We start from the raw sequence: 72,089 nt of genomic DNA, 5'->3' as shown, positions 1-72,089 counted from the left end.
TAATCAACCATAATAACCTCTCTCTCTCTCTCTCTATATATATATATATATATATATATATATATATATATATATATATATATATATATATCATCCTATCAAGTTGCTTTGGTGAAGGCAATCCAAAAGCACCATGCATAACTGAGTCAAGTACATACAAAATATAGTTACGGGCTTAGACACTAATCCAACAATCTCCCACTTGGATAAGTCTAGTAATTATAAATGCAAGTACTACCTGATTAGCAATCGTAGCTCTCAAAGACGTTGTCAAGCTCTGATCTTATCAGTAACCTATCCTTTAGATAAGGGATCGTATAGTCCTCTGTTCTAGATATTGTGCAGACAATTACATGGAACATAGTCATACTTATTGTCCAACAGTTTTATTTCTTGATCTCTAATTTGTCTGACATAGAAATTTATTGAACACATTAACTCAACTCTGACTGGGCCTAGCACATAAGTCAAAGCAAATCATCGAGGGGCCTATATATCGCTTTTACCCTCTTAGGATAAAAGGAATAGATAAACTTCGACTTATATGCATTTACCATTCACTCATCAAATCATGAACACCAATGCGTTTTATAACATCAAGTTACTGATGCGTTTACGCATTATTAATGCACAACCAACTTGCAAACAATAAACCATATATCTAGGTTTTAAGACCATATGATATTATCGTCTTGCGATCATTCGAGATAAATTCCATGAAGCAATTCCAGCATGCGCGGGTCAAATCTAATGCTTAAATCTTATTCATAAGCACTCATGAATGTTGCAGCAAACTTTTGCTATGTCTACTACACTTTAGACAATCTACAAACCAATTCACGGCAATCTTCTTTCATACGTACTCCCAAAGTATGAGCGACTGTGGAACATTCGAATAATCTTATTATTCAGGAATTCAAAACATGCAAAGTGAAACAATAGGTAAACAATCAACATAAGATAGTAACTTTACTTAAAAATAATAATCCTTTATTTAATCATAAAATTTCAATTACATTTATCTATTACATGTTTCGAATCTATCTAATCTAAACTAATATCATCCTTCAGCCTGATGCTCCTAGCGTGCTGCAAGTGCTTAACCCTACTCAGTCCCATGGTAAGGGGATCTACTGGATTATCCTCCGACGATACCCTCTTCACTACCAGGATTCCCTCTTCCCCCCGATGTCGAATAAAATGATATTTGTTGTCGATATGTCAAGATCTGCCATGATCCCTTAGTTCCTTGGTCAAGGAAACCGCTCCTTCATTATCACTAGTAAATTTCCATAGGCTCCTTTATGGCTGGTACAACTCCAAGGTCTCCGATGAACTTCTTCAACCATATTGCCTCCTTTGACGCTTCGGTCGTGGCTATATACTCTGATTCGCACGTTTAATCAACTAGGGTCTCCTGCTTGGAACTTTTCCAACTCACTGCTTCTCCATTTAGGGTAAAGACCCAGCCCGACTGGGAATGGTAGTTGTCGTGGTCAGTCTGAAAATTGGCGTCACTATACCCTTGTACCCTTAAGTTATCACTCCCACCAAGGACTAGAAACCATTCCTTGGTTCTCCGAAGGTACTTAAGAATATTCTTGACTGCGGTCCAATGTGCTTTGCCAGGGTTCCCTTGATATCTGCTGACCATGCTCAAATCAAAGACCACATCAGGGTGAGTGCAAATCATAGCATGCATGATCGAGCCAACTACGGAAGCGTAAGGTACTCGACTCATCTCTGCTATCTCGAATTCGGTACTCGGACTTTGATTCTTACTCAACTTGGAATTACTTTGGATTCGTAACTCCCCCTTCTTTGAATTCTCGATACTAAAACGTTTTGGTAGCTTGTCTAAGTAAGTATTCTGACTAAGTCCTATTAGTTTTTTTCTCCTGTTTCTCACTATCCTTATTCCCAAAATATCGGCAGCCTCTCCGAGGTCCATAGCGAAACACTTCCCATGCCAGGAATTGACCTCCTGCAGGGCCGGGATGTCACTTCCTATGAGTAGTATGTCATCGACATACAATACGAGAAACTAATTATACTCCCACTGGCTTTGATATATACACATGATTCATCATCGCTTCGCAGAAAACCAAACTCTTTGACTTTCTCATCGAAACAAAGATTCCATCTGCGAGATGCTTGTTTCAGTCCATAAATGGACTTCTCAAACTTACTCACTCTATTGGGGTGCTTCGCATCGAAAAAACCCTCTGGCTGACTCATGTAAACATCTTCATCTAACTTTCCGTTAAGGAAAGAGGTTTTGACATCCATATGCCATATCTCATAGTCATAAAATGCAGCAATGGCTAACATCACCCTAATAGACATTATCTTCGCAACTGGTAAGAAGGTCTCATCATAGTTAACTCCAGGAGTTTGAGTAAAGCTCTTCGCAACCAATCGCGCCTTATAAGTGTGTACCTTCACATCCATTTCGGTATTCTTCTTGAACATCCACTTGTACCCGACCATCTTATGACCTGGCACATTATCAACCAAATTCCAAACTTGGTTGTCATATATGGACTAAATCTTGGTGTCGATAGCCTATTTCCATTTTGCAAACGTTGGGCCTTCCATGGATTCCTTATAGCTAGTAGGTTCATCCAAATTTATTAGTGTATTATCACTAATAAATGTATCATACTCACTAGTTATATGAAAACCATACAACATGGGTGGAACACTAACTCTACTGGAACATCTAAGAGGTAAGGATTCGTCAATCGGTTCAACCAGAGTTTCCTCCTTGGGTTGAGCGCCAAGGTTAGAGGTTCCTTCATCACTCGACTCTTGAAGCTCTTTAGAATCGATTTTCCTCCCACTGTCCCCTTGGCTTATAAGTTCTTACTCTCGAAAAACTCTTATCCTTGCAACGAAGACAACATTGTCACTCGGTCTATAGAAGAGATATCTAAAGGACTTCTACGGATAGCTGATGAAAATACACTGCTCACTACGAGGTTCGAGCTTATCGTAAGTCTTTTGTCTTACAAAGGCCTCGCAACTCCAAACCTTGATATATGCCAACGAGGGAACTTTCCCTGTCCACATCTCGTGAGGTGTTTTGGCAACCTAATTTGTAGGGACTAAGTTAAGGATATGGGTGGTAGTCTCTAAGGCATACCCCCAAAATGAGATAGGTAGTGAAGCATGACTCATCATGGAACGAACAATGTCTAACAAGGTTCGATTACGCCTCTCAACCACACCATTCAACTGCGGGGCCCTAGGGGGTGTCAATTGCGAAACGATTCCACATTCCTTGAGGTAGTCGTGGAATTCAAGACTTAGGTACTCTCTTCCTCGATCAGATCGAAGCATCTTGATTTTCCAGCCTAACTGATTCTCCACTTCTTGCTTAAACTCTTTGAACTTTTCAAAGGTTTCTGACTTGTGCTTGATTAAGTAGATATATCCATATCTGCTATAATCATCGATGAAAGTCACATAGAAGCGACTCACATCCCTTGTGGTGGATCTAAAGGGCCCACGCACATCGGTGTGTATGAGATCCAATAAACCCTCAACCCTTTCACAAGTACCAGTGAAGGGTGACTTGGTCATCTTTCCAAGTAAACAAGATCCGCATACGTCATCTTCCCTAAGGTCGAATGACTCCAACACTCCATCCTTTTGGAGTTGGGCTATGTGTTTCTTGTTGACATATCCAAGACGACAATGCCACAAGCATGCTTTATCCAAACTATTGGAAGAATCGATACACAACACATCATTTCCTAAGTTTTCTACAACCATCACAGTTTCATATATTCCATTACAAGGCAATGCTTCAAAATAGAAAACACCATTAAGATAATCATTAATAGAACTCTTTTCATTATAAAATGAATATATAAATCCTTGTCTATACAAACCATGAAAGGAAATAATGTTTCTTTCCATTTTAGGTGAATAGCAACAATTATTCAAATCTAGTCCTAATCCATTACTAAGCACTAAAAAGTAAACTCCAATCTTGGTGACAGGTGATGCTCTTCTGTTCCCCGTGATCAAGTTTATCTTCCCATGCTCCACATCCCTATTTCTTCTTAGGCCTTCGAAGGACAGCTTGATATTCCCATCCTTGATATATTGTAGATACTTCGAGCAACTTTGTTTCCAATGCCCCTTCTTATTGCAGTAGTAGCACTCTACATCCTTTGGGTTGGAGGTGGGTCCATTAGAGCCAGCCTTGGTTACACAATATGAGGTGTCATCATGGGATAATCATGCAAGATAATGACCAAATAATCCAAATAATTAACATTTATCATATAAGGAAGTAATTATTCAATTAATTTGAAACTATCTTTTATTTTGGCAAGGATAATCATACAATATCAATAAAATTCGTATTTTATTAACCAAAAATGATATAGTAATTATCCCACAGCAAAATAGGCATGAAATCCCGAAATACCTCTGTCTGATAGCCTGACTCGTCGAGTCCCCTTACAGACTCGTCGATTTCATCCTACTCGGCGAGCCTACTTTAGGACTCGACGAGTCTGTCAGGCAGATGACCAAAAAATCGGTTTTTCAAGCATGAATGAAACACAAAGCATCAAATGCAATATAAATCAATCAAGGTTATTATACCACTTATGGGTTTTATAAAAAAGAACAGTCATATATGCTTATGCAAAACCCTAAAAGCTTCGGTCTAGATTTCTCTATTGTACATGCAATTCATTCAAGACTTGAAACCCTAATTTAGCATACTATCAAAAACAAGATCTACAATATAACAAGTTTAGATGATACCTTTTAATAGTTGCAAGAATCCTTTGATCTTCAAGAAGCTTAGTGTTACAAGTGTAACACCTCTAATGGCTTACAAACACCACAAGCAAGAGGATGGTGTTTAGGAGAGAGGATGAGGTGCAAAAATCGGCTATAAGCTTCCAAGGGATCAAGTGGCCGATTTGGCTAGCCCTAGGAGTCCTTATATACTTGTGCTGCTAAGGTTTCAATCAAAACCCTAATTGGATAACTTAGGTCCTAATCCATAAGGATTCTCAGCCCAAAATTAACTATCACACAGTTGACAGTTACAGTCCCCTTTAATTAATTAATCTCTTTTAGCCACAAAATTAATTTTTGACTAATATTAATTAAACTATATGATTTCTCATTTAATATATTATTCATATAATATATTAATAAACCATAATAACCTCTCTCTCTCTCTCTCTCTCTCTCTCTCTCCATAAATCATCCTATCAAGTTGATTTGGTGAAGCCAACCCAAAATGACCATACACAACCGGGTCAAATACATACCAAATATAGTTACAGGCTTAAACACTAGTCCAACATTATGTTTTTATTTTTCCAGTTTAATCTTCCTCTCCCGATCAAACTGCTAGGGGGAGGGGGGTAAAGTTTAAGTCCAAGTCCTTTAGAATTTAGATAATGTCTTTTATATATCTCTCTTATTGACATTTAACTTCATTATTTATCAATAAAACATTCTATTATATAACACAAACCTTCTTCACCACCAAAAAAAAATGGAGAAATATATCAGGTCTAGATTCCACCTCAACACCAGATCACAGAAAAACCTTTTAAAGACAGATTTGTGGAGTACATATTTAGTTTTTGTAATTTCACGATGTTGAATATTGTGAACTTCAATTTCCTTTAATTTCACGAGATCCAAAATTTATATTCGTATATATTTAATTTGAATTTATAAGAGAATTATCTATGAATTACTTATATTACACAAGAATGTATTTTAGTAAAATGTTTATAACATTAATAAGTTTTGAATTACAAGAACCATGCACATCCTAAAATGCCCGTAACAGCCCGGCATCTCTTTGTTTAGAATTTCTTTTTCTTTTGGCTGAAATATATTTGATATAATCAATGACCAAACATTAAAGAAATTTCCTGAATTAACATTAAAAGTAAAATCACTTTTTACGCGTATATTGAAAGTCAAAGTCAGCCCTTTACCTACAAACTTGCCAAGAAATTTAATTTTGTGTGTCCGAACCCACATATATACATAGAGATCAATCAGATCATATATATGTTTGTTCTGATATATTTATTTATGTGTTTGATATTTATTATAAAATTCTATCCAAATTTTAACTAACATATCAAACAGAATTTTAAAAAGAAAAGGCTAAAAATCGAAAAATATGTAATATATACTGCTCATTGCTTGCAGAAAGCGAAAATAGTCTATAAAGAAAGAGTCAACATTGAATCTATTTTTAAAGTTGAAGCTGGTAAACGCTATAACGAAAGCAGTTGATTATCATCCTCCTTCCGGGGTTTTTTCAAACACCTTTGAATATCTCACCATTTTTGTAACCCTATTCGCAGTCAACTATTTGCTCTCTACTCTATATAAATACGCCAGTGCTATCGATCAAGTTCACCAAATTAACTGAACATGAAGAATAAGTCTCAACTTAGCTCTTCTGTCTTCCTCTTGGTTCTAACTTTCTCCTTTTCTGTTTCATGGGCAACCTTGTTATCTTCCCCAGGCTCTGGAAATCTCATAAGCTGCCTACAGTCCCACTCCAACAATGTCACTACCATCTCTCAACTCATTTTCACCCCTGCCAATGCTTCTTTCCAACCCATTTGGCAAGTTGCAGTTCAAAACACCAGGTTCCTTAAGCCCTCCACGCCTAGACCATCAGTCATCGTGACACCTATGGAGGAAACCTTTATCCAAACGTCTCTATACTGTGCCAAGAAACACGGATACGAGATCAGGATCAGGAGTGGGGGCCATGACTGGGAGGGCCTCTCATACACTGCTGATGTTCCCTTTGTTATGCTTGATTTCACCAACATGAGGTCTATAGACCTGGACGTAGAAAAAGGGACTGCTTGGGTCCAAGCAGGAGCTACGCTTGGTGAACTCTACTACAAAATTTCGCAAGAGACCGATACCTTGTATTTCCCGGCAGGTGTTTGCCCTACGGTGGGTGTTGGTGGTTACATGGGCGGTGGTGGCTACGGAAACCTGTTGAGGAAATACGGTACTGCAGCCGATAATGTTCTAGATGCTCGCTTCATGGATGTTGATGGGAATATTCTCGACAGGAAATCAATGGGAGAAGATTTGTTTTGGGCGATCCGAGGAGGTGGTTCTTCAAGTTTCGGAATTGTTCTTGCATGGAAGCTGAGCTTGGTTCCGGTTCCAAAAAAAGTAACTGTCTTTATACTGAATAAAACTTTGGAACAAGGGGTAACCGAAATCTTCCATAAATATCAATACGTTGCACCAAATATCGATAGAAATTTGCACATAAGGACTCAAGTTTTTGCCGAATATATCGGCAACACCACCAAGAAAACCATAAGAGTTATGTTTGAAGGAATATATCAAGGCACAACCGACACATTGCTTCCCTTGCTTGATAGAAAATTTCCAGAGCTCGGTGTTACCCGAGAGATTTGTGAAGAAATTAGAATGGTGCAGTCGACCCTTGTGTTTTGGGGGTTGCCAAGCTCAACCCCGACCGAGATTCTTACGAACCGATCTGCCATTGCCAAGCTGAACAACAAAAGCAAATCAGACTACACCCGGACACCCATCCCCATAAGGGGGCTCAAGAAGATATGGAGAAAGCTTATGGAAAACGATGAATCGGCGCTTCTAATGATAAATCCATTTGGCGGAAGGATGACTGATTTTTCAGAGACATCACTTCCATATCCTCATAGAGCGGGGGTGTTGTTACAAATTCTCAAGACTGTCAATTTTAACGGTCAACCTTCAGACACAACCCCTACGTCCCTAAATAGGGTAGCTTGGCTGCGAAGCTTGGATGCATTATTGGCTCCTTATGTAACGAACAACCCCAGAGAGGCATATTCCAATTACAATGATCTGGATTTGGGTGTTGGAAGTTCTAATTATGAACAAGCAAGTGTTTGGGGTGAGAGATACTGGAAGAGGGACAACTTCAAGAAGTTGATTCGAATTAAGGCAAAAGTTGATCCGCAGAATTTCTTTAGGCGTCCACAAAGTATCCCTGTTTTCTAACACCTTATCAGCTCTCTCCGTTATGTGACACTCCGAGAAAGAACCAAAACATGCATTTTATTATTTTATTTTATTTTTTCATGAAATACTTGCAACAATGCTACTTTCTGTCCGCTTCTTTTCCTATAAATGATATGGTCGAATTGTGATAATACTTTGTATATTTAATTATGATTTTATCTAATAATTACATTATCTTATTCTTATATTTCTCTGTTAATCTTTTTGTTGTGTGATAAACCCAATTCTTAATTAAGAGTCAAATTAAACTTTAGACTTGGATTAAGGTACTTTGGTAGAGACTAACATAGATTGAAACGTGTATGGTTTTATTTTATTTTTGAATAACAAATATTTCATACAACTACTCTAGGAAGGAGCTAGAGCAAACCCAAAAAAACAAGGGGAAACTAATTAGTGGTGCCGTGGTAATTGCGGGAAATTTTCCTAAGGAGGAAAACTCAGACTGACGTGTGTTTGGTGGGCAAATCAAATTAATTTATAATAATGAATGTAATCACGGCTCTTGTTTACGTAATTAAAATCAATATTCACAATTACAAATATATTATAAGCAAATGAATACTCACTGTACAATCAACAAAGCAGCAGACGAGGGCCAAATAAGGCGAGACACTCCATCACATGCAGCAACGTGGGACTGGGTTGTTAGAACATGGATGCGGATATATATTCAAAATAAAGTTGCTTGACAATGGTGATACTAATGTTAATTTTATAATCTAAATTAAAGTCCTCCCGTATAAATGGCTTAACAATCAACGGTTTGTGGGTCCCTTATCCTTAGAGGATCAAAGAGGAGAACTTCATGTTTTATGAACAAAAATTTGAAGAGACTATCTCTGCTAGGCCGTTGTCAGAATCAAGAAGATATCTAATGAGGATAGTAATAAGTTAGAGGCGCCTTTCAACATGGAGGAAGTTAAAATAGCCGTGTGGAATTATGGTAACGACAAGTCACTAGGCACGGATGGCTTTACATTTGCTTTTATTAAAAAGTTTTGGAATGTTAGTGGACCAAATTTCTTGTTGGGTTGTGAAGACTTGATCAAATTCAAGTGAGCATTAGGAATCACAAGTGATCATCAAGAATTACAAGTTAGCATTAAGGATCACATGTAAGCATCATGAATCACTAGTCAGCATCAAGGATCACAAGTGAGCATCACAAATCATGAGTGAGCATCACAAATCACGAGTGAGCATCATGGATCACAAATGAGCATTAAGGATCACGAGTGAACATCAAGGATCTCGTGTGAGCACCATGGATATTGAAAATGCTCAAGTATGTCATCTTCATCGAACCACATTAAATGTTGTGTTCAATTTTGATTTATGTTTTTAGAAGTTTTATTTCGTAACTTTCACAGAAGTTTGTTTGAAATTTGTCTAAGGTTCTTAACTTGTTTTGTTGTTATCCCAACAAAATGGTATCAAAGCTATGGTTGAATAAGGGAGTGTTAAGTTCGACAAATTTGGTGGTCATGATTTTTGTTTATGTAAAATGAAAATCGAAGACTATCTCTACCAGAAGAAATTACATGAACCATTATTCGAAATCAAACCTGAAGAAATAAAGCAGGGGGATTCGAAACTGTTAGATCGGCCGACACTTGATGTGGTTAGATTATCATTGGCAAAGAAAGTAGCTTACAACATTGTCAATGTGAAGAGTACGTATACGTTGATCAAACCACTATCTAACATGTACGGAAAACCTTTAGTGACGAATCAGGTTCACTTGAGTTGATAGTTGGTAAATCTGAAGATGAAGGAAGGTGGTTCAGTGACTGATCATGTTAATCAATTTAATTCAATCCTATCAAGAATAATTAATGTCGTTTGAGATTAAATTTGATGATGAAGTCATGACATTGCTACTATTATCTTTGCCTAGTAGTTGGTCGTGTACAGTGACAATGGTTAGCAACTCAACTGGGGGTTCTAAGTTGACATTTGAAGCCATTTATGATTTAATCCTCGGTGAGGATGTATGCAGACGAAGTGCTGGAAAATTTTCAAATAATCTTCTGCGTACTAAGAATAAGGGAAGGGGCTCCAATAGAGAGGGTGGGGGTAGTGGAAGATGAAAGTCGAGAAGAAGATGTGGACATAACAACAGGAGAGATGTTATATGTTGGAACTGAAACGAGAGTGGTCATGTCAAAACTCAGTTCCCAAAGCTCATAGAAGATAAAGGCCAAAAAGATATGAATATTGCAATAGATTTTGAAGCCGACACACTCATTTGTTCGGTTGAAAACTCATTAGAATCATGGTTCTTGGATTTTGGTGCGTCATTGCACTCTAGTCATTCCAGAGATGTAATGCAACACTTTAGGCATTTTCAATGGAAGGCCAGACTGGCAGATAACAAGTCTCTGGATATCATGGTTGTTAGAGATGTGGTTCTCAAAACGACTCTAGCTGCAGATTGGACTTTAAAGAATGTCAATTTTTTTTCCAGACCTAAAGAGGATGTTGATATTAGTTATGGAACTTGATAATGAAGATCATCATGTTACATTTGGTGATCAAAAATGGAAAGTGAAGAAGGGAAACTTGATGTTGCTAAGGGTCAAAAATATGATATACTATATATGGTGGAAGTTTATGAATATTAACCACATGTTGTTGAAGGGGTTAAGACATCCACTCCATACCACCAAATATTTGTTCATATGCGTGAGAAGGGAATGATGAAGTTGGTATCCAAAGGGAGAATGCCAGACCTAATGATTATGAGAAAGTCAATTTTGAAAACATAGGCAATTCTCCTAAGTTTGGGAAGTCGGTTTTAGTTCATTCTGGTGTTTACAAACCCACTTGACCCGACCCGACATGATCCATTTGGGTTGCATGTCATCATGCACTTTGATAGACTAAAATGAGAGAAATAAGACACTTATGGTTATTAATATATTATAAGTTCTAGTATATTAATAATAAGAATAATAAGATTATTTAATTAGTATTGATCAAGAATTAATCTAGGATTAATTAAGTGATCTAAAGAAGACTAATTAAATATATGGGTTGATTGTGTAAATCATCCATACTTATATAGTAGGCTAATGCTCCATGGATTATCTAGTTGGGTTGAACCCATAGGATACTACATGGATGCTCCATGGAGGTTACATAACCCATGGGTCATGTAAATGAAAGGTCATGACAATTACGGCTTACATGGTGTAACCCGAATTGTAACACACTATATAAGCATCATATTATTCACCAAAATTGGCCACTATGAGTGAGTGATAGGGCTAGCCGATTTTCATGAAGTGTAGAATTATCTCAAGTTATTCCAAGTGTATTTGGTGTTGTGTGAACCATTTGAGGTGTCACACTTGAGGCACTAGGCACTCAAGCTTCATGAAGACATTCTACATTAAAGAGTTATGTATTCTATCTTGCTATAGTCATTGTTTTGTATGCTAGATTAGGATAATACCTTGGATGTTCATATTTTCATGTATAATAGAGAAAACATAGATCCAAGGTATTTAGGGTTGCATGTACACTTAGGAGTGTTAGAATGCTCAAAACCCAACAGTGGTATCAGAGCCTAGGCTTGTTTTCTTGTTATACTTGCAAAAGTAGCTGAAAAATCGAGTTCTGATGCTGTCTGCTCAGCAGACTCGCCGAGTCCATGAATGGACTCGCCGAGTCCAAGGCAAAATGCATCCAACTCACCGAGTTGGTTCGTGCACTCGACGAGTTGGACCCCCAGACAACATAAATTCGACTTTTTTTTGGCTGGAATTGGACTAGGAACATTACCCTAAGTTGTTTTTGAACTTATAAACTTGTTTTTGATGTGGTAATGTTCATGCTAATCCAATTTCAAAGATAGCTGTCAAGAGATTCATGTTTTGTATTAGTTTAATGCTTAGACTAATTACATGAAAAAGTTTGATTTGAATTATCTTGTTCTTATGAGTTGCTTAGATTAATAAAAAAGTTGAGTGAAATAGTTGTTTTCAATCAAAATTAATCTAAGATTTGATTCTAAAATGTGTTTTTGTAACTTGTCCTCAAGTTATATGAAAAGTCACATTTAAGTTTCATAAAACTCATAAAAGTTGGCAAAGGTTACAAAAATGAAAAGTCTAGTTCTAATTAAATGGTTTATGACTCCATAACTTGTCCTCAAGTTATGGAGGATCAAGAGTCTCTTCATTAATAACTAAAAAAAATTCTAACCTTAATTAGTTCCATAAGTTATAAAATAAAGAAAAGTTAATTCTTTTATTAGTTTAAAGTCTTCTATAACTTGTCCTCAAGTTATGGAACTTGAAGAGTTTTTGGATTAAAGCTACTTTAAACACATAAGTTATGGAATTAATTAGTTTTGAATAGTTTCAAAACTTTCCCTCAAGTTTTGGAATTTGAAAAGTTTTCAATTATGAATACTTCAATTCCAAGTTAGCCTCATTCACGAAGCCGGTCCATAAGGGGGGGGGGGGGTATAAGGTTACTGCCTATAAAATGGCAGTTTAATGGGTGTCCACTCTCACCCACCGCTTCCTTGACCGGTGGAGGGTCGTTAGCCGAACGGGTAGGACAATGACTAGAATTCTCCCTTCATTAAAAGTATTAATGATAAATACTAAGTAACTAAACCTTTTATAAATACCCAATCTTAGTTACTTAGGAAAATGTGAATAAGGTGCTAATCCATGAAATTACACTTTGCACTTTTTTTAAGTCGGTTAGTGAAGCGTGTGTGGTTAACCGGCACACTAACTCGTATTTAACAAGGTAGGCAAAGGGTAACTTAATGTTTATCATAGTATCGATGGAGCGTGTGTAGTTAACCGGAACATCGATTGAGGGGTAAACACTTAAGGGTACCAAGTAATTTGCATGGTTACTTCACACCTTGTTTTGTGATCCTCGGAATTCCAGTCACAAAACCTGAAGGGCACACTCGAGATTGAAACATGCCATTGAACAGTTCAATGAATCTCAAAGATCTAGGAGTTTCAAATCCAATTAAAACCTAATAATACATTTCGTTTATCTTGGTGGAAATTGGTGAATCGTCATTCACCTACCTTCAAATATTTTATAGCTTGGATTACGGCATCCCTCTTCTAAGTTATAAAATAGTTTGTTGGGTCTTAGCCTTAATATTTCATATTGGGTGTCATATTAAGGACTTAAGATCAACTATCTTGAATATCACCCAAAAGATGTCTGGTTTAGACATTTATGATCTTCCCAAATCTCTTGAGACAAGATTTCCTAAATGAAGATGATGTCCCATGGAAATCATACTTCTTTCACCTCCTCCAACTATTATCCCTAACCCACAAGTTCTTGAAAAGTTTAAGGTCACTCAAGCCCTATTGGCAAGTAAAGGTCTATGTGTGATCATATCTTGGAGATGTAGTCACATATTGACAAGTCGGGAGAGTTGGGTGTCAAAGTCTTGAGAAAGTTAGTGGCTCAATCACTTTCTAAGTCACATAGTGAGTTCCTTTGGGACTCCTATGAAAAAGACTAAGACGAGACCCTTAATGATCTTATCCATTTGCTAAGATCAACTTCCTAAAACTTTATGGACATTGACAATTATGACATTGGATATCCATAAAGCTCTCTCTTCCCAATGGAAAGGGATTGGTCATAGTCAAATCGGTTGACCAAATGGTAAAGAGAGAGGCTAAGTCTAAGATAGTACCATTATCAAGGGTCCATTGCCAAAGGAAGGGGCATTAGTTGCGAAGCTGCTAAATTTACCTAAGGATGGTAAAGTCAATAAGTTTGACTCTATTTCAGGTAAAGTCCACTATCTAACTCTGCTAAGTTTCTATTATGAGATTCTTGATACATGATGTTACTAGGTCACATGTTGATGTTTTAAGAATAAAAGAAAAGTAAAGAAACTTAAAGAAAGAATATGCTGAATCAGATCGCGTAGATGTATTTCTATCGCATAGATTGAAGATTGAATTCTTGAGCTACTTCTTAGGAGATATGAGATATTGCTTAGGAATAGACAACAACAAGTTTTCATATGGATTGTAAGGATAAGTTCTTCCGTAAAGTTTTTAAAATAAAAGGAAAAATTTTGATTTTATTTATTTTAAAATATCCTTACAATGGCATCTGTGAAATTTTTGTTGCTTATAAGATTCCATTAATAGCAAGACTGGAAATATGAAATTGATTCTTTCATTTGTGGTAATGTCTAAATTTACCAAATAATGATAAATTCTCATCACCCAAGTTTCAATTAGACCGAAACTTGGAATCATGCAAGTTGTATAGCATGATGGATGAGAACTTTCAAGCATTGGAAAAATTAAGACTAACTACTTGTTCACATGGATGTATGAGTCAAGTAAAGGACTAAGGGATCGAGTACACATTCTTGTGCACTGGTTAAGTCCACCACAAATAATCGATGAGACTATTCGTTATAGTTTACTAAAGCTCAGTAAATATGATTATAATTACAATCTTAAGTGTAACTCTGAGACATTGGAAAACGTTCCAATGTAAGGCAGAGCGAATAAGATGAATCAACTTAGGCAGAAAGATAAACGTTTCTCAAATCTGAAAAGATGGAAGAGTACTTTAGTATCAGTTTTGTGATCATCTTAATGATTAAGAAACCATAGCACAATTATTTCTCTAAAGGAATCTTAGTGCATTCTTATGACTAAGAAGAGGAATCTTGAATTGTTGAAATGGTTAAATCAAGAAGATGAGTCATACTTCGTTCCAAAAACAATTCTTAGAGTTATACTCTAAAATTGTAACTTGAGTGACATTTCTTAAAGAAGGTTTAAAACACTTGTCAAATGTAAGAGTAAAAGTATCTTACTCTTGTACACTTGAAATTGGTAAGTTGTGATGTTTTGGATAAAACAAAGACCAACTAAGGCCAATAGTGAGAAGTGTTTGTCTTGATTAGAATCTACACTATCTCTTGAATATTTGACAAGAGAGTTTTATGTGTCAAGAGGACAGTGGGAGTCTTAAAGGTCTTGAAAGTCTCAAGAACTAATCAAGAATAAAACCTGAAGTTCTTCACTAGCACACGACTTGAGGTTTATAACCTATCGTGTTAACATACTCTGTGCCCATTCCAATTAAAGTTAGCTTTGCATATGAGTTCTTAGAGTTCTCAATTGGCTGCACAAAATCTTGGAAGCAATGGCAGGCCCTTGAGCTGCCAGATGGAAAGAAATTAGGATTGACTTCAGTCCATATGAGTTTGGATTTGTCATTATCCTTGTCTTGTGACTATGATTTTGACAATTGACATGGATAAGAACTCATACACCATTAAATCTAAGTTTCATAAGGTTTCTCTCCGATTCATGAAAATGATGGTGAGGAAGCACTTTCACTAAGTAGATTTTAACTAGATAGTAATTGTGATACTTGCATTCTCAAAGTCGTTAGTGAGCGAGTGTGGTTTACCGGCACACTAACATGGACTTGTGAGAAGTGGCAAAGGTCTAAACAATAGAGACTATGATTACGGACTCCCTTTTCATAGTTCTAAAATTGTTTAGACACACCTGTGAGCTATCTAAAAGAGGTGTATTATTTTGATAAAGTTTTATCAAAACAATCTAGTATCAGAAATCTGAACTTTGGTAAGAAGTCAACTAATTTCTAAGTACATGTCAAAGCTAGTGGGAGCATAAGTGTTATGCTAATAATCATTATGTTAGTGGGAGCATGATAATTATGATAAAGGTTGCAAGTTAGCAATGTTAATTATAGAAAACAAAGTTTCAATTGGAAAAAAAAAGTTGTTTTGCTATAATTAAGGGAGAGGAAATTATACTTCATCTCAAATCTAAAAGCTTAGATTGAGGTTTTAATCGTATTTAGTCAAGGATGTATATATATATATATATATATATATATATATATATATATATATATATATATATATATATATATATATATATATATATATATGAATTTCATGTTGGAATGGCTCAACATAAGGGAATTATGTATATGGTTCCATTACTTCATCTCAAATCTAAAAGCTTAGATTGAGGTTTTAATCATATTTAGTCAAGGATATATATATGAATTTCATGTTGGAATGGATCAACATAAGGGAATTATGTATATGGTTCCATTATTTGCGTTCTAAAATTCGATTATGATTACGACATCTCTTTTTATAATCTGAAATATGAGAACTTGGCAAACTGAAATGGGAATGTTATAGCAAAAGATTGGTTTAGTCTTTATGTGAGACATCATGAATCGTGTCCCATATGCTTCGGATATAGGATCGATTACATGTGCTAAATTCATCCTTTCTAAAATTTTCCAAATGCTTGGGGCATTAAGAAGGGAAAAGGTCTAGAATTGGATATGACTAAAAGGATTAATCAATTGTCGAGGACAATCTAAGGTTTACCAAAGATTGGGTGCTCAAGGACAGTTGGAAGTATATTGATAATTCTGGAAGGACCATATTGACATAATCTGTAAGGAGGCAACTCTTGTTCAGAAGCGATAGTCAAAATGGAATCTAGAAACGTTTCAAAGTTAGAAATTATTCAATCTGTTTAAGATTAGGAAAATTAATGCAAGAAGGATGTTTAAGATTTGGAATGCTATGTATTGGTTGTTTTCAAGTCTTTCTGACTTTGTGCATAATCATTACAAGAGGATCAATGCATATAAGTTTAGAATCTAACAGATTGTAGTAAATGGCATGAATTTGGTATTCTTGCATTTGCGGAGGGATTTTGGAGTGTGAAAAGAGAATCATTGAAGTTATGTTCAATTGATCTAGTTCACAAAGTAAAGATCATAAACAAACATAGTATGCATACTTGGTGTATGGCATGACTAGTGTTTAGAAAAACATAGTGTACATGCTTGGAGCATGGGACAATTATTGGTTTAAATTCAAGAATAAAGTTGATAGCCGAAACAATATACAATGAATAATGTGTAATCATATGGTGATAAATAAAAAGTGTTTTATTTATGTTCATAGGTTTTGATACCATATTCAATTCAATTATTCTTGTGTTTTATTTTGCATGTTTTGACTTCCATAATAACTAGGTCTTTCTTCCAGATTGACCAACTTATTCAAACCATCCACAGTCGGTCATATGTTGGAAGTAGATATGAATTAAGACTGTCATGGGTTGGCTTGTAGAGGTCTAAGATGTTGGACAAAGGGCTAAAACACTCATGAGTGCTCATAAGTTCTGAGTATTGGATTCAGCCCGCACTCATTGGAATCACTTCATGGATTTTATCACGAGTGATCATGAGACGATAATATCTTATATTCTTCAAACCTAGAGATATGAGTTGTTACTATGAGTTGATAGTACATTGATTGCACGAAAACGCATTGGTAACTCGATGTTATAAAAAGTGTCTTTATGTATGATTCAACAAGTAGTAGAACAAGCCATATGAGTCGAAGTTTATCTATTCCTTTTACCTTCGGGATAAAAGCGATATCTGTGGGCCCCTTGACGATTTGATGATGACAAATGGAAGTGCTCGGCCGGGCCAGCACTGATTTGATTTGTTCAATTAGTCAGTCGTCATAAATCGGAAATCGGGAAACAACAAATGGACAGAGAGAATGATTATAATCCATGTCTCAGTCCATATGATATCTAGAATGGAGGAATATATGATCCCTTATCTTATGGACAAGTCATTGACAAAGGTCAGAGTTCATCTACAAGGTCAGAGTTCGACGGAAGCTTTTGAGAGCTACGATTGCCAGTCGGTTCTTGAAGTAATACGCAATAATAGTTTTAGACTTATCCAAGTAGGAGACTGTTGGATTAATGTCTAAGTCCATAACTATAATTGGTAAGACTTGACCCGACCCGGCATGGTCCATTTGGGTTGCATGGCATCATGCACTTGGATAGACTAAAATGAGGGAAATAAGACACTTATGGTTATTAATATATTATAAGTTCTAGTATATTAATAATAAGAATAATAAAATTATTTAATTAGTATTTATCAAGAATTAATCTAGGATTAATTAAGTGATCAAAAGAAGACTAATTAAATATATGGGTTGATTGTGTAAATCATCCATACTTTTATAGTAGGCTAATTCTCCATGGATTATCTAGTTGGGTTGAACCCATAGGATACTACATGGATGCTCCATGGAGGTTACATAACCCATGGGTCATGGAAATGAAAGGTCATGACAATTAGGGCTTACATGGTGTAACCCTAATTGTAACACACTATATAAGCATCATATTATTCACCAAAATTAGCCACTATGAGTGAGTGATAGGGCTAGCCGATTTTCATGAAGTGTAGAATTCTCTCAAGTTATTCCAAGTGTATTTGGTGTTGTGTGAACCATTTGAGGTGTCACACTTAGGCACTAGGCACTCAAGCTTCATGAAGATATTCTACATCAAATTGCTTAGTCCCAAAGCTAGGGTTTTTAGGTGGAAACCCTAATTTCCTGCTTAAGGCCTAAGCAGCCCATAGACTCATCATCTCAAATCCGTGGAAGAAAACTTATAGGGACTCCCTATAATTTTCATCCACTTCTATCTACGAAGTCCAAGAGCCCTACTTCACAACTATCAATGAATTACAAAACAATCCCTGCACTTTTAATTAATTCCTTTAATCCCAAAATTAATACCAAATTAATTTTTGATTAAATATTAATTAAACAACATGATTTGTAATTAACATATTGTTCTCATAATATATTAAAATATCATTTATATTAGTTTGTTTTTCCAAATAATAAATTCAACTTCTCTCCAAAAGCCATCTTGTCAAGTTGCAAGAGTGAAGGTAACCCAAAAGGACTGTGCTTCTGTAAATTCAAGTACATACCGATTATAGTTATGGGCTTAGACATCTAATCCAATAGTAAGGCCATTGACTTCTGATTTGGGCTTGTGACTCATTTATTGGGCTTCTTTGGATTTAGACCCATGTTGGGTATTCGGCCCAATTTGGAGGATTGGGCCATAAGTGGGCTTTGGGTTGCAATTTAGCATTTGGGCCTTTTGAATAGTTGGATTGGGCCTTAGCTTTTGGCCAAGTTAGATAAAATGTAAAATGCTATTTTACCCTGGTTATGGGCTAAATAGCTTAGACTTTGGTTACGGGTCGAGATCCAATTAATAATTTGATGCTATTTGGATGATGATAGCGCATAGGTTTTCCGGACCAGCAGACAAAGATCTATTTGAGTAATTTAGCAGCTAGACGTGAGTTTCCTCACTGTGTTTAGCGGGTCAAAGACACTAATGCCGATCCAAAATTTGTTATGTTAGGATGTTAGATGTCTACGTGACTCGTGCATGTGTTATGTACTTGTATGCTTACCGGGCGTGACCAGATGACCATTATGTATGCGATTTATCTTTGTGATTATTGCATGTGTTACGTGTTTTTCTGTTATATGATTAAATATATACCTAGCGAGGCCCGATAACTGACAGAATACCAAGCGGGGCCCAATATCGGGAAGGGCCCGATGACGGGCGGGGCTCATTATGTGTTTATTATGTATGGTATGTGGTATTTTGGATAACTCACTAACTTTTGTGCTTATAGTTTTTAGTTTATGTTTTCAGGTACTTCTGGTTTGAAGGGGAACGACGCAGAATGATTGCAGTACACATATCACATCATTTCGCATTTTGTGATTACTATGATGTTTTATGATGCATTTGATACATGGTTTTTTATTGATGTTCTGGGATAACCGCTTTATTAATTTAAAAACAAAATTTTATTGTCTTAATTTTTGGGATGTTTCATATTGGATTTTAGTGTAGTATAATAACACACATAAAATCTCTGTTCCACACTTTTGTTGATATAAAAATAGCCGTTTAGGTGAATAAGCTGCATATGACTTGAATATAATTTAAGTGTACCAATGTCTATTATATCAAATTCACTACTAAATTGAATAATAAAGAAGCTCGATGGAAAACATTATGAAAATAATGGCATATGCATATAGAAGTCAGTATGTGATGGTGTTGAATGATTTTTAGATAAACATAGATGAATCGGTTTGGTTATGGTGAAAACTGATGTAAGTAGCAGTTTATCAATTCGAATGTACGATGCTTTCAGGGCTATTTAAGACAACATAATAACTTCTAAAGGTATCAAATATGATTTAGATATATAGATATATACTTGATGTCTATGAAAACATGGTGGTCTAAGCATGTACATTGTCGCCTTCATGTGGTCGTGTACAAATGGTTTCTTCCCATCTAACAGATAGATAGGCAGTTATGCTCATAATAATGTGTTTTTTTTGTCGTTTTGACAACGGGATTGAATGTATCATCACAATCTACTCATTAACGTTGAAACGACTGTTAGCAGCCAAACAGGTCTTGTATCCGGATAAAGAACCAATTGCATGAATGTCTCATTGTTTAATCCTCCAAACAACCCTTGGCCGGGACCATAGCTGGTAGCAACCAAACAGGCCTCGAGTGCGTAGGGGGTTTGCCGATGTTTGATACCCAATTTTCACCATATAAGTCTCCAAAATTTATTTTGCCTAATTTTCACATAATTTCGATTTTTATTTTATTCTATTGTTGTGATAGATTATGTGTTTTTCATTACTTTCTGGATATTCTACTTTTATTTAGTATCTTAATTAGGGGATTTTAAATGTTAGTTTTAGTTGTTCTAAAAGAAATCTATAACTTAATTATATTAAATAAGAATGTATTAAAAGTGTATAATTAAAAAACTTAATCATATTTTTTAGATTTTGAGGAGCGTGAAGCCGGTTCGCAAAATGCTTATATAACAGCCCAACATTTGAATTGATGTTAAAAGTAAAATCGCTTTGTAATTTGTATGCATATAATCCAAAGTCAAAGTCAACACTTTATCTACAAACTAGCTAGTCCCAGGACTTGGTATACGGTGCCAGGAAATTAAAGCACATATATTTGTAAGAAATAATTTCAATTTATGTTTGAGAAAAATATACATTTGATGAGATACGTTTTATTTATAAGTTTGATAATTATTATAAAAACATGTGTAGTTGAAATTTTAGCAAAGATTTCAATCCGAAAGTTAAAAGAAAAAGGCTAAAAATCTGAAAATATGTAATCAGTTTGTTCACTGCTTCATTGGTTTTTAGAATGCGAATTTAGTAGTCTATAGGGAAAAAGTCAACACGCCATATATCTTCAACGCTGCACCTGTATACCCTAAAATAGAATCAGTTGAACACCATCCTCCTTCCCGCATTTTTCAAACATCTTTGAATTGATCACCATCCTCCTTCCGAGGTTTTTCAAACACCTTAATTTGAACCGATCACAATTTTTATAACCCCATTTGAAGTCAACTGTATGCTCTCTGCTGTATATAAATACGCCATTGCTATTGATCAAGCTCACCAAATTAACTAAACATGAAGAAGTGTCAACTTAGATCTTCAGTTTTGCTCATGGTTCTAAGTTTCTTGTTTTCTGTTTCATGGGCAACGTCCTTATCAACCTCAAGTTCTGGCGATCTAATAAGCTGCCTACAGTCCAACTCCAACAATGTCACTGCCATTTCTCAACTCATTTTCAGCCCTGTCAATGCTTCCTTCCTACCCATTTGGCAAGTGGCAGTTCAAAACACCAGGTTCCTTAAACCCTCCACGCCTAGACCATCAGTGATCGTGACACCTATGGAGGAAACCCTTATAAAAACATGTGTATACTGCGCCAAGAAACACGGCTACGAGATCAGGATCAGGAGTGGGGGCCATGACTACGAGGGCCTCTCATACACTGCTGATGTTCCCTTTGTTATGCTTGATTTCACCAACATGAGGTCTATAGACGTGGACGTAGCAAAAAGGACTGCTTGGGTCCAAGCAGGCGCTACGCTTGGTGAACTCTACTACAAAATTTCACGAGAGACGGATACCTTGTATTTCCCGGCAGGTGTTTGCCCTACGGTGGGTGTTGGTGGTTACATGGGCGGTGGTGGCTACGGAAACCTGTTGAGGAAATACGGTACTGCAGCCGATAATGTTCTGGATGCTCGCTTCATGGATGTTGATGGGAATATTCTCGACCGGAAATCAATGGGAGAAGATTTGTTTTGGGCGATCCGAGGAGGTGGATCTTCAAGTTTTGGAATTGTTCTTGCATGGAAGCTGAGCTTGGTTCCAGTTCCAAAAAAAGTAACTGTCTTTATACTCAATAAAACTTTGGAACAAGGGGCAACCGAAATCTTCCATAAATATCAATACGTTGCACCAAATATCGATAGAAATTTGCACATAAGAACTCAAGTTTTTGCCGAATATATCGGCAACACCACCAAGAAAACCATAAGAATTATGTTTGAAGGAATATATCAGGGCACAACAGACACATTGCTTCCGTTGCTTTACAGAAAATTTCCAGAGCTCGGTGTTACCCGAGAGATTTGTGAAGAAATTAGAATGGTGCAGTCGACCCTTGTGTTTTGGGGGTTGCCAAGCTCAACCCCGACCGAGATTCTTACGAACCGATCTGCCATTGCCAAGCTGAACAACAAAAGCAAATCAGACTACACCCGGGCACCCATCCCCATAAGAGGACTCAAGAAGATATGGAGAAAGCTTATCCAAAACGATGAATCGGCGCTTCTGATGATCAATCCATTTGGCGGAAGGATGGCTGATTTCTCCGAGACAGCAATTCCGTATCCTCATAGAGCGGGGGTGTTGTTACAAATTCTAAAGACTGTCAATTTTAACGGTCAACCTTCAGACACAACCCCTACGTCCCTCAGGAGGATAGCTTGGCTGCGAAGCTTGGATGCGTTAATGACGCCTTATGTGTCAAACAACCCCAGAGAGGCATATTCCAACTACAATGATCTGGATTTGGGTGTTGGAAGTACTAACTACCAAGAAGCAAGTGTTTGGGGTGAGAGATACTGGAAGAGGGACAACTTCAAGAAGTTGATTCGAATCAAGGCCAAAGTTGATCCTCACAATTTCTTTAGGCGCCCACAGAGTATTCCTGTTTTCTAAAACCCCCGATCATTTTATTAATTCTTTTAATTGTTTTCATGAAAAACTAGCAACAATGCTACTTTCTGTCAGCTTCTTTTCCTAGTGTATATGATCTCCATGCTAACAAAGATGTTTAAAAGCATGTGGTCAAATTCTAATTATGAATTTATCTAATAAATACATTGTCTTATTAAGACATTTTACATCATATTTCTTTCTTATACTTCCTCTTGTCTAAAAATTATGTTTTTTTTTTATTAAGATAGTTTGGGTCAATACAACTTTAGACTTGGGATACGTAGTGTGAAAAAAAAATGTATCATTTGGACGGCCTACACCGAACCCGCCATAGAGTTATCATGTGGGGGTAAATGCTGAAATATTACGATCAATATTTTGGCAGAACAATAACGTTAAAACTAGGGATGAGCAGCGGAAGCGGGTATCTGCTTACGAAACCGGAACTGCCTCAGAACTGTGAGTTCTGGAACAGGAACCGCCTTAGGCGGTTCCGGTTCCAATTTTTATTTTTACGAAACCGATACCCGTTGGATACCCGCTGGTTCCGGTTCCAATTTTTATTTTTACGAAACCGATACCCGCTGGATACCCGCCGGTTCCGGTTCCGATACTGGGTACCCGGAACCAGCGGTTAACCGGAACAGGTACCTCCGAGTACCTGTCTTTTTCTAAAAAAAATATATATTAAATTTTTTTATTTTGTTAATTTTGTTTTTAAAAAAATAGGGCAAAAGAACTTATACCTGATTTCCTTACCTTAGTCGTTTTAGGGTTTTTGATATTCATTCTTACGAAAAGAAAAAAGAACACGCCGACACCATAGCCTCTCTTCTTGTCGTCACTCTCCCTATCAAACCGGCAATAGTTTGTTCAATCGAAGCTTCAATCGCTCCCGTTACCGATTAACCAGAAATACCACAGTAGTCTTCAATCGTTATGTTCAATCGACGCTTCAATCAGTAGGCTCAATTGGTAGGCTCAATCGAAGTCAGTTTCCAATCTAAATCTCTTCACTCCTCCTTTTCCCTCCGTCCCTCCACCTCCCATCGGAATGGATTCGTCGTCAAAGTTGTAAGTAGCTCAGAATCCCTCACTTTGTTTAGTTGTGTGGTGAGGATCAAACATTAGACATTAGTTCATTCAAAAAATTGAAACTATGTTGTAGAACACCATTATACCAATATCTAAATTTTATTATCATGTTCTCGTTGATTATGGAAGTAGATGTATTCGGTATGGATTTGAAATTCTGGAATGTATTTTAGTGTTTATAGGGCCTTCCACTGGTCGGAAATGTTGCACCAGATTTTGAAGCCGAAGCTTTTTTTTGAGCAAGAATTCATCAACGTAACTAAATCGACTCATAATGATTACATATACATAATGATTATATATACATAAAATCCCAGATTTCATAACTTTGTAAGAACTTTATGAATTATAGGTTAAGCTCTCTGACTACATTGGCAAAAAAATGTTGGATTAGTGTCTAAGCCCGTAACTATATTTGGTAAAGTACTTGACCCGGTTGTGCATGGTTCTTTTGGGTTGTCTTCACCGAAGCAACATGATATGATGATTTATTAAGAAAGAGGTTATTATGATTTATTAATATGTTATATGAATAATATATTAATGGAGAAATCACACAATTAAATTAATATTAGACAAGAATTAATTTTGTGGCTAAAAGATATTAATTTAATATTAGGGACTTCAACTGTCAAATGTGTGATAGTTGAGTATTGGGCTGAGGAGCCTCTTGGACTAGGCATGGATGAAATTAGGATGTGTCCATCCATAATTTCGGCCCTATGGCCTCATTCCAAAAGCTTCCTTGGATAGCTTAAGGCCTAAGTTGTCCATTAGGGTTTTTGACTGAAACCCTAACATCTCCAATATAAATAGGACCCTTAGTCTCCAGAATTCGGCTACCCTATTCCTAAGAGTGCAAGAGTCAAATTCAAGAGCCTCCAGCCTATCTCCAAGATCATTCTTTTGCTATTGGTGTTTGTAAACCATTAGATGAGTGACACTTGTGACTCTAAGCTTCAAAGACAAGAAGATTCAAGCAAGCAACAAGAGGTAATGATCTAGATCTAATTTGTTTAATTAATTTCGAATTATACTCATTAGATCTAGGGTTTGAAAGTCTTGGATAAATGAATGTATAATTAGAGAAACCTAGATCCAAGAATTAGGGTTTGCATGAGCAGATAGGATGTTCTTTTGGCTCAAACCCATCAAGAAATATGTCATTTTCTTTTTCTACCCTCTTGATTTCACTTTCGTTTGTCCAACAGGTGAGTTTCACTTTCACTTTCACATTACTTTTAAACATAATTTGATCTAATTTTTCTCTTAATTATGTGTTTATCATGTAGAAATCAATGCATTCAGTGATAGATAGGCAGAATTTGACAAGAAAAACACAGAGATATTGGGTGTTTCAGTAGACAGTGTGGTAAATTCAAATCCTTCCTTTACCATGATTTTTTCTTAATACAAAATTTTACATTATGATTTATGAATTTATGATTCTATTTTCTTTTTTCTTAATACAAATATGACCCAATTGATTCTTGTTGTTGTTGTAGTTGTTGTGTTGTCTTTTGGATGAGCTCAAGCACATACAACAAGCTATTGCATTCCTGGTATGCATATAGATATTATTGCCTAATAAAAATCATTTAATAATCATGTATATGAGTCGTAATGTTGGTTTTTTTAGGTTACCCAGCAAAAGCAAAACAGGACAGTGCATGAAATACCTGTAAGTTTGTGGAGATTTTGAGATTATATTTTATCATGTTTAAACTTTCAGGTTTTTGCTAATCAAATGGTCTAACTTAAAGATTGTGATGGAATATGCATGCAATATACTGTTCTCGATGAGCTGACAAGATCAATGGATCTAATTCAAGGCTATGTTGTTTTTGCTGGGTTGTTTTTTCCTGTTGTTGTTTTATGTTTATTGTTTGTAATTTTTCATTTTCATCATCTTTACTTGTTAAATTTCACTTGAATTGAAATGTTTTCTATGATTTTTTTTAATTATGGGAAGTGTTTTTAAATTTTAATAGGTTGTTATGTAAAAGATCAAGTTATTATAATGGTTTTATTATCATATCTTATACATTTGATGTTTGTAAATGTTAATATCCATGCCATACACTCTATAATTTATAAATAAAAAGTTTTATATTTAAGAAGTCGGGTACTTGGAACCGGAACCGGTCCCGGCGGTTCCGGGAGCGGTTCCAATTTTCTAGGAACCGATGTAGGCGGTTCCGGTTCCAATAATTTAAGAACCGCCGGTTTCGGAAGCAGTTCTCGTTACAGCAAATTATACATAACAATATGAATAAATTACTTAATTAAGTATAATGATTTTTCAAAGCATAAATAACATGAGTATGTTTGTTCGTTTGACATCTACTTTCAAATAAAAATTGATTTGATCAAAAGTGGCATCTTTGAATAAAAAGTTAGTTAAATTATCCATAACTTTACGCGATCCATATTTACTTATTATATATTCTTTTAGTTTATTTAAATAAGAATTGACGTGACTATCCAAATAACAACATTCTTTAGTCAACATTGTAGTTGTCAATTTGAACAAATTAAATTTAAATAGTAGAATGCATGCGACCTAGCATTTTGATTCCACTAGCTAGAAATAGTCAATTAGGCACTACATATTATGCGTTCATTCCTTTTATAGATTTTATTTCAATAGGAAAACTTGTGTCTTGAAGGTATGATATGACTAATTATATTTTGGTTAAGTTGGTCTCGTTAAATATTTTTGAATAATCGTTAAAAGTATATTACTTTGTTAACTAGAAGCATCGTGTTACAATTACTAGTCATGTGGGCTAATATCGATCGGAATCATGAATAAGAACAATAGATGTGTTTCTGTTTCTTGCCTGCCTAAAGATTTGGTAATTATGTATCTTCTTCTCGATTTCTAAATCATATAATTACAAATATAATAACACTTTTACAAGAACCGGCCATGGGCAGGCTATACACTAACACCTGCCGTAGTTTGATCAGAAGAGGAGACTTTCAAATGTTCAAACTTAATTAGATATTAATGAATAGAGAATTCAATACACCAATGTTGAAGATTTCCGCATGTTTGGTGCTTGAAGGAATATACATTAATTTGGTGTCGATTGCCGCTCCGATAGCTAAGGCACCTTACCGTCTAGCTCAGCCCGAGATGCAGGAGCTGTCTATGCAGTTTCAGGAGCTGCTAAACCGAGGGTTTATTCGTCCGAGTAGTTCCTCTTGGGAGCATCGATCCTGTTCGTGAAGAAGAAGGACGGGTCACACAAGATGTGTATTGATTATCGGGAGCTAAAAAAGATAACGGTCGAAAACCGTTATGCACTTTCGAGGATCAATTATTTGTTCAATCAGCTATTGGGTGCATTTGTGTTTTCCAAGATTGATCTTTGGTCGGGGTACCATCAGATGAGGATATACTGAGGACAACTTTCAAGACTCGGTACGGGCACTATAAGTTTGTGGTGATGCCATTCAGGCTCACCAATGCCCCAACAACATTCATGGATCTCATGAACAGAGTGTGTAGGCTGATGTTGGATCTGTCAGTGATCGTGTTTATTGATGATATCTTGGTCTATTCTAAGACCAAGGAGCATCACGAGCAACATCTGAGGGAGGTGTTGGAGACATTGAGAATATAAGGGCTATATGCCAAGTTCTTAAAGTGTGATTTCTGGTTGCGAGAGGTATAGTTTTTAGGGCACATTATCAACGAGGAGGGTTTTTCGGTTGATCCAGCCAAGGTTGAGGTGGTGGTGCAGTGGGAAGTATCGAATAACACATCAGAGATTTGTAGCTTCTTCGTTCTAGCGGGGTATTATTAGAGATTGATCTAGGATTTTTCCAAGGTCGTTGTACCATTGACCTGTTTGACCAAAAAGAATGCGACTTTTTGGTGGGGCCTAGACTAGCAGTCGGCATTCGAGACCTTGAGGCAGAGGTTATGTGAGACCCTGATTCAAGTACTACCTGAGGGGCTTGATGATTTGGTGGTGTATTGTGACGCATCGATCTCAGGGTTAGGGGCAGTACTAATGCAGAGGGGACATGTGATCGCATACACCTTGAGGCAGCTGAAGCCTCATGGGGCGAACTACCCCACTCATGACCTTGAATTGGGGGCGGTGGTGTTTGCCCACAAAATCTAGAGGCATTACTTGTATGCAGTGCGGTGAACCCATCTTTGCTGACCACAAAAGTTTGAAGTATTTGATCGATCAGCAGTACCTCAACATGACAGAGGAGGTGATTGGATGTGCTAAAAGATTATAATTGTGAGATCTTATACCATCTAGGGAAGGCCAACATGGTGGCCGATGCTTTGAGTCAAAAGGCGGCTGGTTCTCCGATCGGGAACATTTGTTTGAGGATGACAATGATCTCTCCATTGTTGGATATGATCTAGGAGGCTTAGGTGGAGGGTTTGAAGAGAGAAAATTAGAAGTTGGAGAGGATTTGGGATCAGATTCCCTTGTTTGTTCGACATGGTCGGGGTCTTTTGGCACACTGTAGCCGAGTGTGGGTTCCGATATCTGGAGGATGAGATAGAGGATATTGGAAGAGGCACACAAGTCTAAGTTTACTATACATCTGGGGCCACAACAATGTATAGAGACCGGAGACTGAGTAACTAGTGGCCCTGCATGAAGTGGGAGATCATCTGGTTTGTGGATTGGTGCTTGACCTGCAGGAAGGCCAAGGCCGAACATCAGCCGCCTCATGGCAAGGTTCAGCCGATCTGTTTATGTTTGCGTACTTCGAGGATGAAGTCTAGTTCAAGTGGGGGAGAGTTGTAACACTCCAAATCAAGTGTTACCTTTGAAGCCCTTGAAATTATAAATATGGCATAATGTTCCCTTAAGTATGTTGGGCATACTCATGATATGGCATAATGTTCCCTTTGGTATGTTGGGCGTACTTCATGAGTACGCTTAGCATACCATGCATGGATGATCGCTGAGGGACAACACATATGTTGCGCGTACCAAAGGGTACGCGGGGAGTACGTGACAAATGCTCAAACCCTAATTTCTGAACTTAAGACCTATATAAGCATCCTTATCTCATTTAAGCTTCACCTTAACCAGCCTCCTTCACTCTCAAACGTCCCTGAAAACCATAAAATCATTAGAGAGTGTGTTCTTGAGCTTGTGGGTGTTTAAACATCATCCTTTTGGTGTGCTAGCTACAAGGAAGAAGAGGAATCAAGCTTGAACGACGAAGACCTTGTGGATCTTACATTTTCAGCTGCTTAGGGAGCTTGAGGAGGTAAAAATCTTTCACCTTGGTCATCATTTTCATTCCTAGAGCTAGGGTTTTCTCTTTAGTCCCTTTTTGTGTTCTTGAACCACCTCTTGAGAGTTTAAGAAACTCCAGAGCTTAGGGAGGATAAATCTAAAGTCCTTTGGTCCATTCATAGCATAAAAATGGAGTCTTGAAGGGTGTTTTGACCTCATGCATGGATTAAGACTCTTGGAAAGGTCTTAATGGGTTGTTGGGAGCATATGGGACATGCAAAGGCATAAAGTTGCCAACTTTATGCCTTGGGACGTCTTAATGTACTCAGATCTAAAGATTGGACATTGGAACATCAAGTATTAATGTACTACGTTGGGCGTAGTATAGCGTACGCAACGCGTACAACATACGGACCCAGTACGCTAAGCGTACAGGAGTGGTACGTAGGGTGTACGCACTCAGATAGGTTTGGACTTGTTTTGGGCTTGTAAGCCCTTTGGGCCCTAATCAGTCATTGGGCCTGGTTACGTTTTGAGTTAGTGGGCTAATTTATCTATTGTGGGCCATGAATGTTATGGTTTGGCTTTATTCGACCATGAGGCCTATTAATGATATTTGGACATGGACTTTGGGCCCATCAACAATAAGACACTTTTGGGCCATAAGGAAAGGACTTGGGGCTTGGGTCATTTAATTGTATTATGTTGAATCCTTATTGCTCAGCATGGGTGGTCACATACTGTTAGGAAAGCGGCTTCGGATTCAGCAGACAGAGGTGAGTCTCCTCACCATACCAATGAGTTGAAGGCACCAAGGTCGGCCCATTATGTGTTATGTGCAATGCTAATTTATATAGTGATATGTGGTAAATTAGTTGGTTATATGTTATGTGGTATGTTAGTTAGTTCTTTATGTTGCATGAATGGCACTTGGTTGTAAGAACATGTAGGGGTGCCCATGGCATTCCAGGTAAAGACCATGGGGGTGCCCATGGAACATGGCTAAAAGACCATGTGGGAGTGCCCATGGCATTCCAAGTAAGACCACGGGGGTGCCCATGGCACATAGGTATAAGACCATGTAGGGGTGCCCATGACATCCTGGATAAAGACCCTGGAGGGTGTTCTGGGCATCCTTATATGTTTATATGCATGGTTTATGTGATTGTTATGGATTATGAGGTTATGTGGATTAAATGGGGTATGCTCTTGGGAACTCACTGAGCATTAGCTTATAGTTTGTTGATTGTTTTAGGTACTTCAGATCCTAAGGGCAAGGGTAAGGTTTGATGGTGCGGCGTCCACTCTCCCGCATTTCATATGGGGACACTATGATATTTAAAATAAAATGTTGATATTATGGATTTTGAAAACAATGCACTAATGAATAAGCCACTCTGCAAATGTGCTTATGGTTGTATTACTTGTGATGGTGCACTAATGAATGTAAAAGCATATTTTCCAATTATTCCACTTACACTTAATCAACACCGTGCATTTTTTAGGGTGGTTTGACCATTATTAACCACCACAACACAACCATCCGACCACCAATAGGTGTTGGTTTTAAGAAGGACTTATTTCTCATCCATTTGGTATCATAAGGAGCACAATTGGTTGTAACCTAACCCTAATACGATGATTTTGAACGTAAAGTTCCTAACTCTAAATCCTCATTAAGCTAAGTATCATGACCTTTAGGTTAATTTGAATTACATATAAAGACAGCCTAATGAGTAACCACTAATTATGATAAAAGTATTAAAGTGAAAGCTTAATCACTAAGTCCTTCATGGGACACCTAAAGTGACCTAAAGGTTAATATGATCAATTTCACTGAATCTGTCCTCGAACTTCTAGAAATCATACAAGACTATCAGAAGCTCCAAAAATCATAAAGGTTAGTTTTCTAGAAAATTTGATGAGTCTAGTTTCTCTAAACTTTGAATCAAATTACCAAATTACAACTCCTTGAAAGGTATTATTCACAATCTTCTTAAACTAGTATGTATTGTCACATATTTCATATGTTGTGTTTCAAAAATTATTATAAATTCAATAGAACTCCAAATGTCAAAATTCCAGGGTCTATAGTTAGATATGGATGTCTAGTTTACTCCATCTCATGGGCTTGATGAAATTCATAGTGCTACTAACATCAGTTTTAACCATAACCAAACCGATCCATCTATGATTATCTAAGAATCATTTCATGTTACCATATACCGACTTCTCTATGCATATGAAATTATTTTCACAATAGCTTCCATCGACCTTATGTAAGTTCGGTAGTGAATTTACTATGATAGACCAGGCTAGACATACCGACTAAGCTACGATATAAAGTAGGATAATCTATCGGGATGCCTATCGAATCCAATTTTGGAACTTAATCGAATGGTGATATGGGATTTTAGTGTTGTATAATAACACACATAGAATCTATGTTCCATACTTTTGTTGATATAAAAATAGTCGTTTAAGTGAATAAACAGGAAATTCCTAAAATATAATTTAAGTGTGCCAAGGGATATTATAGCAAATTCTCTAGTGAACTGACTATTAAAGAAGCTCGATGGAAAGCATTGTGAAAATAATGTAATGCATATAGAAGCTGGTATCTGATAGCATTGAATGATTGTTAGATAAAAATAAATGAATCAGTTTGTGTAACACCGATTCCATGTATGACTCTAAATTTCAGTGATTTATGTTTCTGGGTGGTCACGGAATAGTAGAGTTCCATCACGGCGTGGTAATTCCTTTTGGGTCGCAGGTTTTTGAAAGGCCACCACGAATGGCAATATGTGGCACGATGTGTTAGCCGCTGTTGGACAAACCCTAATTTCTAGGGTTTGCACCCTATTTAAGACTCATAAACCCTGAAGACCTTTTACCCTCATTAGCCTCCATTGCCCACTTAGTTCCTTTCAAACCCTAATCTCCATTGGTGGTGTTTTGAGCTCATTTTGGTGTTTGGTGTCTATTTCAGAGGGAAGGAAGCCATTGGAAAGCAAGAACGAAGCTCCAAGCCTTGTAGATCTAAGTTGTACACTTCTTGAGCAACCCCTAGGAGATATAAAGTTTTCAACTTGATGATTATCTCTCTATATCTTGCTAATGTTAGAAAGTATGTGCTTTTGTCCCATATTTTTGGTCTAAATGAGTATGATGTGGCGGACCCCCACTTAGGAGCCAGGGGAGGCCATTCCCCCCCCCCCCCCCCCTGCTTTTGAAGCTCATAATACCTATTATACATAAGCAAGTTATAAAATATTTACTAGAATGAAAAATTAGCCCTCCCGTTTTCCAGATTTTTAAGTATAAGCAATACATTTAATTTATACAATTTAGTTTTTAACTAAAACAATAAATACCTGATGACAAGCTTTCAGAAAATCACTAAACAAAATCACACATCAAAACTAATTCCCTTTTTTTTAGGAATCTGTTGTAAATAAAAGCTATATACCGATTAAATCTATAAAATAAATAATATCCAAAGATACAATCAAATTTAAAACCATTTAACTTTGAGTTTAAGAAATCTATAAACCTAAAATTATATTTTTGACGCGGTGAAAGACCTCTCAAAACACACTGGAAGAACAATGCCGTACGCTTAAATCGCTGCTACCTTTGTACGCCCTTTTGGTGTTCATCGCATGTGTTTATGGTATGGTCTCTATTTCTCTCACTCGTCTTTGTTGGATGTCAGAGCCGGTTTTCCTCAAGTCCCACTGCTCTGTGGGTAGCCTATTTTTTCCTTTTCTCTATTTTTTTCTTGGTTATTTAATACATAAAGAAGAGCTTAAAATTGTGATTAAACCTAGTCCCTATAACTGGTCCCTATAGTTTGCAATGTGACTACTCCCTGTAAAACTGTAAAGTTGTCAAGCTAACAAGCTCACATTGCTCTTTTATTGGATTAAACTATTTATTTTTATGTGTAAGTTTATTGTTTATTAGTATGTATAAATCAATTCCGACATTTTAAATATTTAGATGCTTATTACTTGTTTGTTGATTTATTTAAAAGATGTAATTGTGAATAACTACATAAACATTAAAATAATCCTTAAATTTACATATATGATCCATTTCATATAAGATTTACATATATGATCCCTTTCGTACCTACCAAATGGAAGTAATTTAGTATGACTAAAAATTTACTTATAATTGTCATAATTTTGAACCATATAAAACAATTTTTATATTGAAGTTTTGATTTCGGCCCCTCTAGTTCTAATATTCGTGTTCCGCCCCTGTGAGTATGGACTAATCAAGATCCAATGAGTTTCCTTTTTGGATGTTTTTGGGTGTTTAGAGTTATAAAATAGAATCTTGACCCTTTCTTTTCCTCCATGCATGCATTTGATTACTTGTTGCATTTTGAAATGTTAGTGTTTATGATTTGGACACTTTATAGCCATGAAAGTTCATAAAGTTTTAAACTTTATGAACTAGAATGCTATTTGGGATCAAAAATGAGTTTTAGAGGAAAGGACTTCAAGGATTAGGAGCTTAATGTTTAAGCCATGTTGAGAGTTTGCTCTTTTGAACATAGAATTTAAGATCCTTATTCGTTGGATGGACTTAAGGGATAAAGTTGGAACTTTATCCATTTAGACCCCATAATAGACCAGATTTAGGCTTTGGAGCCCCCAGAGATGGAAGAAATCTGCTTATTCCATTAAGAGGTTCGAGGAATAGTAACCATGGTGTGGTTTGGACAACCATGTCGTGACGATTGGGTTAAGGCTCGTCTGTTTTGGCATTTTATGGCCACAACATGGCCAAGGAAGGCCACAACGTGGCGGTTAGCTATACGTTGAATTTTGGACTTTGACCAATTTTAGCCAAGTTAACCTAAGTGTATTTTGGGTATTTTGAGTTGTATTTGAGATTGGTTTGTATCTATTGTATAGGTGACAAGTAGAGCTGAGACTCGTAGTAGAGATCTATTCATCTATTTGTTCAGACTAAGATGTGCGTTTTCCTTACTGTACTTATGGGTCGAAGGCCCCAAGGTCTACCCATTGAAGTTGATCTACTGATATGTATTGATTGATGATATGTTGATTATGTGGTAGACATGTATGATTATATGATGGCTGTTGATATGCGTTAGACTAATAGATTTGTAGGACTACCTGTGATTCCTAGCTATATGATTATATGTCCGTTGAATATGTTTGTTATCAATTATATATGGACATATTATGTTTTGGTTGAGACTACTGCTTTGTGTTGTCAGTCCACAGACCAAGGCAATCCAACTAGGAGGTTGTGGGCCAGAGCAATCCAACTGGGAGGTGATGGGCCAGGGTAATCTAACTGGGAGGTTGTGGAACCAATACGTTATATGCAAGGTAGTCCAACCCGGATGTTGTGGGCCATGGTAAGCCAACCAGGAGGTTATGGACCCAACATGCAAAATTTCATATAATATTGTTTGTGTTGTGGTAATTTGGGGGAACTCAGTAAGTTTTGGCTTACAGTTTCAGTTTATTCTTTCAGGTACTTTTGATGACCGTGGAAAAATGAAGATGTGATCATATACATTTTCCTGTTTTTATGATATTAGATCTTGGGAAAAGCTCTGATTGTGTTTATACATTTGAAATTATGGTTTCGTAAATACCATATGGTTGAAATGGGTTCTTTTTTTGAAAATTTTAATTTTCTATGTTTTTGGGATGTTATAGTTTAATTATGTTGAAAGTCGATGTTAATAGCACGTTGATCAAATCAAATGTATGATGCTTTCGGCATTTATTAAGACAACATAATAGTTTCTAAAGGTATCAAATATGATTAAGATGTATACTTGATATCCCAAAAACATGTTGGTCGATGCATGCACATTGCCTCCTTCATGTGGTCGTGTACAAATGGTTTCTTCACATCTAGCGGATAGATAGGCAGATGATAATGTGTTCTTCTTTTCGGTTTGACAACCGGTGTGAATGCCTCATCACAATCTTCTCATTGACATTGAAACGACCGTTAGCAGCAAAACAGGTCTTGTATTCGGATAGAGAACCAACTGCACGAATGTTTCACTGTGTAAACGTCCAAACGACCATTGGCTGGGACCGTAGGTGGTAGCAACCAAACAGACCTTGTGTGCGTAGGCAACTTGCCGATGTTTGATCCCCAAATTTCACCATATAAGTCTCCAAATTTTATTTTGCCTAATTATCACACAATTTCTATTTTTATTTTATTCTATTTTAGATTATGTGTGTTCATTACTATCTGAAAATTCTACTTCTATTTAGGGAATTTTAAATGTTAATTTTAGTTTTTCCATATATTAAATAATAATGTATTAAAAGTGTATAATTAAAAAACTTAATCATATTTTTTAGGTTTTGAGTACTAATTAAGAACGGAGAGGAGCGTGAAGCCGGTTCCCAAAATGCCTATATAACAGCACAGCATTTGAATTGATGTTAAAAGTAAAATCGCTATGTTATTTGTATGCTTATATTCCAAAGTCAAAGTCAACACTTTATCTACAAACTAGCTAGTCCCAGGACTTGGTATACGGCGGCAGGAAATTAAGCACATATATTTTTAAGAAATATTTTCAATTTATGTTTGAGAAAAATATTTTTTTCATGAGATACGTTTTATTTATAAGTTTGATAATTATTATAAAAACCTGTGTAGTTCAAATTTTAGCCAAGATTTCAATCAGAAAGCTAAAAGAAAAAGGCTAAAAATCTGAAAATATGTAATCAATTTGTTCACTGCTTCATTGGTTTTCAGAATGCGAATTTAGTAGTCTATAGGGAAAAAGTCAACACGCCATATATCTTCAACGCTGCACCTGTATACCCTAAAATAGAATCAGTTGAACACCATCCACCTTCCCGCATTTTTCAAACATCTTTGAATTGATCACCATCCTCCTTCCGAGGTTTTTCAAACACCTTAATTTGAACCGATCACAATTTTTATAACCCCATTTGAAGTCAACTGTATGCTCTCTGCTGTATATAAATACGCCATTGCTATTGATCAAGCTCACCAAATTAACTAAACATGAAGAAGTGTCAACTTAGATCTTCAGTTTTGCTCATGGTTCTAAGTTTCTTGTTTTCTGTTTCATGGGCAACGTCCTTATCAACCTCAAGTTCTGGCGATCTAATAAGCTGCCTACAGTCCAACTCCAACAATGTCACTGCCATTTCTCAACTCATTTTCAGCCCTGTCAATGCTTCCTTCCTACCCATTTGGCAAGTGGCAGTTCAAAACACCAGGTTCCTTAAACCCTCCACGCCTAGACCATCAGTGATCGTGACACCTATGGAGGAAACCCTTATAAAAACATGTGTATACTGCGCCAAGAAACACGGCTACGAGATCAGGATCAGGAGTGGGGGCCATGACTACGAGGGCCTCTCATACACTGCTGATGTTCCCTTTGTTATGCTTGATTTCACCAACATGAGGTCTATAGACGTGGACGTAGCAAAAAGGACTGCTTGGGTCCAAGCAGGCGCTACGCTTGGTGAACTCTACTACAAAATTTCACGAGAGACGGATACCTTGTATTTCCCGGCAGGTGTTTGCCCTACGGTGGGTGTTGGTGGTTACATGGGCGGTGGTGGCTACGGAAACCTGTTGAGGAAATACGGTACTGCAGCCGATAATGTTCTGGATGCTCGCTTCATGGATGTTGATGGGAATATTCTCGACCGGAAATCAATGGGAGAAGATTTGTTTTGGGCGATCCGAGGAGGTGGATCTTCAAGTTTTGGAATTGTTCTTGCATGGAAGCTGAGCTTGGTTCCAGTTCCAAAAAAAGTAACTGTCTTTATACTCAATAAAACTTTGGAACAAGGGGCAACCGAAATCTTCCATAAATATCAATACGTTGCACCAAATATCGATAGAAATTTGCACATAAGAACTCAAGTTTTTGCCGAATATATCGGCAACACCACCAAGAAAACCATAAGAATTATGTTTGAAGGAATATATCAGGGCACAACAGACACATTGCTTCCGTTGCTTTACAGAAAATTTCCAGAGCTCGGTGTTACCCGAGAGATTTGTGAAGAAATTAGAATGGTGCAGTCGACCCTTGTGTTTTGGGGGTTGCCAAGCTCAACCCCGACCGAGATTCTTACGAACCGATCTGCCATTGCCAAGCTGAACAACAAAAGCAAATCAGACTACACCCGGGCACCCATCCCCATAAGAGGACTCAAGAAGATATGGAGAAAGCTTATCCAAAACGATGAATCGGCGCTTCTGATGATCAATCCATTTGGCGGAAGGATGGCTGATTTCTCCGAGACAGCAATTCCGTATCCTCATAGAGCGGGGGTGTTGTTACAAATTCTAAAGACTGTCAATTTTAACGGTCAACCTTCAGACACAACCCCTACGTCCCTCAGGAGGATAGCTTGGCTGCGAAGCTTGGATGCGTTAATGACGCCTTATGTGTCAAACAACCCCAGAGAGGCATATTCCAACTACAATGATCTGGATTTGGGTGTTGGAAGTACTAACTACCAAGAAGCAAGTGTTTGGGGTGAGAGATACTGGAAGAGGGACAACTTCAAGAAGTTGATTCGAATCAAGGCCAAAGTTGATCCTCACAATTTCTTTAGGCGCCCACAGAGTATTCCTGTTTTCTAAAACCCCCCATCAGCTAAGCGGTTGAAGAAAGACCCAACAGATGCATTTTATTAATTCTTTTAATTGTTTTCATGAAAAACTAGCAACAATGCTACTTTCTGTCAGCTTCTTTTCCTAGTGTATATGATCTCCATGCTAACAAAGATGTTTAAAAGCATGTGGTCAAATTCTAATTATGAATTTATCTAATAAATACATTGTCTTATCACTACTAGAAACTTGACCTTTAGCAACAGAATCAGCTACGGATTCTATCCGTAGCTAATCAACGACGACTTACCAAGGGATTAACGATGGAATGCACAAAAATTTTAACTAACATACTTTAGAGAGGCATTAACAAGGGATCACCGACTGATTGCTAATAATATCTCGACAAAAACATTTAATTGTTAATCCGTCTCAGATTAAAACATTTAGCGAGGGAATAACGATGGATTGCTAACAATCCCAGGCCTGGCCTCGCGAGTCGCTGGCAGAAAATTGTCGCCTCGTTTTTTCATTCCCACTTTTCTTCTTTTCTTGTTCGTTGGTTTATTTTCATTCCCACAGATATCTTTCCCAAAGCCCTAATTGGCCTTATGTCGACTCAAATCCCTCTCACATCCTCTTTGGCTTCCCTATCGATTCGTCTCCATTCCTCATTGCTCATCGTTTCCCTGCCACCGCCGTTCAATCTTCTATTGTCTCTTCAGATCTCTTAGTATAACTTCTCAGCAATCTCCAACCGAAGAGGAAGGAGAGTTGACTCTCAAATCCGCTCGAGTCACGTTTCCGATCATGGCAACTAGGAAAAATTGACCACAACTAATCACCTCCGTCATTTGGAGTCAATGGCGACTCGCCCGTCGGGTGCCGTCATGATACCAAAGCTGAATGTCGTGATACTCGGAGAGTCTCTTGCATCCGAGGAGGACGATCTCGTATTTCCCGGTCACGATTTCTCCCAACAGGCACACGTACCCTCTCCTCGAAAGGTATCATCCTCAAAATTGATCAATAGCAGATCATCTGCATATATTGTTTCATTTCGTCGGAAAAATAGAGTCAGTGTCGAGTCAAATACATAAGTTTTGAACTATAAAGGCGATACTCTAGTTTTGATTATTGAGAAAGGATTGGTGGCTACATAAACATATAGATCTGTTATTTCAATGAGAATATATTTTGACCTAACAAGAACAAAGAGGACAGAATTCCTATTTTCATTTGAAGTCTTCTACTTTGGATTTTCAAAATACGAAGTGAACTATAATCACAAGAAGGAAACATGACCTATTCGCTGTTCTTTTTAATAAACATTTTCATCATATAATCGGTGATTTGGAGCACCATTTCAGTACTTAGAGATGTACAACATATCAATTGAAGATCCTGGTGGCTTTTGGTATGATATTGCGCATCAGAATTCTATTGGAAAGAGAAATGGGGTCAATAGGTTTACTCAGAGAATCTTGATGTTAGAAATGGGAACATCAAAATTGAGGTAAACAATACTTTTATCTTTCTGTCATCTGCCTCTTTCATCTTGTATCACATGCCTAATCAGCTATTGGCCATTCCTATCTATCTACTCGGTGGTTCAAGGGTGGCATCACCAACATCTGTTATAATTGCTTGGATAAAAACATAGAGTCTGGGAATTGCGATAAAGTTGCAGTTGTTTGGGGCTAATTGCAAACATGGCCATTCTCAGGCAGATGTTTGAGGAATTGAAAAAAACCCTAATTATGGCCCTTCTTAGGAAGATGTTTGGGGCTAGTGCCAAGAAGGTCTTTCTAAAATTCTGACTCTTATCTCTTTTGTTTAATTTTATGTCCCTCTAATCGGATGATGAAACTGCCTGTTCTTCCTGAATTTGGTTAATTTACAGGTGAAAGTGGAGAAAAAAACCTGGAAAGTTGATGTAAGTATCTCCCTTATGAATTATTTGTTATTCCTGATTATGCAGAGGTACCTAACAAGATTGAAACATGGCTGTTTTGCAGGCTGGAAGTAGAACTGTTGATTTGGAACTGACGACTCTTTCAAGCACCCACCACATGGAGCTGAACCCAAGTGATGCTGGGTTCCAGGAGCGGTACATTGTTCAAGAAATCATTAAAGAAATGGCAAAGAACAGACCAATTGACGTTAAAGGCAAGAAGGGTTTCAAAGGTTTGCAAACAAGTATTCTTATATATATATATATATATATATATATATATATATATATATATATATATATATATATATATATATATATATATATATGTGTGTGTGTGTGTGTGTGTGACATCCGTCCTACCAATGTACTCATGGTGTTTCATATATGTTGTATCAGTATTAGTACTCAATGAGGTTGATAAACTTTCAAGAGAAGCACAACACTCTCTAAGAAGAACAATTTAAAACTTCAGAGAAACTCAAACAAGCTAATGAAACAGATCATCGTGCTGAAGTTAGTGTAAGTAATTGATTCCTTATCAATTCTCATACACAAGCACATCAAAAAATATTTACACTCCTTTCATGGTGATTGATTTTTGTTTTTGTTGGAATGCAGACTAGCAAAAAGATTATAGATGCTAAACTTGCAAAAGATTTTCAAGCAGTTCTAAAAGAATTTCAAAAAGCTCGATGCCTTTCAGCTGAAAGAGAGACAACTTACACTCCTTTTGTTCCTCAAGCCGTTCTTCCTTCAAGGTAGATTTCCAATTCACATATGGAACTAAATTAAATTAGCTTTGTGAATTAACAGATTGTTATGGTTGTATTTGCAGTTATGCAGCCAGTGAAATCGATATAAGTTCAGACAAAAACTCATAACAATGTGCACTTCTTGTGGAATCTAGAAGGTGAGGTGTTGTTGTTCTTCCGTTTTTACCTTTTTATGGCCATGTCATCATTATTTTTATAAGTTCTTTCTTTGTGTTGTGTAGACAGGAGGTAGTATTGAGGAAAGAGAACAGGGGATTCAAGAAATACTGTATCAAACTGGGGAAGTAAATGAGATTTTTAAAGATCTTGTTGTTTTGGTTCATGTACAAGGAGCCATGATTGGTAAGTAGCTTGAAAGTACAGTCTTGAAATGAAAAAAAAAACATAAGTGCAATGCTATATAAAGGAAAGTAAATTACATGATGTTTGTTTTTTCAGTTGATATCGGGTCAAATTTTGAGAATTCTCATGCTGCAACTGCACAAGCAAGAATCCAGCTTTCAGAAAGTATATTTATTGGTTAGTTTATGTTATTTGTTATTGTGTTGATGAGGGTTCTAATTTTAAATATTTGTCGTTTGATCCTATGCTGTGACAGCTCATCAAAGGTTACTGAAGCTGTTCATTCTGGTTGTCTTAATGTGCAAATAAGTGCACCAAAAGAAGACCAAGTCAGTATTTGCAATTTCAGTTTTAGTAGGGATGAATAACTGATTGATTATACATAGGAATATTAATAGGGATTTATGTCGAACTTTGTTTTTTTATTCAGATTGTTAACGTTCTGGAATTTATTGGCAAAAAGGAGTTTAAGGAGGGCTTTATTGTCATTTGAGACATGCCGTGTCCTGCAGTTAAGATCAGTCTTGCACTTTTTCTTGTGTTTTCTTGTGTCCAGCAGCTAAGATCAGTTAAGACCTTCTCAGTGGTCCATAATGGTTGATACAAATGTTCAAAGATCAAATCCCAAAAGAGAAATTTCTGAAGACTAATATGCAAACATGGTATTTTCTTTCACAAACATGTTTTTTTTTATATATTTTTTGGTTGGAATCGGAATTCAATTCTATTCTAGTCTTGTATTTAGTTTAGCTTCAAATGAGTAGACAATAATGTCCTTCATCAACAGAAAATCATGTTTCCAACAAATACCATGTCTCATTCCATTGCAGGAAAAAATAAGTAGAACTTGGTTCACCTAATTCCATGGGGTCTAATGGGAATCGGAATGCAATTCCATTATGGTCCTTTCGGATGCAATGCAAGATATGAAGCAATGGGGAATATGTATGTGAAAACTCAAAATATGAGACAAAATTGAGATTATGGTACATTATACTTAGAAATAAAAATCAATGAATATTAAACTTTGATATTTGATGATTTTGATCATTTTGGTAAACATTGATATTTGATGTTTTTGGATGTTTTGTTAAATTTTGATATTTGTTTTTAGTATTTTAATATTAGTGTTTGGTTTTGGATTGTATAGTTATATGATTCCTTTGGTATTAATTTGTTATTGTTTAATTTGGGATTGTATAATTTTTTGATGTTTTTAGTATTTTTTTGTTTTAGATTTGTAATAAAAAAAAACTAATACTATATATTTGCGAGGGATCAGCTATGGAAACAAAAAAGAATCACATCTAAAATTTGCTAGTGATTAGCGACGGACATATGAAAAGACATATATAGAGGTTTGCAAGGGATTAGTGATGGAATATTTTTGTTGTTGATATCCTGAATAACGGTGGTAAGGGACCAATTTGCGATGGATATTCCGTTGCTAAAGTCGTCGCAAGGAAAAACAAGTCCGTCGCTAAATCTCTAGCTAAGTCATTAGCCATGTTATATTTGCCTATGGAGCAAGTCTGTCACAGATCCGTCGCTAAAGACCTTTAGTGACGGAATAGCGACGGATTTATCTGTCACAAAAACCTTGTTTCTAGTAGTGTATTAAGACATTTTACATCATATTTCTTTCTTATACTTCCTCTTGTCTAAAAATTATGTTTTTTTAATAAGATAGTTTGGCTCAATACAACTTTAGACTTGGGATATGTGCTATGAAAAGAAAAACAGGTTATCTGTATCATTTGGACGGCCTAAACCGAACCCGCCATAGAGTTATCCTGTGGGGGTAAATCCTGAAACATTATGATCAATATTTTGGTAGAACAATAACGTTATAACATTAAGCTTTATTTTTGGACTTTCACAGCTCAATCTATCTAAACGTATAAAATCTATAAGATATTAAATAAACTTTATTTAATTAGAATGGCGGCCCACCAAATTTTTAGTATGTGAGATTGAAACCCAAAACAACTTCGTTTGAATGCTTAATTCTAGAATAATCAGTATATGTGGGATCCTGCATGGACGTTGATATAGACTTCCCATATGGTATAAGAGTATAAGTTGGGAAACATACATGCATGGGATATTGGTGCTAATGAACCCAAATTATACATAACCATATAAATAACTTACTTAATAATTATAATTATGGAAGTATAATAATTTTTAAAAGCATAAACAATATGAATATGTTTGTTCGTTTGACATCTACTTTTAAATTAAAATTGATTTGATCAAAAGTGGCATCTTTGAACAAAAAGTTAGTTAAATTATCCATAAGTTTACGCGATCCATATTTACTTATTATATATTCTTTTACTTTATTTAAACAAGAATTGACGTGATTATCCAAATAACAACATTCTTTAGTCAACATTGTAGTTGTTAATTTGAATAAATTAAATTTAAATAGTAGAATGCATGCGACCTAGCATTCTGATTTCTCTAGCTAGAAATAGTCAATTAGGCTTTACATATGATGTGCTCAATCCTTTTAATAGATTCCATTTCAATAGGAAAACTCGTGTCTTGAAGGTATGAGATGACTAATTATATCTTGGTTAAGTTGGTCTCGTTAAATATTTTTGAATAAACATTAAAAGTATATTACTTTGTTAACGAGAAGCATCGTGTTACAATTACTAGTCAATTACTAGTCATGTGGACTGAGATCGATCGAAATCAAGAATCAGAAGACTAGACATGATGTTTTTGTTTCTTGCCTGCCTAAAGATTTGGTAATTGTGGATCTTCTCCTTGATTTCTAAATCACATAATTACAAATATAATAACAATTTTTACAAGAACCGGCCATGGGCAGTCTATACACTAACATCTGTCGTAGTTTGATGTCATAGTTTAATAAGGAGAGGAGACTTTTTCAAATGTTTAAACTTAATTAGGAATCAATGAATTAATAGAGAATTCGATACACCAATCCTAAAGATCATAATCTAACCGTATTAAGTACCAAATCATCTCATTTCCACTTTCTTTTCTTTTTCTTTGGGCAACAGAGAATAGCCACCACTACTTCCGCAATCACGATCGTTGACTTGTTCCTTCTTCCAGTGACAGCCACCAAAGGGTGGGTGTGTTTGGGTGGTGTGGTTAATTCTTGCCACAGGCCCTATGATTTCTATGGTCTTGTGAACTTGGTGGTCGATTGTCGTCCTTAACCAAGGGTAGCATCCTGCTGCTGCAGTAAGTGTGTGTGTGTGTGAATGTGTGATAGAAAAACGAGAGCTAAAGAACAATCGTCTTCTGGAAAGGAAGAGTTATTTATATACTAAACACGATTAGGGTTTCATTATGGTTGGGCCGCCATTAGTTTCTTTGGAAGATAGTAATATTAATCCGAATTAGGGTTACCAAAAACTAACGAGTTTCGTTAGTTTTACCATAATCACCCTCACGAAATTGAATTTTTCATTATGTTCCCACATGCAAAATTCGGTGAGGTTTTGGGGCGCTACCCCTAGACCCCGCCAAAGGGGCGCTGCCCCTTTGGAAACCCCGGACCCCCGACTAGTCATCGAACCGACTTCTGACTCGATCTTATACATGCGTGCACTCTGCACAACCCCGTACATGTATTAGAGTACAAACCATGAAGCCCCTTAGCTCACATGTTAATTCCAGTTACTTAAAATGACATGGTGACACTAAAATCACCAACAAGTATAATAATTTTTCACAGCATAAATAATATGAGTATGTTTGTTTTTTCGACATCTACTTTTAAATAAAAATTGATTTGTCAAAAGTGGCACTTCTGAACAAAAAGTTATTTAATTATCTGTAACCTTACGCGATCCATATTTACTTATTATACATTCTTTTACTTTATTTAAATAAGAATTGACGTGACTATCCAAATAACAACATTCTTTAGTGAACATTGTAGTTGTTAATTTGAAAAAATTAAATTTAAATAGTAAAAGGCATACGACCTAGCATTCTGATTCCACTAGCTAGAAATAGTAAATTAGGTTGTACATATGATGCGCTCAGAAGGAGAAGACGCTTATGGGTGACTTCGGCTATGACTACAACTATTGTCCTGACAAAAATAATTTGGCTAAGGAGTGCATGTTAAGGAGATTAAATGAGAAGAAAGAGGGAGAGGATAATGAGGCTTATTATCTCCGAAAGCTTGAGGAGTTCAAAAAGAAGAGAAATGTTGATGACACTAAACCTGCTTTGATTGTGTAGGAATAGGATGATGAGTTTGGAAGAGTCGAAGTTTGGTCGACTGATTTAGAGAACAAAGAGGTTCGAAGGCCAACTCACGGGAAAAGCTTCGTTGCGAAGGATTAAGTTTCACAGTTCAGTGGAAGATGCTTAATGGTTAGCAAAGACGTTTTAGAGAGAAAGGGTTACGCCACTGATGACGGTCGGGTCCCTAACAACTGCTTCGTAGCGAAACTTGTCTTGGAGCAGATCAGTGAATGTGAAAAGATGATCCGTAAGATAAATTCCATTCTTAATTCTCTAAATAATCCTGCATCTCAGATGAAACTGAATTAAATGACTTAAAATTCACATTTTCAAGTTTCAGTGATAGTCTAAAACGAACCCGTTTAACTAATTCTAATTTAACTGATCAACTCGGCAGGGTTTCGAACAAAAGTGAAGAGAGGCGCATATGGATTGAGAAGTTAGAATCAGATTTAGCAAGGTCTAGGGATGATTTAATTTATTCACAATGTGACAATGTGGGCATTTTAAAACAACGTAATATTTTTTGTTTGATTGCTAAACGTCTTTACTTTAATATCACTCAACTTCATATCGATTGTGAGATAGGAAAGAAAATTCATAAAATGATTTTGCTATTTCTTGAATTGAAAGAGGACGAAATCGATGCAGACTATTACAAGTGCGAATCAACCGTATCATCAGATGAAGTCTCAGATGCCTACAGAATTGGTCATGACAAAATTGAATCTTACATACAGTCCAAAGAACATAAAGAAATGTTAATACAAATTTTGGATGAAAAAGATACAGAAAAGATCAAATCTGAAACTATACCAAAATTTGACTCTCTATGTACTAATTTGAATTCAGAAAATAAACTTAATGTTGAAAATGTGTCTGAATTCAATGACAGTAACATGAGTGAGATTTCTGTAGAGGATGAGGTTGACTATTCATAATTTGTTAAAAGTGAACCTGAACCTGCGAAAGTCTTAATTTCTGAAAATTCAGTTGAGTTTGCTCGTATTTCTAAAAAATAAATCAAAGGTTTTAAAAGAAAAGGCTTTAGTTATCCAAAAGGTTAGAATTGTTCCTAACCAAGTATTTGCAACTAAGGGACTAAACAAAAATCAGACTTTAGAACTAACATCCCTGGTGGAAGAAGACAATGATGATGGGTGTGACAAATATTTTTGGACTGCCCCTATTGGCAATGCAGACGAAACCAAAGGTCTCTCTGAAATGATCTCTTGGAGAATATAGGGAAGATACGTAGTAGAACCGTTGAACAAGGTAAACTCAACCTACAAAAAGGGAAGTTTGAGTGGAAATAAGAACTTTCCAAATGATACATCATCCGAAAAAGGCTGAAACTCCTGTTAGAAAGTCAAAATCTAAGGCTAGTTTTCATAAGTCATCTAAGGAATTTGTTGCTCAAAAACGTCGAAGAAATGCCAGATATAATAAAAATCTAAAGGAAAGAAAGCATTTTTGGAGTCTAAAAGTCCTAACTTCGTTTATCAAGGAAAATCATCCAATCCAAGTGCTAAAGTCTCTTCACATCCGAAAACTAAATGTTTTTCAAAAGCTCAGTCTTAGTGTCCACAGGTTTCAAAACAAAAAGTTTATCAAAAATCCTCTTTTTCAAATCAAGCAAAACCTATGGAAAAGTCATAGTCTCACTTCTCTTCTAACAAGAATGCTTCACATTCTGCCAAGATATCAAAAGATGTTAAGGGCAAAGGAAAGGTAGTTTCGGAGCCTAAAATTCCATTTGAGAGGTCCGAAACTAACTCAAAGAAAGTTGAGAAGAAGTTGGTAAAGCAACAAATCAAATATAATCAAGGAAAAATATCCTCAAAGGATAAGAAATCAAAAGATAATATGGTTACTGTTTTTCAAATCGCAAAGAAAGATAACTCCACCTTGATTAAACGATCTTATTTAGTTGATGTTGCAATTACTTTTCCTATTTTTGTGAAAGCCTCACGTGGACCCAAACAACTTTGGGTTCCTAAATCTCTTTGATTTTTGTAGGTGATTCGTAACAAGCAGTTTGGCTCCAAATGGTACATTGACAGTGGCTGCTCACATCACATGACAAGAAGGAAGGAAGAGCTGAGAGAGTTTAGAGAACTGAAGGACAGAGGAAAAGTGAAGTTTGAAAATAATTCACTTGGAGAAATCAAGGGATACGATATGATTATGAATGAGGAATTTTCCATTCGCAAGGTAGCATACGCGGAAGGCTTGCAACACAGCCTAATAAGTGTTTCTCAATTGATTGTGGGTACCAGATTAAAAGTATCATTTGATGAAGAGGGATCAGAGATCATTGAAAAGGAGACCAAAACAGTGCTCCTAAAGCCTAATAAGTGTTTCTCAATTAATTGATGTTAAAATTAAATCGCTTTGTAATTTGTATGCTTAGATTCCAAAGTCAAAGTCAACCCTTTATCTACGAACTAGTCCCAGGACTTGGTATACGGCGCCAGGAAATTAACCACATATATTCGTATGAAATATTTTCAATTTACGTTTTGAGAAAAATATACTTTTGATGAGATAAGTTCTATTTATGAGTTTGATAATTATTATATATTTTAGCTAAGATTTCAATCCGAAAGTTAAAAGAAAAAGGCTAAAAATCTGAACATATGTAATATCAATTTGTTCACTGCTTCATTGGTTTTTAGAATGCGAATTTAGTAGTCTATAGGGAAAAAGTCAACACGCCATATATCTTCAACGCTGCACCTGTATACCCTAAAATAGAATCAGTTGAACACCATCCTCCTTCCCGCATTTTTCAAACATCTTTGAATTGATCACCATCCTCCTTCCGAGGTTTTTCAAACACCTTAATTTGAACCGATCACAATTTTTATAACCCCATTTGAAGTCAACTGTATGCTCTCTGCTGTATATAAATACGCCATTGCTATTGATCAAGCTCACCAAATTAACTAAACATGAAGAAGTGTCAACTTAGATCTTCAGTTTTGCTCATGGTTCTAAGTTTCTTGTTTTCTGTTTCATGGGCAACGTCCTTATCAACCTCAAGTTCTGGCGATCTAATAAGCTGCCTACAGTCCAACTCCAACAATGTCACTGCCATTTCTCAACTCATTTTCAGCCCTGTCAATGCTTCCTTCCTACCCATTTGGCAAGTGGCAGTTCAAAACACCAGGTTCCTTAAACCCTCCACGCCTAGACCATCAGTGATCGTGACACCTATGGAGGAAACCCTTATAAAAACATGTGTATACTGCGCCAAGAAACACGGCTACGAGATCAGGATCAGGAGTGGGGGCCATGACTACGAGGGCCTCTCATACACTGCTGATGTTCCCTTTGTTATGCTTGATTTCACCAACATGAGGTCTATAGACGTGGACGTAGCAAAAAGGACTGCTTGGGTCCAAGCAGGCGCTACGCTTGGTGAACTCTACTACAAAATTTCACGAGAGACGGATACCTTGTATTTCCCGGCAGGTGTTTGCCCTACGGTGGGTGTTGGTGGTTACATGGGCGGTGGTGGCTACGGAAACCTGTTGAGGAAATACGGTACTGCAGCCGATAATGTTCTGGATGCTCGCTTCATGGATGTTGATGGGAATATTCTCGACCGGAAATCAATGGGAGAAGATTTGTTTTGGGCGATCCGAGGAGGTGGATCTTCAAGTTTTGGAATTGTTCTTGCATGGAAGCTGAGCTTGGTTCCAGTTCCAAAAAAAGTAACTGTCTTTATACTCAATAAAACTTTGGAACAAGGGGCAACCGAAATCTTCCATAAATATCAATACGTTGCACCAAATATCGATAGAAATTTGCACATAAGAACTCAAGTTTTTGCCGAATATATCGGCAACACCACCAAGAAAACCATAAGAATTATGTTTGAAGGAATATATCAGGGCACAACAGACACATTGCTTCCGTTGCTTTACAGAAAATTTCCAGAGCTCGGTGTTACCCGAGAGATTTGTGAAGAAATTAGAATGGTGCAGTCGACCCTTGTGTTTTGGGGGTTGCCAAGCTCAACCCCGACCGAGATTCTTACGAACCGATCTGCCATTGCCAAGCTGAACAACAAAAGCAAATCAGACTACACCCGGGCACCCATCCCCATAAGAGGACTCAAGAAGATATGGAGAAAGCTTATCCAAAACGATGAATCGGCGCTTCTGATGATCAATCCATTTGGCGGAAGGATGGCTGATTTCTCCGAGACAGCAATTCCGTATCCTCATAGAGCGGGGGTGTTGTTACAAATTCTAAAGACTGTCAATTTTAACGGTCAACCTTCAGACACAACCCCTACGTCCCTCAGGAGGATAGCTTGGCTGCGAAGCTTGGATGCGTTAATGACGCCTTATGTGTCAAACAACCCCAGAGAGGCATATTCCAACTACAATGATCTGGATTTGGGTGTTGGAAGTACTAACTACCAAGAAGCAAGTGTTTGGGGTGAGAGATACTGGAAGAGGGACAACTTCAAGAAGTTGATTCGAATCAAGGCCAAAGTTGATCCTCACAATTTCTTTAGGCGCCCACAGAGTATTCCTGTTTTCTAAAACCCCCGATCAGCTAAGCGGTTGAAGAAAGACCCAACTGATGCATTTTATTAATTCTTTTAATTGTTTTCATGAAAAACTAGCAACAATGCTACTTTCTGTCAGCTTCTTTTCCTAGTGTATATGATCTCCATGCTAACAAAGATGTTTAAAAGCATGTGGTCAAATTCTAATTATGAATTTATCTAATAAATACATTGTCTTATTAAGACATTTTACATCATATTTCTTTCTTATACTTCCTCTTGTCTAAAAATTATGTTTTTTTTTTTTTTTTATTAAGATAGTTTGGGTCAATACAACTTTAGACTTGGGATACGTACTGTGAAAAAAAAAATGTATCATTTGGACGGCCTACACCGAACCCGCCATAGAGTTATCATGTGGGGGTAAATGCTGAAATATTACGATCAATATTTTGGCAGAACAATAACGTTAAAACTAGGGATGAGCAGCGGAAGCGGGTACCTGCTTACGAAACCGGAACTGCCTCAGAACTGTGAGTTCTGGAACTGGAACCGCCTTAGGCGGTTCCGGTTCCAATTTTTATTTTTACGAAACCGATACCCGCTGGATACCCGCTGGTTCCGGTTCCAATTTTTATTTTTACGAAACCGATAACCGCTGGATACCCGCCGGTTCCGGTTCCGATACTGGGTACCCGGAACCAGCGGTTAATCGGAACAGGTACCTCCGAGTACCCGTCTTTTTTTAAAAAAAATATATATTAAATTTTTTTATTTTGTTAATTTTGTTTTTAAAAAAATAGGGCAAAAGAACTTATACCTGATTTCCTTACCTTAGTCGTTTTAGGGTTTTTGATATTCATTCTTACGGAAAGAAAAAAGAACACGCCGACACCATAGCCTCTCTTCTTGTCGTCACTCTCCCTATCAAACCGGCAATAGTTTGTTCAATCGAAGCTTCAATCGCTCCCGTTACCGATTAACCAGAAATACCACAGTAGTCTTCAATCGTTATGTTCAATCGACGCTTCAATCAGTAGGCTCAATTGGTAGGCTCAATCGAAGTCAGTTTCCAATCTAAATCTCTTCACTCCTCCTTTTCCCTCCGTCCCTCCACCTCCCATCGGAATGGATTCGTCGTCAAAGTTGTAAGTAGCTCAGAATCCCTCACTTTGTTTAGTTGTGTGGTGAGGATCAAACATTAGACATTAGTTCATTCAAAAAATTGAAACTATGTTGTACAACACCATTATACCAATATCTAAATTTTATTATCATGTTCTCGCTGATTATGGAAGTAGATGTATTCGGTATGGATTTGAAATTATGGAATGTATTTTAGTGTTTATAGGGCCTTCCACTGGTCGGAAATGTTGCACCAGATTTTGAAGCCGAAGCTTTTTTTTTGAGCAAGAATTCATCAACGTAACTAAATCGACTCATAATGATTACATATACATAATGATTATATATACATAAAATCCCAGATTTCATAACTTTGTAACAACTTTATGAATTATAGGTTAAGCTCTCTGACTACATTGGCAAAAAAATGTTGGATTAGTGTCTAAGCCCGTAACTATATTTGGTAAAGTACTTGACCCGGTTGTGCATGATTCTTTTGGGTTGTCTTCACCGAAGCAACATGATAGGATGATTTATTAAGAAAGAGGTTATTATGATTTATTAATATGTTATATGAATAATATATTAATGGAGAAATCACACAATTAAATTAATATTAGACAAGAATTACTTTTGTGGCTAAAAGATATTAATTTAATATTAGGGACTTCAACTGTCAAATGTGTGATAGTTGAGTATTGGGCTGAGGAGCCTCTTGGACTAGGCATGGATGAAATTAGGATGTGTCCATCCATAATTTCGGCCCTATGGCCTCATTCCAAAAGCTTCCTTGGATAGCTTAAGGCCTAAGTTGTCCATTAGGGTTTTGACTGAAACCCTAACATCTTCAATATAAATAGGACCCTTAGGCTCCAGAATTCGGCTACCCTATTCCTAAGAGTGCAAGAGTCAAATTCAAGAGCCTCCAGCCTATCTCCAAGACCATTCTTTTGCTATTGGTGTTTGTAAACCATTAGATGAGTGACACTTGTGACTCTAAGCTTCAAAGACAAGAAGATTCAAGCAAGCAACAAGAGGTAATGATCTAGATCTAATTTGTTTAATTAATTTCGAATTATACTCATTAGATCTAGGGTTTGAAAGTCTTGGATAAATGAATGTATAATTAGAGAAACCTAGATCCAAGAATTAGGGTTTGCATGAGCACATAGGATGTTCTTTTGGCTCAAACCCATCAAGAAATATGTCATTTTCTTTTTCAACCCTCTTGATTTCACTTTTGTTTGTCCAACAGGTGAGTTTCACTTTGACTTTCACATTACTTTTAAACATAATTTGATCCAATTTTTCTCTTAATTATGTGTTTATCATGTAGAAATCAATGCATTCAGTGATAGATAGGCAGAATTTGACAAGAAAAACACAGAGATATTGGGTGTTTCAGTAGACAGTGTGGTAAATTCAAATCCTTCCTTTACCATGATTTTTTCTTAATACAAAATTTTACATTATGATTTATGAATTTATGATTCTATTTTCTTTTTTCTTAATACAAATATGACCCAATTGATTCGTGTTGTTGTTGTAGTTGTTGTGTTGTCTTTTGGATGAGCTCAAGCACATACAACAAGCTATTGCATTCCTGGTATGCATATAGATATTATTGCCTAATAAAAATCATTTAATAATCATGTATATGAGTCGTAATGTTGGTTTTTTTAGGTTACCCAGCAAAAGCAAAACAGGATAGTGCATGAAATACCTGTAAGTTTGTGGAGATTTTGAGATTATATTTTATCATGTTTAAACTTTCAGGTTTTTGCAAATCAAATGGTCTAACTTAAAGATTGTGATGGAATATGCATGCAATATACTGTTCTCGATGAGCTGACAAGATCAATGGATCTAATTCAAGGCTATGTTGTTTTTGCTGGGTTGTTTTTTCCTGTTGTTGTGTTATGTTTATTGTTTGTAATTTTTCATTTTCATCATCTTTACTTGTTAAATTTCACTTGAATTGAAATGTTTTCTATGATTTTTTTTTTAATTATGGGAAGTGTTTTTAATTTTTAATAGGTTGTTATGTAAAAGATCAAGTTATTATAATGGTTTTATTATCATATCTTATACATTTGATGTTTGTAAATGTTAATATCCATGCCATACACTCTATAATTTATAAATAAAAAGTTTTATATTTAAGAAGTCGGGTATTTGGAACCGGAACCGGTCCCGGCGGTTCCGGGAGCGGTTCCAATTTTCTAGGAACCGATGTAGGCGGTTCCGGTTCCAATAATTTAAGAACAGCCGGTTTCGGAAGCAGTTCTCGTTACAACAAATTATACATAACAATATGAATAAATTACTTAATTAAGTATAATGATTTTTCAAAGCATAAATAACATGAGTATGTTTGTTCGTTTGACATCTACTTTCAAATAAAAATTGATTTGATCAAAAGTGGCATCTTTGAATAAAAAGTTAGTTAAATTATCCATAACTTTACGCGATCCATATTTACTTATTATATATTCTTTTAGTTTATTTAAATAAGAATTGACGTGACTATCCAAATAACAACATTCTTTAGTCAACATTGTAGTTGTTAATTTGAACAAATTAAATTTAAATAGTAGAAATGCATGCGACCTAGCATTTTGATTCCACTAGCTAGAAATAGTCAATTAGGCACTACATATTATGCGTTCATTCCTTTTATAGATTTTATTTCAATAGGAAAACTTGTGTCTTGAAGGTATGATATGACTAATTATATTTTGGTTAAGTTGGTCTCGTTAAATATTTTTGAATAATCGTTAAAAGTATATTACTTTGTTAACTAGAAGCATCGTGTTACAATTACTAGTCATGTGGGCTAATATCGATCGGAATCATGAATAAGAACAATAGATGTGTTTCTGTTTCTTGCCTGCCTAAAGATTTGGTAATTATGGATCTTCTTCTCGATTTCTAAATCATATAATTACAAATATAATAACACTTTTACAAGAACCGGCCATGGGCAGGCTATACACTAACACCTGCCGTAGTTTGATCAGAAGAGGAGACTTTCAAATGTTCAAACTTAATTAGATATTAATGAATAGAGAATTCAATACACCAATGTTGAAGATTTCCGCATGTTTGGTGCTTGAAGGAATATACATTAATTTGGTGTCGATTGCCGCTCCGATAGCTAAGGCACCTTACCGTCTAGCTCAGCCTGAGATGCAGGAGCTGTCTATGCAGTTTCAGGAGCTGCTAAACCGAGGGTTTATTCGTCCGAGTAGTTCCCCTTAGGGAGCATCGATCCTGTTCGTGAAGAAGAAGGACGGGTCACACAAGATGTGTATTGATTATCGGGAGCTAAAAAAGATAACGGTCGAAAAGCGTTATCCGCTTTCGAGGATCAATTATTTGTTCAATCAGCTATTGGGTGCATTTGTGTTTTCCAAGATTGATCTTTGGTCGGGGTACCATCAGATGAGGACATACTGAGGACAACTTTCAAGACTCGGTACGGGCACTATAAGTTTGTGGTGATGCCATTCAGGCTCACCAATACCCCAACAACATTCATGGATCTCATGAACAGAGTGTGTAGGCCGATGTTGGATCTGTCAGTGATCGTGTTTATTGATGATATCTTGGTCTATTCTAAGACCAAGGAGCATCACGAGCAACGTCTGAGGGAGGTGTTGGAGACATTGAGAATATAAGGGCTATATGCCAAGTTCTTAAAGTGTGATTTCTGGTTGCGAGAGGTATAGTTTTTAGGGCACATCATCAACGAGGAGGGTTTTTCGGTTGATCCAGCCAAGGTTGAGGTGGTGGTGCAGTGGGAAGTATCGAATAACACATCAGAGATTTGTAGCTTCTTCGTTCTAGCGGGGTATTATTAGAGATTGATCTAGGATTTTTCCAAGGTCGTTGTACCATTGACCTGTTTGACCAAAAAGAATGCGACTTTTTGGTGGGGCCTAGACTAGCAGTCGGCATTCGAGACCTTGAGGCAGAGGTTATGTGAGACCCTGATTCAAGTACTACCTGAGGGGCTTGATGATTTGGTGGTGTATTGTGACGCATCGATCTCAGGGTTAGGGGCAGTACTAATGCAGAGGGGACATGTGATCGCATACACCTTGAGGCAGCTGAAGCCTCATGGGGCGAACTACCCCACTCATGACCTTGAATTGGGGGCGGTGGTGTTTGCCCACAAAATCTAGAGGCATTACTTGTATGCAGTGCGGTGAACCCATCTTTGCTGACCACAAAAGTTTGAAGTATTTGATCGATCAGCAGTACCTCAACATGATAGAGGAGGTGATTGGATGTGCTAAAAGATTATAATTGTGAGATCTTATACCATCCAGGGAAGGCCAACATGGTGGCCGATGCTTTGAGTCAAAAGGCGGTTGGTTCTCCGATCGGGAACATTTGTTTGAGGATGACAATGATCTCTCCATTGTTGGATATGATCTAGGAGGCTTAGGTGGAGGGTTTGAAGAGAGAAAATTAGAAGTTGGAGAGGATTTGGGATCAGATTCCCTTGTTTGTTCGACATGGTCGGGGTCTTTTGGCACACTGTTGCCGAGTGTGGGTTCCGGTATCTGGAGGATGAGATAGAGGATATTGGAAGAGGCACACAAGTCTAAGTTTACTATACATCTGGGGCCACAACAATGTATAGAGACTGGAGACTGAGTAACTAGTAGCCCTGCATGAAGTGGGAGATCATCTGGTTTGTGGATTGGTGCTTGACCTGCAGGAAGGCCAAGGCTGAACATCAGCGGCCTCATGGCAAGGTTCAGCCGATCTGTTTATGTTTGCGTACTTCGAGGATGAAGTCTAGTTCAAGTGGGGGAGAGTTGTAACACTCCAAATCAAGTGTTACCTTTGAAGCCCTTGAAATTATAAATATGGCATAATGTTCCCTTAAGTATGTTGGGCGTACTCATGATATGGCATAATGTTCCCTTTGGTATGTTGGGCGTACTTCATGAGTACGCTTAGCATACCATGCATGGATGATCGCTGAGGGACAACACATATGTTGGCGTACCAAAGGGTACGCGGGGAATACGTGACAAATGCTCAAACCGTAATTTCTGAACTTAAGACCTATATAAGCATCCTTATCTCATTTAAGCTTCACCTTAACAAGCCTCCTTCACTCTCAAACGTCCCTGAAAACCATAAAATCATTAGAGAGTGTGTTCTTGAGCTTGTGGGTGTTTAAACATCATCCTTTTGTTGTGCTAGCTACAAGGAAGAAGAGGAATCAAGCTTGAATGATGAAGACCTTGTGGATCTTACATTTTCAGCTGCTTAGGGAGCTTGAGGAGGTAAAAATCTTTCACCTTGGTCATCATTTTCATTCCTAGAGCTAGGGTTTTCTCTTTAGTCCCTTTTTGTGTTCTTGAACCACCTCTTGAGAGTTTAAGAAACTCCAGAGCTTAGGGAGGATAAATCTAAAGTCCTTTGGTCCATTCATAGCATAAAAATGGAGTCTTGAAGGGTGTTTTGACCTCATGCATGGATTAAGACTCTTGGAAAGGTCTTAATGGGTTGTTGGGAGCATATGGGACATGCAAAGGCATAAAGTTGCCAACTTTATGCCTTGGGACGTCTTAATGTACTCAAATCTAAAGATTGGACATTGGATCAAGTATTAAGTAGTTAATGTAAAAGGTGCTTAAGCGGTTTGTACGTTGGGTGTAGTATAGCGTACGCAACGCGTACAACATACGGACCCAGTACGCTAAGCGTACAGGAGTGGTACGTAGGGTGTACGCACTCAGATAGGTTTGGACTTGTTTTGGGCTTGTAAGCCCTTTGGGCCCTAATCAGTCATTGGGCCTGGTTACGTTTTGAGTTAGTGGGCTAATTTATCTATTGTGGGCCATGAATGCTATGGTTTGGCTTTATTCGACCATGAGGCCTATTAATGATATTTGGACATGGACTTTGGGCCCATCAACAATAAGACACTTTTGGGCCATAAGGAAAGGACTTGGGGCTTGGGTCATTTAATTGTATTATGTTGAACCCTAACCTTGGTTTATTGGTATTATTGCTCAGCATGGGTGGTCACATACTGTTAGGAAAGCGGCTTCGGATTCAGCAGACAGAGGTGAGTCTCCTCACCATACCAATGAGTTGAAGGCACCAAGGTCGGCCCATTATGTGTTATGTGCAATGCTAATTTATATAGTGATATGTGGTAAATTAGTTGGTTATATGTTATGTGGTATGTTAGTTAGTTCTTTATGTTGCATGAATGGCACTTGGTTGTAAGAACATGTAGGGGTGCCCATGGCATTCCAGGTAAAGACCATGGGGGTGCCCATGGAACATGGCTAAAAGACCATGTGGGGGTGCCCATGGCATTCCAAGTAAGACCACGGGGGTGCCCATGGCACATAGGTATAAGACCATATAGGGGTGCCCATGACATCCTGGATAAAGACCCTGGAGGGTGTTCTGGGCATCCTTATATGTTTATATGCATGGTTTATGTGATTGTTATGGATTATGAGGTTATGTGGATTATATGGGGTATGCTCTTGGGAACTCACTGAGCATTAACTTATAGTTTGTTGATTGTTTTAGGTACTTCAGATCCTAAGGGCAAGGGTAAGGTTTGATGGTGCGGCGTGCACTCTCCCGCATTTCATATGGGGACACTCTGATATTTAAAATAAAATGTTGATATTATGGATTTTGAAAACAATGCACTAATGAATAAGCCACTCTGCAAATGTGCTTATGGTTGTATTACTTGTGATGGTGCACTAATGAATGTAAAAGCATATTTTCCAATTATTCCACTTACACTTAATCAACACCGTGCATTTTTTAGGGTGGTTTGACCATTATTAACCACCACAACACAACCATCCGACCACCAATAGGTGTTGGTTTTAAGAAGGACTTATTTCTCATCCATTTGGTATCATAAGGAGCACAATTGGTTGTAACCTAACCCTAATACGATGATTTTGAACGTAAAGTTCCTAACTCTAAATCCTCATTAAGCTAAGTATCATGACCTTTAGGTTAATTTGAATTACATATAAAGACAGCCTAATGAGTAACCACTAATTATGATAAAAGTATTAAAGTGAAAGCTTAATCACTAAGTCCTTCATGGGACACCTAAAGTGACCTAAAGGTTAATATGATCAATTTCACTGAATCTGTCCTCGAACTTCTAGAAATCATACAAGACTATCAGAAGCTCCAAAAATCATAAAGGTTGGTTTTCTAGAAAATTTGATGAGTCTAGTTTCTCTAAACTTTGAATCAAATTACCAAATTACAACTCCTTGAAAGGTATTATTCACAATCTTCTTAAACTAGTATGTATTGTCACATATTTCATATGTTGTGTTTCAAAAATTATTATAAATTCAATAGAACTCCAAATGTCAAAATTCCAGGGTCTATAGTTAGATATGGATGTCTAGTTTACTCCATCTCATGGGCTTGATGAAATTCATAGTGCTACTAACATCAGTTTTAACCATAACCAAACCGATCCATCTATGTTTATCTAAGAATCATTTCATGTTACCATATACCGACTTCTCTATGCATATGAAATTATTTTCACAATAGCTTCCATCGACCTTATGTAAGTTCGGTAGTGAATTTACTATGATAGACCAGGCTAGACATACCGACTAAGCTACGATATAAAGTAGGATAATCTATCGGGATGCCTATCGAATCCAATTTTGGAACTTAATCGAATGGTGATATGGGATTTTAGTGTTGTATAATAACACACATAGAATCTATGTTCCATACTTTTGTTGATATAAAAATAGTCGTTTAAGTGAATAAACAGGAAATGCCTAAAATATAATTTAAGTGTGCCAAGGGATATTATAGCAAATTCACTAGTGAACTGACTCTTAAAGAAGCTTAATGGAAAGCATTGTGAAAATAATGTAATGCATATAGAAGCTGGTATCTGATAGCATTGAATGATTGTTAGATAAAAATAAATGAATCAGTTTGTGTAACACCGATTCCATGTATGACTCTAAATTTCAGTGATTTATGTTTCTGGGTGGTCACGGAATAGTAGAGTTCCATCACGGCGTGGTAATTCTTTTTGGGTCGCAGGTTTTTGAAAGACCACCACGAAATGGCAATATGTGGCACGATGTGTTAGCCGCTGTTGGACAAACCCTAATTTCTAGGGTTTGCACCCTATTTAAGACTCATAAACCCTGAAGACCTTTTACCCTCATCAGCCTCCATTGCCCACTTAGTTCCTTTCAAACCCTAATCTCCATTAGTGGTGTTTTGAGCTCATTTTGGTGTTTGGTGTCTATTTTAGAGGGAAGGAAGCCATTGGAAAGCAAGAACGAAGCTCCAAGCCTTGTAGATCTAAGTTGTACACTTCTTGAGCAACCCCTAGGAGATATAAAGTTTTCAACTTGATGATTATCTCTCTATATCTTGCTAATGTTAGAAAGTATGTGCTTTTGTCCCATATTTTTGGTCTAAATGAGTATGATGTGGCGGACCCCCACTTAGGAGCCAGGGGAGGCCATGCCCCCCCCCTGCTTTTGAAGCTCATAATACCTATTATACATAATCAAGTTAAAAAATATTTACTAGAATGAAAAATTAGCCCTCCCGTTTTCCAGATTTTTAAGTATAAGCAATACATTTAATTTATACAATTTAGTTTTTAACTAAAACAATAAATACCTGATGACAAGCTTTCAGAAAATCACTAAACAAAATCACACATCAAAACTAATTCCCTTTTTTTTAGGAATCTGTTGTAAATAAAAGCTATATACCGATTAAATCTATAAAATAAATAATATCCAAAGATACAATCAAATTTAAAACCATTTAACTTTGATTTTAAGAAATCTATAAACCTAAAATTATATTTTTGACGCAGTGAAAGACCTCTCAAAACACACCGGAAGAACAATGTCGTACGCTTAAATCGCTGCTACCTTTGTACGCCCTTTTGGTGTTCATCGTATGTGTTTATGGTATGGTCTCTATTTCTCTCACTCGTCTTTGTTGGATGTCAGAGCCGGTTTTCCTCAAGTCCCACTGCTCTGTGGGTAGCCTCTTTTTTCCTTTTCTCTATTTTTTTCTTGGTTATTTAATACATAAAGAAGAGCTTAAAATTGTGATTAAACCTAGTCCCTATAACTAGTCCCTATAGTTTGCAATGTGACTACTCCCTGTAAAACTGTAAAGTTGTCAAGCTAACAAGCTCACATTGCTCTTTTATTGGATTAAACTATTTATTTTTATATGTAAGTTTATTGTTTATTAGTATCTATAAATCAATTCCGACATTTTAAATATTTAGATGCTTATTACTTGTTTGTTGATTTATTTAAAAGATATAACTGTGAATAACTACATAAACATTAAAATAATCCTTAAATTTACATATATGATCCATTTCATATAAGATTTACATATATGATCCCTTTCGTACCTACCAAATGGAAGTAATTTAGTATGACTAAAAATTTACTTATAATTGTCATAATTTTGAACCATATAAAACAATTTTTATATTGAAGTTTTGATTTCGGCCCCTCTAGTTCTAATATTCGTGTTCCGCCCCTGTGAGTATGGACTACTCAAGATCCAATGAGTTTCCTTTTTAGATGTTTTTGGGTGTTTAGAGTTATAAAATAGAATCTTGACCCTTTCTTTTCCTCCATGCATGCATTTGATTACTTGTTGCATTTTGAAATGTTAGTGTTTATGATTTGGACACTTTATAGCCATGAAAGTTCATAAATTTTTAAAATTTATGGATTAGAATGTTATTTGGGATCAAAAATGAGTTTTAGAGGAAAGGACTTCAAGGATTAGGAGCTTAATGTTTAAGCAATGTTGAGAGTTTGCTCTTTTGAACATAGAATTTAAGATCCTTATTCGTTGGATGGACTTAAGGGATAAAGTTGGAACTTTATCCATTTAGACCCCATAATAGACCAGATTTAGGCTTTGGAGCCCCAGAGATGGAAGAAATCGGCTTATTCCATTAAGAGGTTCGAGGAATAGTAACCATGGTGTGGTTTGGACAACCATGTCGTGACGATTGGGTTAAGGCTCGTCTGTTTTGGCATTTTATGGCCACAACATGGCCAAGGAAGGCCACAACGTGGCGGTTAGCTATACGTTGAATTCTGGACTTTGACCAATTTTAGCCAAGTTAACCTAAGTGTATTTTGGGTATTTTGAGTTGTATTTGAGATTGGTTTGTATCTATTGTATAGGTGACAAGTAGAGCTAAGACTCGTAGTAGAGATCTATTCATCTATTTGTTCAGACTAAGATGTGCGTTTTCCTTACTGTACTTATGGGTCGAAGGCCCCAAGGTCTGCCCATTGAAGTTGATCTACTGATATGTATTGATTGATGATATGTTGATTATGTGGTAGACATGTATGATTATATGATGGCTGTTGATATGCGTTAGACTAATAGATTTGTAGGACTACCTGTGATTCCTAGCTATATGATTATATGTCCGTTGAATATGTTTGTTATCAATTATATGTGGACATATTATGTTTTGGTTGAGACTACTGCTTTGTGTTGTCAGTCCACAGACCGAGGCAATCCAACTAGGAGGTTGTGGGCCAGAGCAATCCAACTGGGAGGTGATGGGCCAGGGTAATCTAACTGGGAGGTTGTGGAACCAATACGTTATATGCAAGGTAGTCCAACCCGGATGTTGTGGGCCATGGTAAGCCAACCAGGAGGTTATGGACCCAACATGCAAAATTTCATATAATATTGTTTGTGTTGTGGTAATTTGGGGGAACTCAGTAAGTTTTGGCTTACAGTTTCAGTTTATTCTTTCAGGTACTTTTGATGATCGTGGAAAAATGAAGGTGTGATCATATACATTTTCCTGTTTTTATGATATTAGATCTTGGGAAAAGCTCTGATTGTGTTTATACATTTGAAATTATGGTTTCGTAAATACCATATGGTTGAAATGGGTTCTTTTTTTGAAAATTTTAATTTTCTATGTTTTTGGGATGTTATAGTTTAATTATGTTGAAAGCCGATGTTAATAGCACGTTGATCAAATCAAATGTATGATGCTTTCGGCATTTATTAAGACAACATAATAGTTTCTAAAGGTATCAAATATGATTAAGATGTATACTTGATATCCCAAAAACATGTTGGTCGATGCATGCACATTGCCTCCTTCATGTGGTCGTGTACAAATGGTTTCTTCACATCTAGCAGATAGATAGGCAGATGATAATGTGTTCTTCTTTTCGGTTTGACAACCGGTGTGAATGCCTCATCACAATCTTCTCATTGACATTGAAACGACCGTTAGCAGCAAAACAGGTCTTGTATTCGGATAGAGAACCAACTGCACGAATGTTTCACTGTGTAAACCTCCAAACGACCATTGGCTGGGACCGTAGGTGGTAGCAACCAAACAGGCCTTGTGTGCGTAGGCAACTTGCCGATGTTTGATCCCCAAATTTCACCATATAAGTCTCCAAATTTTATTTTGCCTAATTATCACACAATTTCTATTTTTATTTTATTCTATTTTAGATTATGTGTGTTCATTACTATCTGAAAATTCTACTTCTATTTAGGGAATTTTAAATGTTAATTTTAGTTTTTCCATATATTAAATAATAATGTATTAAAAGTGTATAATTAAAAAACTTAATCATATTTTTTAGGTTTTGAGTACTAATTAAGAACGGAGAGGAGCGTGAAGCCGGTTCCCAAAATGCCTATATAACAGCACAGCATTTGAATTGATGTTAAAAGTAAAATCGCTATGTTATTTGTATGCTTATATTCCAAAGTCAAAGTCAACACTTTATCTACAAACTAGCTAGTCCCAGGACTTGGTATACGGTGCCAGGAAATTAAAGCACATATATTTGTAAGAAATAATTTCAATTTATGTTTGAGAAAAATATACATTTGATGAGATACGTTTTATTTATAAGTTTGATAATTATTCTAAAAAACGTGTGTTGTTCAAATTTTTGCAAAGATTTCAATCCGAAAGTTAAAAGAAAAAGGCTAAAAATCTGAACATATGTAATATCAATTTGTTCACTGCTTCATTGGTTTTTAGAATGCGAATTTAGTAGTCTATAGGGAAAAAGTCAACACGCCATATATCTTCAACGCTGCACCTGTATACCCTAAAATAGAATCAGTTGAACACCATCCTCCTTCCCGCATTTTTCAAACATCTTTGAATTGATCACCATCCTCCTTCCGAGGTTTTTCAAACACCTTAATTTGAACCGATCACAATTTTTATAACCCCATTTGAAGTCAACTGTATGCTCTCTGCTGTATATAAATACGCCATTGCTATTGATCAAGCTCACCAAATTAACTAAACATGAAGAAGTGTCAACTTAGATCTTCAGTTTTGCTCATGGTTCTAAGTTTCTTGTTTTCTGTTTCATGGGCAACGTCCTTATCAACCTCAAGTTCTGGCGATCTAATAAGCTGCCTACAGTCCAACTCCAACAATGTCACTGCCATTTCTCAACTCATTTTCAGCCCTGTCAATGCTTCCTTCCTACCCATTTGGCAAGTGGCAGTTCAAAACACCAGGTTCCTTAAACCCTCCACGCCTAGACCATCAGTGATCGTGACACCTATGGAGGAAACCCTTATAAAAACATGTGTATACTGCGCCAAGAAACACGGCTACGAGATCAGGATCAGGAGTGGGGGCCATGACTACGAGGGCCTCTCATACACTGCTGATGTTCCCTTTGTTATGCTTGATTTCACCAACATGAGGTCTATAGACGTGGACGTAGCAAAAAGGACTGCTTGGGTCCAAGCAGGCGCTACGCTTGGTGAACTCTACTACAAAATTTCACGAGAGACGGATACCTTGTATTTCCCGGCAGGTGTTTGCCCTACGGTGGGTGTTGGTGGTTACATGGGCGGTGGTGGCTACGGAAACCTGTTGAGGAAATACGGTACTGCAGCCGATAATGTTCTGGATGCTCGCTTCATGGATGTTGATGGGAATATTCTCGACCGGAAATCAATGGGAGAAGATTTGTTTTGGGCGATCCGAGGAGGTGGATCTTCAAGTTTTGGAATTGTTCTTGCATGGAAGCTGAGCTTGGTTCCAGTTCCAAAAAAAGTAACTGTCTTTATACTCAATAAAACTTTGGAACAAGGGGCAACCGAAATCTTCCATAAATATCAATACGTTGCACCAAATATCGATAGAAATTTGCACATAAGAACTCAAGTTTTTGCCGAATATATCGGCAACACCACCAAGAAAACCATAAGAATTATGTTTGAAGGAATATATCAGGGCACAACAGACACATTGCTTCCGTTGCTTTACAGAAAATTTCCAGAGCTCGGTGTTACCCGAGAGATTTGTGAAGAAATTAGAATGGTGCAGTCGACCCTTGTGTTTTGGGGGTTGCCAAGCTCAACCCCGACCGAGATTCTTACGAACCGATCTGCCATTGCCAAGCTGAACAACAAAAGCAAATCAGACTACACCCGGGCACCCATCCCCATAAGAGGACTCAAGAAGATATGGAGAAAGCTTATCCAAAACGATGAATCGGCGCTTCTGATGATCAATCCATTTGGCGGAAGGATGGCTGATTTCTCCGAGACAGCAATTCCGTATCCTCATAGAGCGGGGGTGTTGTTACAAATTCTAAAGACTGTCAATTTTAACGGTCAACCTTCAGACACAACCCCTACATCCCTCAGGAGGATAGCTTGGCTGCGAAGCTTGGATGCGTTAATGACGCCTTATGTGTCAAACAACCCCAGAGAGGCATATTCCAACTACAATGATCTGGATTTGGGTGTTGGAAGTACTAACTACCAAGAAGCAAGTGTTTGGGGTGAGAGATACTGGAAGAGGGACAACTTCAAGAAGTTGATTCGAATCAAGGCCAAAGTTGATCCTCACAATTTCTTTAGGCGCCCACAGAGTATTCCTGTTTTCTAAAACCCCCGATCAACTAAGCGGTTGAAGAAAGACCCAACAGATGCATTTTATTAATTCTTTTAATTGTTTTCATGAAAAAATAGCAACAATGCTACTTTCTGTCAGCTTCTTTTCCTAGTGTATATGATCTCCATGCTAACAAAGATGTTTAAAAGCATGTGTTCAAATTCTAATTATGAATTTATCTAATAAATACATTGTCTTATCACTACTAGAAACTTGACCTTTAGCAACAGAATCAGCTACGGATTCTATCCGTAGCTAATCACGACGACTTACCAAGGGATTAACGATGGAATGCACAAAAATTTTAACTAACATACTTTAGAGAGGCATTAACGAGGGATCACCGACTGATTGCTAATAATATCTCGACAAAAACATTTAATTGTTAATCCGTCTCAGATTAAAACATTTAGCGAGGGAATAACGATGGATTGCTAACAATCCCAGGCCTGGCCTTGCGAGTCGCTGGCAGAAAATTGTCGCCTCGTTTTTTCATTCCCACTTTTCTTCTTTTCTTGTTCGTTGGTTTATTTTCATTCCCACAGATATCTTTCCCAAAGCCCTAATTGGCCTTATGTCGACTCAAATCCCTCTCACATCCTCTTTGGCTTCCCTATCGATTCGTCTCCATTCCTCATTGCTCATCGTTTCCCTGCCACCGCCGTTCAATCTTCTATTGTCTCTTCAGATCTCTTAGTATAACTTCTCAGCAATCTCCAACCGAAGAGGAAGGAGAGTTGACTCTCAAATCCGCTCGAGTCACGTTTCCGATCATGGCAACTAGGAAAAATTGACCACAACTAATCACCTCCGTCATTTGGAGTCAATGGCGACTCGCCCGTCGGGTGCCGTCATGATACCAAAGCTGAATGTCGTGATACTCGGAGAGTCTCTTGCATCCGAGGAGGACGATCTCGTATTTCCCGGTCACGATTTCTCCCAACAGGCACACGTACCCTCTCCTCGAAAGGTATCATCCTCAAAATTGATCAATAGCAGATCATCTGCATATATTGTTTCATTTCGTCGGAAAAATAGAGTCAGTGTCGAGTCAAATACATAAGTTTTGAACTATAAAGGCGATACTCTAGTTTTGATTATTGAGAAAGGATTGGTGGCTACATAAACATATAGATCTGTTATTTCAATGAGAATATATTTTGACCTAACAAGAACAAAGAGGACAGAATTCCTATTTTCATTTGAAGTCTTCTACTTTGGATTTTCAAAATACGAAGTGAACTATAATCACAAGAAGGAAACATGACCTATTCGCTGTTCTTTTTAATAAACATTTTCATCATATAATCGGTGATTTGGAGCACCATTTCAGTACTTAGAGATGTACAACATATCAATTGAAGATCCTGGTGGCTTTTGGTATGATATTGCGCATCAGAATTCTATTGGAAAGAGAAATGGGGTCAATAGGTTTACTCAGAGAATCTTGATGTTAGAAATGGGAACATCAAAATTGAGGTAAACAATACTTTTATCTTTCTTTCATCTGCCTCTTTCATCTTGTATCACATGCCTAATCAGCTATTGGCCATTCCTATCTATCTACTCGGTGGTTCAAGGGTGGCATCACCAACATCTGTTATAATTGCTTGGATAAAAACATAGAGTCTGGGAATTGCGATAAAGTTGCAGTTGTTTGGGGCTAATTGCAAACATGGCCATTCTCAGGCAGATGTTTGAGGAATTGAAAAAAACCCTAATTATGGCCCTTCTTAGGAAGATGTTTGGGGCTAGTGCCAAGAAGGTCTTTCTAAAATTCTGACTCTTATCTCTTTTGTTTAATTTTATGTCCCTCTAATCGGATGATGAAACTGCCTGTTCTTCCTGAATTTGGTTAATTTACAGGTGAAAGTGGAGAAAAAAACCTGGAAAGTTGATGTAAGTATCTCCCTTATGAATTATTTGTTATTCCTGATTATGCAGAGGTACCTAACAAGATTGAAACATGGCTGTTTTGCAGGCTGGAAGTAGAACCGGTTATTTGGAACTGACGACTCTTTCAAGCACCCACCACGTGGAGCTGAACCCAAGTGATGCTGGGTTCCAGGAGCGGTACATTGTTCAAGAAATCATTAAAGAAATGGCAAAGAACAGACCAATTGACGTTAAAGAAAAGAAGGGTTTCAAAGGTTTGCAAACAAGTATTCTTATATATATATATATATATATATATATATATATATATATATATGTATACATATATATATATATATATATATGTGTGTGTGTGTGTGTGTGTGTGTGACATCCGTCCTACCAATGTACTCATGGTGTTTCATATATGTTGTATCAGTATTAGTACTCAATGAGGTTGATAAAATTTCAAGAGAAGCACAACACTCTCTAAGAAGAACAATTTAAAACTTCAGAGAAACTCAAACAAGCTAATGAAACAGATCATCGTGCTGAAGTTAGTGTAAGTAATTGATTCCTTATCAATTCTCATACACAAGCACATCAAAAAATATTTACACTCCTTTCATGGTGATTGATTTTTGTTTTTGTTGGAATGCAGACTAGCAAAAAGATTATAGATGCTAAACTTGCAAAAGGTTTTCAAGCAGTTCTAAAAGAATTTCAAAAAGCTCGATGCCTTTCAGCTGAAAGAGAGACAACTTACACTCCTTTTGTTCCTCAAGCCGTTCTTCCTTCAAGGTAGATTTCCAATTCACATATGGAACTAAATTGAATTAGCTTTGTGAATTAACAGATTGTTATGGTTGTATTTGCAGTTATGTAGCCAGTGAAATCGATATAAGTTCAGACAAAAACTCATAACAATGTGCACTTCTTGTGGAATCTAGAAGGTGAGGTGTTGTTGTTCTTCCGTTTTTACCTTTTTATGGCCATGTCATCATTATTTTTATAAGTTCTTTCTTTGTGTTGTGTAGACAGGAGGTAGTATTGAGGAAAGAGAACAGGGGATTCAAGAAATACTGTATCAAACTGGGGAAGTAAATGAGATTTTTAAAGATCTTGTTGTTTTGGTTCATGTACAAGGAGCCATGATTGGTAAGTAGCTTGAAAGTACAGTCTTGAAATGAAAAAAAAAACATAAGTGCAATGCTATATAAAGGAAAGTAAATTACATGATGTTTGTTTTTTCAGTTGATATCGGGTCAAATTTTGAGAATTCTCATGCTGCAACTGCACAAGCAAGAATCCAGCTTTCAGATAGTATATTTATTGGTTAGTTTATGTTATTTGTTATTGTGTTGATGAGGGTTCTAATTTTAAATATTTGTCGTTTGATCCTATGCTGTGACAGCTCATCAAAGGTTACTGAAGCTGTTCATTCTGGTTGTCTTAATGTGCAAATAAGTGCACCAAAAGAAGACCACGTCAGTATTTGCAATTTCAGTTTTAGTAGGGATGAATAACTGATTGATTATACATAGGAATATTAATAGGGATTTATGTCGAACTTTGTTTTTTTATTCAGATTGTTAACATTCTGGAATTTATTGGCAAAAAGGAGTTTAAGGAGGGCTTTATTGTCATTTGAGACATGCCGTGTCCTGCAGTTAAGATCAGACTTGCACTTTTTCTTGTGTTTTCTTGTGTCCAGCAGTTAAGATCAGTTAAGACCTTCTCAGTGGTCCATAATGGTTGATACAAATGTTCAAAGATCAAATCCCAAAAGAGAAATTTTTGAAGACTAATATGCAAACATGGTATTTTCTTTCACCAACATGTTTTTTTTTTATATATTTTTTGGTTGGAATCGGAATTCAATTCTATTCTAGTCTTGTATTTAGTTTAGCTTCAAATGAGTAGACAATAATGTCCTTCATCAACAGAAAATCATGTTTCCAACAAATACCATGTCTCATTCCATTGCAGGAAAAAATAAGTAGAACTTGGTTCACCTAATTCCAAGGGGTCTAATGGGAATCGGAAGCCAATTCCATTATGGTCCTTTCGGATGCAATGCAAGATATGAAGCAATGGGGAATATGTATGTGAAAACTCAAAATATGAGACAAAATTGAGATTATGGTACATTATACTTAGAAATAAAAATCAATGAATATTAAACTTTGATATTTGATGATTTTGATCATTTTGGTAAACATTGATATTTGATGTTTTTGGATGTTTTGTTAAATTTTGATATTTGTTTTTAGTATTTTAATATTAGTGTTTGGTTTTGGATTGTATAGTTATATGATTCCTTTGGTATTAATTTGTTATTGTTTAATTTGGGATTGTATAATTTTTTGATGTTTTTAGTATTTTTTTGTTTTAGATTTGTAATAAAAAAAAACTAATACTATATATTTGCGAGGGATCAGCTACGGAAACAAAAAAGAATCACATCTAAAATTTGCTAGTGATTAGCGACGGACATATGAAAAGACATATATAGAGGTTTGCAAGGGATTAGTGATGGAATATTTTTGTTGTTGATATCCTGAATAACGGTGGTAAGGGACCAATTTGCGATGGATATTCCGTTGCTAAAGTCGTCGCAATGAAAAACAAGTCCGTCGCTAAATCTCTAGCTAAGTCATTAGCCATGTTATATTTGCCTATGGAGCAAGTCTGTCACAGATCCGTCGCTAAAGACCTTTAGTGACGGAATAGCGACGGATTTATCTGTCACAAAAACCTTGTTTCTAGTAGTGTATTAAGACATTTTACATCATATTTCTTTCTTATACTTCCTCTTGTCTAAAAATTATGTTTTTTTAATAAGATAGTTTGGCTCAATACAACTTTAGACTTGGGATACGTGCTATGAAAAGAAAAACAGGTTATCTGTATTATTTGGACGGCCTAAACCGAACCCGCCATAGAGTTATCCTGTGGGGGTAAATCCTGAAACATTATGATCAATATTTTGGTAGAACAATAACGTTATAACATTAAGCTTTATTTTTGGACTTTCACAGCTCAATCTATCTAACGTATAAAATCTATAAGATATTAAATAAACTTTATTTAATTAGAATGGCGGCCCACCAAATTTTTAGTATGTGAGATTGAAACCCAAAACAACTTCGTTTGAATGCTTAATTCTAGAATAATCAGTATATGTGGGATCCTGCATGGACGTTGATATAGACTTCCCATATGGTATAAGAGTATAAGTTGGGAAACATACATGCATGGGATGTTGGTGCTAATGAACCCAAATTATACATAACCATATAAATAACTTACTTAATAATTATAATTATGGAAGTATAATAATTTTTAAAAGCATAAACAATATGAGTATGTTTGTTCGTTTGACATCTACTTTTAAATTAAAATTGATTTGATCAAAAGTGGCATCTTTGAACAAAAAGTTAGTTAAATTATCCATAAGTTTACGCAATCCATATTTACTTATTATATATTCTTTTACTTTATTTAAACAAGAATTGACGTGATTATCCAAATAACAACATTCTTTAGTCAACATTGTAGTTGTTAATTTGAATAAATTAAATTTAAATAGTAGAATGCATGCGACCTACCATTCTGATTTCTCTAGCTAGAAATAGTCAATTAGGCTTTACATATGATGTGCTCAATCCTTTTAATAGATTCCATTTCAATAGGAAAACTCGTGTCTTGAAGGTATGAGATGACTAATTATATCTTGGTTAAGTTGGTCTCGTTAAATATTTTTGAATAAACATTAAAAGTATATTACTTTGTTAACGAGAAGCATCGTGTTACAATTACTCGTCAATTACTAGTCATGTGGACTGAGATCGATCGAAATCAAGAATCGGAAGACTAGACATGATGTTTTTGTTTCTTGCCTGCCTAAAGATTTGGTAATTGTGGATCTTCTCCTTGATTTCTAAATCACATAATTACAAATATAATAACAATTTTACAAGAACCGGCCATGGGCAGTCTATACACTAACATCTGTCGTAGTTTGATGTCATAGTTTAATAAGGAGAGGAGACTTTTTCAAATGTTTAAACTTAATTAGGAATCAATGAATTAATAGAGAATTCGATACACCAATCCTAAAGATCATAATCTAACCGTATTAAGTACCAAATCATCTCATTTCCACTTTCTTTTCTTTTTCTTTGGGCAACAGAGAATAGCCACCACTACTTCCGCAATCACGATCGTTGACTTGTTCCTTCCTCAAGTGAGAGCCACCAAAGGGTGGGTGTGTTTGGGTGGTGTGGTTAATTCTTGCCACAGGCCCTACGATTTCTATGGTCTTGTGAACTTGGTGATCGATTGTCGTCTTTAACCAAGGGTAGCATCCTGCTGCTGCAGTAAGTGTGTGTGTGTGTGTGTGTGTGTGAATGTGTGATGGAAAAACGAGAGCTAAAGAACAACCGTCTTCTGGAAAGGAAGAGTTATTTATATACTAAACACGATTAGGGTTTCATTATGGTTGGGCCGCCATTAGTTGCTTTGGAAGATAGTAATATTAATCCGAATTAGGGTTACCAAAAACTAACGAGTTTCGTTAGTTTTACCATAATCACCCTCAAGAAATTGAATTTTTCATTATGTTCCCACATGCAAAATTTGGTGAGGTTTTGGGGCGCTACCCCTAGACCCCGCCAAAGGGGCGCTGCCCCTTTGGAAACCCCAGACCCCCGACTAGTCATCGAACCGACTTCTGACTCGATCTTATACATGCGTGCACTCCACACAACCCCGTACATGTATTAGAGTACAAACCATGAAGCCCCTTAGCTCACATGTTAGTTCCAGTTACTTAAAATGACATGGTGACACTAAAATCACCAACAAGTATAATAATTTTTCACAGCATAAATAATATGAGTATGTTTGTTTTTTCGACATCTACTTTTAAATAAAAATTGATTTGTCAAAAGTGGCACTTCTGAACAAAAAGTTATTTAATTATCTGTAACCTTACGCGATCCATATTTACTTATTATACATTCTTTTACTTTATTTAGATAAGAATTGACGTGACTATCCAAATAACAACATTCTTTAGTCAACATTGTAGTTGTTAATTTGAAAAAATTAAATTTAAATAGTAAAAGGCATACGACCTAGCATTCTGATTCCACTAGCTAGAAATAGTAAATTAGGTTGTACATATGATGCGCTCAGAAGGAGAAG

General features: G+C 36.6%; 7 pseudogenes; all 7 read left to right on the top strand.

The window, feature by feature from the left end:
• Window positions 1–6,435: 6,435 nt before the first annotated feature.
• LOC145035018 (tetrahydroberberine oxidase pseudogene) lies at window positions 6,436–8,187 on the top strand (annotated as a pseudogene).
• A 13,158-nt stretch (window positions 8,188–21,345) lies between these two features.
• Window positions 21,346–23,268, top strand: LOC145035017 (berberine bridge enzyme-like 8 pseudogene; annotated as a pseudogene).
• A 13,061-nt stretch (window positions 23,269–36,329) lies between these two features.
• LOC145035016 (berberine bridge enzyme-like 8 pseudogene) lies at window positions 36,330–38,274 on the top strand (annotated as a pseudogene).
• A 1,496-nt stretch (window positions 38,275–39,770) lies between these two features.
• Window positions 39,771–41,786, top strand: LOC145035326 (syntaxin-23-like; annotated as a pseudogene).
• Window positions 41,787–48,172: 6,386 nt separating this feature from the next.
• Window positions 48,173–50,103, top strand: LOC145035014 (berberine bridge enzyme-like 8 pseudogene; annotated as a pseudogene).
• A 13,135-nt stretch (window positions 50,104–63,238) lies between these two features.
• Window positions 63,239–65,058, top strand: LOC145035013 (berberine bridge enzyme-like 8 pseudogene; annotated as a pseudogene).
• Window positions 65,059–66,678: 1,620 nt separating this feature from the next.
• LOC145035325 (syntaxin-23-like) lies at window positions 66,679–68,529 on the top strand (annotated as a pseudogene).
• The last annotated feature ends 3,560 nt before the right edge of the window (window positions 68,530–72,089 follow it).

This window comes from Lactuca saligna, chromosome 3 (assembly GCF_052625555.1).
Source record: "Lactuca saligna cultivar CGN05327 chromosome 3, ASM5262555v1, whole genome shotgun sequence".
Taxonomy (NCBI): Eukaryota; Viridiplantae; Streptophyta; class Magnoliopsida; order Asterales; family Asteraceae; genus Lactuca; species Lactuca saligna.
This window is presented reverse-complemented; position numbering and strand designations above follow the sequence as displayed.